Source organism: Phodopus roborovskii, unplaced genomic scaffold (genome assembly GCF_943737965.1).
Source record: "Phodopus roborovskii unplaced genomic scaffold, PHOROB, whole genome shotgun sequence".
Classification (NCBI taxonomy): Eukaryota; Metazoa; Chordata; class Mammalia; order Rodentia; family Cricetidae; genus Phodopus; species Phodopus roborovskii.
This window is the reverse complement of record NW_026126417.1, coordinates 5787244-5859332: the sequence shown is the minus strand read 5'-3', so window position 1 is coordinate 5859332 and position 72089 is coordinate 5787244. Positions and strand designations below refer to the sequence as shown.

Here is a 72089-nt window from a genome sequence, read left to right as displayed (position 1 = left end):
AGCATAGGAATGGAGACTCTCATGAAATCTTCATGCTATACAAAGTGACTGCCTTCAGCACTGAAGAACAAATAATGTCCTAACAGACTTTCTGTAGATTGTGCAGACCAGCGCTCTTTCCATGGGAATTACCTAAAATCAAGCAGTGTCTTAACTGATTAAAATTATTGTTAAACCTCAGAAAATTTGCATAGCCCTACCAAAGAAGGAACAAAATGGCTTACAGATGAGGTGACATTTCCTTTTAACAGCCAATGACAGTATTTCAAAATAATTTGGGACAGGGAGCAAAGCTTACCTTATCGAATTGATGAATACAGGGTAACCTGAGGCAGTTGGAATGCAATTATCCCTGCTAGAATTCAGTCAAGCCAGCTTCTGACACTTCTAAGCAATGCTGTTGGCCTTTTTAATGAACACGGGGCTTTGGAATTGGATTTCACCTCAGTTCAAGGTATAAAACCTACACCCTGAGAATACAAAGTGCAAGATGTTGGTTAGTGCACACATGTCAGGTTCAGAACTGTAATCCTAGAGATGAATAGCTCTAACTTCTGTTTCACAGAAGGAAACTGAGGCATAAAACATCACAAAGAAAGAAAAAAAAACAAAAACTGATAGTTCTGCTGTTTAATGCTCCCCCTTTGTATTCCTAAATCCACACATCCCTCAATTTAATTTAATTTAATAACTATTATTACTGTTTTCTATACTCAATCCTCTGCTCATATCCTGAAAATTTACAATAATGAATGATGCTTAGTTCTCTCTCTCTCTCTCTCTCTCTCTCTCTCTCTCTCTCTCTCTCTCTCTCTCTCTCTCCTTCTGTCCCTCTGTCCCTCCCTCCCTCTCTCTCTTCAGAGCTGAGTATTAAACATAGGCCGCATATTCAATAGGCAAACACTCTACCACTGAACTAAACCCTTAACCCAGTTGTGGTTTGCTTCCTAAAAGCTGGTACTTTGTCTGGAGAAACTAATATGAACCAAAGTGATTCTTTCCGAAGGCTGAGTTCATTAGTCAGCTTTCCATTGCTATCACAAATACCTAAGTGAATCATATTATAAAAAAAAAAGATTTAAGATTTAATTTGGCTCACAGTTTAAAGATATCAGTCTGTAATTGGCTGGTTTTATTCCTTTGGGCCTGTGGTCACATGCCATTGCCAAGGATATGACAGTGCAAACCCACTTATCTTGTGGTGGGGTTAGAGGGGAGAGAGAGGAAACTAAAATGGGTACCCCACAATATCTTCAATGCTCTATCTCTAGGAACTTGAGGACCTCACACTGGATGTTCCCTCTTATGTTTCTATTGCATCTCAAGAGTCCTCAGTTGAGGACCCAGACTTTAACACATTGGCCTTTAGGCGATTCCAGATCCAAACTAGGCAACATGTGATTTGTTATAGTGAAGATTAGATACAGGCCACAAAAGCATGGCAGCGGGAAGGAGGCCCTGGAAGAAATTTCCAGAAATCCCAGGTGAAGCCTGATAATTCATGAATTTCTTTGCCCCAAAAATTTGCTTCCTTGGCAGTAGAATTCCTAACAGTTGTCTGGGCACAAGGGTGTTCTGAATCTCATACATGTTTCCCAGCCTGTGTATCCACTAGATTTGTCAATACAAATGAGTATAAGGAAAAGCAGTGTATTCAATTTCTAGGTGCTTCCAAAGCCTTCCATAGTTCTATGGTTGAATTGGCCTTCTGGTCTAGGTGTCTACTATGCTTTGTTTTGTTTATATTTTAGGGTTTTTTTTTTTTTTTTTTTTTTTTTTTTTACTTAAACAATTCTCAATGTCTCTCAAATTCATTCATTTGAGCTTTGCTAAATTTTGACTTGAAAACAGGTGGATCCAGGTTTTGTGAGATCTGAGATGGATACACTTTGGAGAACACCCTTTGGCAAAAGTAATAAAATGTTACAAATAAAACCTTAGGTCCAAGAGAAGAAAAGTTTGTTTGGGGAAGAAATCACAACAAACTGTTACAGTCTTAAAGGAACAGCCCCCCCCATTTGTCAATTTGCCAGAAATGTCTTAAAGGAACAGTCCCCCCCCCTTATAATTTGTCAATTTGCCAGAAATGTTTCTTTGGGAATTCTTTCTGATTACAATTTGGTTTCCATGTTATTCTTCCCCAACATCCTGTAGTGCCTGGAAATTCCTGCCTTTGAGGGTCTGTGCAAATGTCAGGGACTATTCACTTTGATGCACATATCCCTTTGATTTGGGAGAAGCCTATCTGTAAGTCACACAGCCAAACTAAGACTAGAACCAGAACCAATACTGACCTGGGCACTGACAACCTATGCAACTTTAGACAAATCACTTCCTAGTTTCCCCTTCTGTCTTGAATGAGGGTAGTAATGCTAAGCCCATAGGAAGAGCTTCTAACTTCTAAGACTATTTCTTACTTAACAAAGTGTTCAAGAAAAAAACAATCACAACAATGACTTCTTTTCATCTTTACTCTCACAGGTTTTGTTTGCTTAAGTAATGCCACTGAATGCAAGGATTCATCGTTCATGTTCAACCACCAAGCTACATCCTCAGCCCACACTGTTATTTTGTTTTATTTTATTTTATTTGGTCTGGAGCTATTTGCAGCCAAATTAATTCTAAAATTCATTAAATTGTGTGCTATTCTGTTACATTGCTTCCCATTTGTAATATTTTTGCACACATTAATTTTGCTAAATGTAACTGCAAATTTAAAAGATATTGAATCCTTAAACCATGATGCCACAATTCAAAGGAGCCACTGATGGGATCTTGGCTCCTTATCTGGTAGGGGAATTCCACCAGCATTGCTACCAGCTGCAGACAGCTTGATCAGATTTTGTCACCTTCATCAGATACAGCTGCATTACAACTACAGTAATTACTATCACTTATTGAATACTCTCTCTGCCTTCTAAAATGGTATCTAATTAACACCCCAAATCCTCACAAAACCACATAACAATTACATTACCCCCACTTTTCTGATGAAGAAGTGGAAACTCACGAATACCAAGTGGCTTGTCTTAAGTATAAACAGCAACTTGTCCACAGTTTATTAGAATCCAGAGACATCAACAACCATCATATAACTGAGATATCCAAGGTTTTTAAATTCAGGTAAGTCTCTTAAGGTGGCATTGATGGGGGCCACTTAGATAATTGATGGCTTCTCTGCTCTGGAGGATTCAAGACAGTTTCACTCACAAGCCTCGTACCTCAGGGAAAACTGGATGTGGGAACTAGGTAGCCCCTCTGTGTTTCTGTGAAATCTCACAGCTTTCCCATGCGATAGTTCCCAGATGCTGTTTCAATCAACTTATCTATCCCAATACTAAATGATTGGTTTGGTGTCTTCTGAGGCCCCTCCTCTATAGCAGTCCTTGGATATCCTCTTGCTGTGTCCTCACAGAACCTCACCACTGTACATACACATACCTGGAGCTCTTCTTTCTATGAGAAACACTAGATTATGGTCCCATACTACATCCTCATCTTAAATTAAAAAGCTCATTTTCAACCTGGTTTTAAACATGGTTATACTCTGAGGCACTACAGATTAGGACTTTGATATATGAAATTGTTGAGAAGGGGGAAGATGAACAATTTACCCCACAATAAATGTCAAATCTAATGTTTTTAGGCAAGTGAGAAAAGAGACCCAACAAGAAAAAATATTTGCCAAGGTTAGACAACCTAATCTTTAGCAGTGAGAATAAGAACTCCTTCCCATGCAGCCCATGAAGAAAATTTCCCCAAGATTTATATCTTATATTGTAAGAGCACAAAACAGACACAGTTTCAGTGCGGGAACTAGAGATTTCCCCTTTTTCTTTAGAAATTTCAGGCTTCTTACAACCACCTTTATCATAGGACTCTGAGGTCATGGGCTTTTCAGCACACCCGGATCTCTGAGCTATTCATTCTTCCCATTTCTTGGCTGACATTTCTACAGTGCAGGTCACTATTTAGATTCTGAATCACTGTAATATTGGAGAATATGATGTCCTTGTTTCTACCTTAACATAGATCTGTCAAGACATTGGGAACATCTCTACGGTAATTTGCAAACTTAGACCCATTCTGAGACTCTGAGTCATCACATTAGTGCCCCCTAATTTGCAGTGTATACCCCATCTTTGATTTGCAGCACTTGGATTTCAAGAATAACCTGCATGCATCTTAGAAAGGAATTGACTTATACTCTGTCTAGGTTTCACCTAGGCTGCATCTGCTACATTCCAGGATGGAGAGGGCAGAGGAAGTTGTTTAAGTCTCTAGGGAAATGTAGGACAATTGGTGCTCAATGTTCTTTTTCCAGTCTCTCCTTTTATTCTAACCTATGTTTCCATGCTGCAGGAGATTAAAAGACATGTATTTCCTGAGATAAAAAGAGTAATTTAATTCTAAGTCATCTAATAAAATTATGCTAAGCTTCCATTATATAGCACTATGATGTTGGGGGGAGGGGAGAAGGCAGTATAGTTAAATGAAACTGGCTGGTCTCAACAGAAAATGAATTTCAACAAAACAAACAACTATGCATTAAGAGAAGGATATGGTAGAAAAGATTTATGTGGTATACTATTCAAAATTATAAATTATGGAAGCTAAAACCCCATAGTTCTTAATTCTTATTTTACCAGTTGCAAACCTTGTGATCCAAGGTTTATTAGTAATAGGTTTAAGCAGAAGCACATAGATGGAGTACTAAACAAAGAACCTGGCATAAATCAGTGTCCAATACATGGTAGCTATAATTTTTGTGCTTCCTAACATGTCTGTAATAAGTGACAAATTCACACTTTTGATCTCTCCTATCCCTCACCAACCTTGCAAATATGATTTTTCTCTACTTCCTAAATAATTTATTCAAACATCCAATTGGTCATGCCAGACCTTTACCCTCCTCCTCATGTTCCACAAGCCAGTTAGAAGCAGAGGAAGGTGGGATATTGAAATCAGGGATTTGTAGCACCATGTTGACTGGGGCAAGAGAGGTAGTTAAGACAACAGAAGACACATACACATCTATCAGATGTTTCCAAGGATGCCTTAAACTGTCTCTTTCTTCTACTTACTTCCTTTGGGGGATTGTTATTTGGCTTATAATTTCATGTTACAGTTCACCATTGGGTTTGGAAACTCAAATCAGGAATTGTTAGCAAACTAACACAACTCTCTGGAAGTTTCACACTGAATAGCTTTTCCTCCTGGACTACCCCCCGCCCCCGATACACACTTTGGTCAGGCTGATCCTCATTTAGAAGCATAAGAAAGCAGACTGTCTTGGGTTGTCTGGGTTGAGTGAGGCAGTTACAGACAATAGAATGTACATGACCATCAGACCATCAGATGTTTTATTCCTAAGGAGACACTTGAGGAAGTTGCCTCTTTCTCCTACCTGCTTCCTGAATTATTGCCACTCACAGCAAACTGCGACCACTCAAAGTAGAGGACCTGAAAAAGTTCTTTCTGAGCATTATTTCATATATATATATATATATATATATATATATATATATATGAAATAAGTTTTGACAGAAGACTAGAGTCCTTCGATAACTCCTATAATGGCTGGCATTTGCCAGAAAGCACACTAAGAAATTTTCAGTTTCAAGAATGCATAAATATCCAATAACATACAGACAGTACCCAGTGTCAGTCAATTCAGTAGACACTATGTGTGTCTCTGATATAAAATGATGGTGTCAGCCAGAATTACCTGAAAGTCCTACCATCTTTGAATTTCACAGACAGGATGGAGCTGCTGGGAATGGATTTGTAAAGTCACCAACAATACTTTTCTATCATGTGGGAAAGAGACTGCTTTCCAAGATTCACACAGGAAGAAAAAGTCACTTAGCACAAGCACACTGTACACTGAAGCTATCCACATTTCTGTGCTCAATTGAAGACAAATAAGTGCCATTTTGGGATGAGGCAGAAATGTGATGTATTATGGAAACAGAGCTCTTGAGCCTGGGGAACACTGGTAAAGTTCACCATATGCTCAAGTTAGGGTTTCCATCGAATTAATAAATGGCCATTTGAAATTTTCCTTGGTGAACAAAGAGATACTTCTTCATTCTCTGCCTTTCCCTTATTTCCTGATCTGTGAACAGTGGAGTTTTGCCAACAAGAGCACTACTTGCTGAAGCCCTTTAGAAAAGCAACAGCCATTCTCTGGTCTTCATTTCTTGCCAGAATACTTCTATCCCGACTTCCATAAGACACTCTTGTCTCACCCTATTACTTTCACTCTTTTCAGGATGGTATCTTCTCAGGGAGACATATCTTTCCTCTCCTATCAAAGGAAAACAGACCTAGTTTCTTTAACCTTTCAGCAAATTCCCCAAATCCCTCTGTCATTCTAGTTGCCTTCTGCTATGCCTTCTCTAGTTCCAAGATATCCTATTTATAGAAAGAGACCCAGAATGAGCTCAGGGCTCATCATATGACCTAACCAATTCTCTTTACATGACTAGAATAGTTTGCTCCGACTTCTCTTCCATTCTGCAATTTATTCAGTGTATCTCAAATGGAGCATATTATTCTTTTATTCTAGTACATGTTAAATGACAAATATTCAAACTCTAAGCCAGTGCTATTTCTTAGGAGAGACTAACATTCACTATAATCAAGACAATTATAGAATTAATAAGTTTGGGAAGCAGTTAGAGCCTGTGGTTTATACAGAATTAAGGTTTAAAAATCAGAGGGTTTTTTTTTTCTTGACTTTTTTTAAACCGTATGACATTCACTCCAGTTATTCAAGAGATTTTTTAGCTGTCAATCACAACATAATGTGAGTGAAACCATTGCCTGGAAGAACATGCTTTAGCACTCAGTTGTGCAAAACAATGCAACCCTGTCACCTGGAAAATTGTTGAAAATGCCAAATCTCGGTTCCTATCCCCTATTCAGAATCTTCTTTCTAACAAGCCACCAAAGAGATTCATGTGTATATTAAATTATGAGAACCACAGTTCTGCAGCTGTGAGATCTTTCCTCCAGATACTGCAGGCAAAAGAGACCTCAAGTGTCTTTCTTGCTCGGTCCATTGAATTACACTCAGTCTATGTTCCTCACTGATTTTCATTTGCCTTTCCATGATCTTAACTCTGGCGGTCCATCTCTTTATATTTTCTTTTAATCATTCTTGCCTGTAAGATGATTTAAGAATAGTCACTCAGACCAGTTGGTGGCGCCACATGTCTTTAATCCCAGCAATGGAGAGGCAGCAGAGGTAGGCAGATTTCTGTGAGTTCGAGACCAGCCTGGTCTACAGAACAAGTTCCAGGACAGCCTCCAAAGATACACAGAGAAACCCTGTCTTGAAAAAAAAAAAAAAAAGGGAAGGAAGGAAGGAAGGAAGGAAGGAAGGAAGGAAGGAAAAGAAGAGTCACTCAGTTCAGCTCCAAATTCCATGTGGTCTTATTTCAGCTTCACTTTGAGGTGGCTTGTTTTTCTGAAATTTAGTTAAGTCATATTTAAATCTTTTATCTCCGCTTAGTTGTCAAGCTGAAGAATACACCAAAGCTATTGTAGACTAAATCATGAGTTTCCAAAATTGCCCCTTCTCTCTCTCTCTCTCTCTCTCTCTCTCTCTCTCTCTCTCTCTCTCTCTCTCTCTCTCTCTGTGTGTGTGTGTGTGTGTGTGTGTGTGTGTGTGTGTGTGTGTCCATGTCCTCTTGGTTCTATGGTGCTTTGATCATTTTCTTTCCTGCTAAACTAGGTTTGGTAGATGGAAGATTTTGTGAGTTCTTTTTAAATATGAGCTCAACACCAGGTTCTTGGCAATCATTACCCATTCTTGTTTTCAGAAAGCTTTCCAAATTGTGCATCGTGATTCTCTGCCTCTCCTTCTATTGCCTGTGGAGAACCATTAGGGATCAGGAAGTGACTAAGAGAGCCAATCTTTCTTCCTACCTGGACAAAATCACTTCTTATGTCATAAACAGAATTTTTTTTGTTACCTGTTTTCTTAGACTCCAAGTCAGCAACTCTGCTACCATCTAAAGCCTCTGTGTGGCCACTGTTTTGCATTGATTATAACTAGCAATCTTGAGGTAATGAGTAAGACAAGGGGACACTGAGGGAAGGAAAGGGGACACTTTAATAACTTACAGTAATTAACCAAGACCTCAACTCTGAGATTCAAGGATGCTTTATGGAATTATTAGTATATGGTGCAGTAGCTCTTATCATTCTGCCTGCCACAGAGTAAGCACAAGAGGAGGGACTGAAAGTAGTAGTAAGAAAGAAAGAAGAAAATAAGACAAACACAGGGTGAAATGGAGAACTTATCAATAACAACAACGAACTGATTTGATGAAAATATTTGGGAGGAAAAAAACATGAATGCCATCTCATCCACACCCACGTCAACACACTAGAGGAGCTCCTAACCCATCACTTGGAATGCAGCGTTATAAATTTCCATTTAAAAACCAAGATATTTCAAAAGATATCCAAGTATCCCTTAATTTGCTAAGGAAAAAACATTCTTTCTCTTTCTGTTTACCCTTTCCCAATAATTCTAAGGTGCTTCAAACATTTATTCAATTGTGTTCTCCTACTGTCTACTTCTACAGAGCTCTTATTTATTTTTGTGCTTATCTTTATACAGGGACAAATAAATAGAAAGCAAGCCTTTTAACTGTGGCATTGGTAGAAGAACACATGAACATAATCTAGCAGAAATCCTTTCTGCTAGATTATGTTCATATTTAGCTTGAAATTTGGCATCATTTTCAGATTGTGATAGTTTAGACATGTTTGTTTAGCATTTACTTTGAAATGGTCCTATCATTGCTAAAAATGAATGGGTTACATGAACTTGGAGGTGTGAGATATTCATATCACAGCTGACTAGAGTCATGTGGGAAAAAAATGACATGACCACAGGAACAAGCACTCCCAAGATTAAAATTGTAGCAGGTACACTGGTTGGCATCTATTTTAGCAAATAAAAATGACTGCAATCTTTGCTTGTATTAGGTACTGGGTTTCTACAAATGAAAAAGAAAACGGAATTATATAAGTGAATTTGAGCAGATAAAAACCTGATTATGAATCAAGAGGAAAGAATGTTCCTTCCGGTCACTGAAAACTCAAGAAAGGAAAATACACACATGTGTAATCATTATACATATACATATCATATTTATGTAGATCAGTTATCATCTCTTCACTTTTCTCAACAACTCACTACAGTAAATCTCATTATATAGCAATTCTCATCCCTCAGTATGGTCCACAAGTCATATTACTTCTTAAATAGACCTAAGCAAGGAAGGTAGAAAAATAATCCTTTGGAAATAATTTCAGTACACTCCTGTGCTGTGTAAATAATTCAGATCTAATCACTCAATCACATTTTGAATCCAGAAATGCCTGAGCCATCAATTTAGTGTACCTCTAAAACACCATTTTTCAGAATAAAAATCTGTTAGAGAAGGTTATTCCCTACAGAAGCCAGAAACAGTTGACGGAGTCAGACAGATGACAATAAGAAAGAAGTATTTCACACATAGATCATCCTTCCACGTCCTTGTAAGATTTCAGACCAGTCTGAATTCATCAACAGGCAAGGGAGCTTACTAGCAGCTTTATAAATAGCATTCTCAGTAAACTGGCTTTGCCCACAAAACCTGTACCCCAAGACCTCTGAGAATGGTTTCTGCCAGGCTGTGCTAGTCTTAGGGCAGCATCTGCTGGTTAATTCATGGATGGACAAAAGTGACAATTTGTGAACAATATGAACAGTTCTTTTAGTTGGAGGTAACGGTTGCCTTGGTGACTATAATGGATGAAAGGTCGTCTCTTAATGATGATCACCCCAAGTCTCCAGGAGCCTGGCAAGTCTATGAGGTCAAGAAAGCCTTTGCATAAATATATGTTTGCTGGAACCTAAGATGGGCTGGATAGGCTTTGGAAACATCTCTCTAGAAGAGAAGTGTATATGAATATTAAACACCGGACTTACTACTAATACTGATAATCCAGTACCAACAGAGGTTCCAAGAACGGAAACCCACAGAAGGAGTTAGGAATTAAAGCTTAGTTTCCTTAAAGGAAGCATTCTTGGGGTTGGGGAGGGGAGAACCTTGAAGCAGCCACTGCATGCTAATCTTCTCACATCCTATGCATAACTCTGGTTTTATTCACCAGGAAGTACGAATTCCATTCGAACACAGCACATCTGATTGGAATAAAGAAACTGAAAATTGAAAAGGACTGGGTGGCCTAAAACTTCAGTGCTCTCCACCATCTTCTGCAACATCCCCCTGTTTGAACCCTGCAGTCAATAGCGCCACAGCCAGGGCCAGTGACGCCATTGGTGGGCTCCATTGGTGGGAACTCTGGCAGAAGAGTAAAATCATGGTGTCAGTGCCAAAACGGCGAAACCTGAAAAGCGCCTGGGGACTTCCCAGGGCACTCGCACTCCTCGGAGCTACAGGCATCTCCATAACAACTGGTTTACATTCGCCCTTGGTTCCTCTGCTCCGCTGTGCATGGGAAGCCGAGGGTAGGCAAAGGAAGACTCTAGTGAAGAGATACCCGGAGCTAGCGCCTCCCCACGTTGGGGGAAGGTGGTTAACTCTGGACCTACAGTTCGTTTCTAGAGATTTCCAGAGTTCTGCCCAGGACCTCAGCCCAGCGCCTCGCCCTTCCCCCACTGCGCCCCTCCCCCACCGCATGCGCTTTTCTTTCTCTTTTTTTTTTTTCATGCGCACACACTCATGCACACACACTGGTGGGGGGGGGTGTTTTATTGTTTTATTGTGCCTCCTTCTTGAAGTTCATTTCTTTCCTTTCAACTTACTTTCCGCCAGCACGTGACCTCTCCACTTCCCAGCCTGCGCAGTCACTGGTGGAAGTGTGGTGGCCAGCGCAGGGCTTCCTGGGAGAGCCCACTCCCGGTACTCACTTCCGAAGCCCACCTCACTGAGCGCGGGGCACCGCTTCTCAGCCCCGGCTACCGGGAAGTACCGGTGATTAGCAGCACCGAGGGAGGAAGCACAGAGCCGACGTGAAACCCAGAGTCTGGCGCAGATCCCCCCCCCCCCCCCCCCCCGCCTGTACCCCTCGGCTTAGAGCTCCTGGGCTCGCGGGGAGGATCTAGCTGCACACAGGGGCTGTTCACTCTCATTTGAGAAGCCATAAGCCATTAGAACAAACGCAGTCATAACTTCATTCAACTCAAATCGCTTGAGAGCTCGTCTTACACAGGTTCCTGTGGGCAACTAGTGGCTCGCCCGGGTGCCTCTCGCCTAGTCATCAGTCCCTAAGAGAAAAAGGGAAAGTTACGGGGCTGATGCGCTCTTCGATGCACGCAGTAGTTCCTTAGGACAAGTCACTCCCGCTCCACCACCACCCTCCCCCAATCTGATCATCACTCACGACCACGTCCGCTGGAGACCCTTAGTCATGGTGGGGGAGGGGGAGGGGCACGAACTTTTCTAAGAAGTTTCCTTTTTACCAAGGGTGTCACAGTGAGTTGGTCACGTAACCGGCTCAGAATGGCTGCCATTGCCCCCTCCCCTCGCCCCCTCCCCGCCGCGCTTTTCTGGTGTTCCTATTAAAGCGGTAGCCGGCTGGTGCAGAAAAGCAACAAGTTCCCCAGCGGTCTTCCCGCCCTAGCCTGACAAGGCGAAGGTTTTCTTACCTGGGGACAGGGAAATCTCCTGAGCCAAGCTCATATTTACCAGAGCCCCGGGTGTGACCTGATCAGTGGGCAAAGGAGAGGTGTGCAGACTGGAATATTTTTTATGGGGGTACTCTGAAACTCCCTCACTTTCTCTGGGAACTTTTTGTGCCAGAACGCAGTGACAGGCGGTGAGAAGGATGCTTCAGGAAACACCCGCTACATAGCAGGGCAGTTGGACAGCCATTGGTAACCTGGCTCATTCATTAGAATCACGTATGAATCAAAGAGAAACGTGTCTCTCAAAATGAGGGCGTTTGCGTAAATCTATAGGTTTTTCAATATCGGTGCCAGTTGCTTTGTCTTCTGTAGTCGTCAAGGTGGTTGAGAGTTTAAGCTTGCGGATATTGCAAAGGGTTATTAGATTCATAAGTCACACCAAGTGGTGGGCGATCCACTGAGCAAAGCCGAACTTCTCACATGATGACTTCAAACAAGACACATTACCTTCCAGCATCTGTTGGGGAGACGAGATTTTAAGACTCTGAGTCTCCAGGACAGCAAAGCCACAATGGTGAGTAGCAATAAACCCTGCATTATAATTGAAAACCTTGACATGTTGCCTAACAACAGGAATATCACGGCTCTTCCTAGCACTTCACACGCCAAAAAAACAGCAGCTATTCAGGCCAGGGGAATCGGGTTTTGCCCACTGCAACTTTAATTGGAATCATTTGAGATTTAACACAGCTGTGTGGAACTGCGTGGAACAAACTTGGAACTGGAGGGGGTTGTTATACTGGCTGTTCAAAGCTTAAGCTTGTTTGACAGCCTTCTTGTCTTCCATTATTTGCTTTACTGTATGGTGTATGAGCATATTGCATGATTTATATGTGGGCATGTAATTGACATCCGCAAAGGAGTTAATTTCCATCTAAAAACGATAATGTTGTTAGAGGTTAGGGTTGGGAGTGAAGAGGGTAAGAATGGGGTAGAGACTAAGAGTTAAGGTGAGGATAGGGGTGGAGTTGGGGGAGAGAGGAATAAGTCAGAAGCGCCTATCATAGATAATGAAATGGGTAATGCTCTCATACATGAAAAGGATCTCATCAACATGTGATCAACTATTAACAGGATGGCTTTGGTAAATCCATCCGCACGTGACAAAACGTAAGGAAGTGGAAGAAACCGACTAGAGCAATATCAAGTACCACTTAATTAGAGATTTTTTTAGCCTTTTCCTCCTGCTGCGCCGGGTGTGTGATCCGGGCTAGCAGAGTCCATTCAGCACCTTGGACAGAGCCAGCGGATTTGTCCGAGGTGGTAGTACTTCATCCAGGTATTCTTTTCCTCGCTCTCAAGCCAACCCGGTGTCGCCCTTAAAAAGCGTCTTTTCCGAGGTTCGGCTCACACTGAGATCGGGGCTGGAGAGAGAGTCAGATTTTGGAGCGGAGCGTTTGGAGAGCGAGCCCCAGTTTGGTCCCCTCATTGAGCTCGCTGAAGTTGGCTTCCTAGCGGTGTAGGCTGGAATAGACTCTTGGCAAGCTCCGGGTTGGTATACTGGGTTAACTTTGGGAAATGCAAGTGTTTATCTCCAGGATCTAGCCACCGGGGTGGTGTAAGCCGCAAAGAAGGTAAGCACCGGGGCGGGGACCCTGCATCCCCAATTCTTAGGCTATTTTGATACTCGATCTTCCGGAAAGGACGCGTAGTGGAGCGGAGGAAGTGGAGGGAGAGCATGAGAAAGGGTTGTTTCTTGTTATTTGCCCAGTTTAAATTGCCCTAGGTGAGAACCTGGGGCAAATCGAGGTGGGGGAAGCTCAACCTTCCTGCGGCTATAATGAGTTTAGTTAACTTGGAACTGCAAATATCTGATTCAAATGTAAGATCTCTCTCATTACCCCCTTTCCCTCCCTCTTTTCCGTTCTTTTTGCTTGTGTGTGGTGTGTATGCGTGTACAGTAGATTCATTACTAATTATGAAGCTTTTACACAACATTCGATTTCCTAAAATTTGACTTTGTACCATTTAGAATTAGACGATGGAGGGAGTGTGCAGTGGGAAAGAGGAGGTGGAGGCTGGATAGAGGGAAGGTTAGCTAAATACCCACAAAATGAATCAAGGTAATTTCAGCTCCTCTAGTGAGGAGGATTCATTCTCTCAGTATCCCTGCCTCCCTCTCTTTCCCCCTCCCTCCCTCCTTCCCGCCCCCCTTCTTCCACCCCGCCCCCTCCTCCTGCCTCCATCCCTCCCTCATTTTCTCTCTACCTCTCTTTAGCCCTCGCGATCCTGCTGGATAGTTCTTTATGTTTTGGGTGATTTTTTTTTTCTTTTTTAATTTTACCCATTTCTACCTTCCCTCCCCGAGAGTTCCGGGTGCTGGCTTGAAGGGTTCCCGCTTTCTCAAGGGAAAGGGAGCCGCTGAGACTGCGCTCCACTCCCTGCCGGGCCGGATGCCTCACTGAGCCCAGGTCCGAGTCAGTCAGGGTAACTCAGGGAAACGGGGGTGCCTCAGCTCGGGAAGTGGAAGGTCCTTTCTGGATCCAAGAGCCCGGGAGCGGCCCGGGGAGGGGGCCTGGGTGGCTGGTGGAGGTGGAGGACACTCGTAGCTCTGGACAGAGTCACCAATCAGCAGGGCGCGCAGACCGCCCAACCGGGCGAGGTTGTGTCCACTGGTGAGGGCGGAGGGCCTGGGCTCTTCGCCGAGCTGCCGCCACCACCTGGGTGGGCTGGTAGCCTAGCAGGGAGTGGAGATGGAGGGAATAGGGGTAAGCTAGCCGCGGTCTGGGAGCCGCCCAGCCTTCTCCTCCAACTCCCCTGCCCCCGCCTGCGCCCCAGGGGGACCTAGAGCGCCCAGAGCCTGCTGCTGCACTGCCCTCCGGCTTCTCTTCCGGGAGTTCAGGGACTTGCGCGCCCCAAGGGGAGGGGTGAGGGCACCTATCCACACTCCTACAACCTTCTTTCCCACCGCTTCCATGGCCCTTTGTTCAGGCCAGGAGGTTTGCCCTGCCGCAGCTTTCTATCCAAGGCTTGGTGCCTCTGAACCCCCCCCCCCATAAGGCTTGGGGTGCGGGTGAGGGGCGTTATGGGTGGGGGAAAACGATTTCTGAAACTCAAGATTATTTTAAATTGAAGGAAAGAATCCCAACTCTGCGCAGGTGGAAATGATGGATTCATAGGCGATGCGAGGATATTGTGGAAATTTGGAGGGGGGGGAGGACAGGCATTTGGATCAGATGACTGCCCATAGGCTGTTCGCCACACAAAGGGAGCGTAGGGCAGGGTTTACGGATCAAGCCTGCAGCGAATGGGGCACAGACAGTTCCGGGATCCAGGCGTTTTCTCAGTCAGATCTACGTGAAGGGAGCAGAGGGGAGGGGCCGGGAGGCAAGCGTGGCGGGAGGGGCCGGGCTTGGGGGCGGGGGGATTTCGGATCAGTCTGATGCAATTCCAAGCGTGCTGCAAAGGAACTCCAAGGCGCCCGCATCACCATCGCCACCCACCCTTCCCAGATGGTGCTGTTTTAAATACGGATCTGCAGGGCTGAACGCAGAACTGGGAGATTTATTGCAAAATCCTGAGAAGGGGGGCCGGGGACAGGGAACCAAGGGACAGAATTTAAAGGTGCAACGCCTGCTTTTCCCCAACCCAGCGGCAACCGGTTGGAGTTAGGTTTTTTTTTTTTTTTTCTTTTTTCCTTCTTCTCTTCTTTTTTTCTTCGTGTCTGCCTGTCTTTGGATCTAATTCACTAAGGAAGAGGTGTAAATATTGTGACATTTCGAGGAGGCTTAATGGATAGAGAAAAAAAAAAATCATCTGTCATTCTAAATTGCAGTTTCCCTCCCGCGCCATGCCTTGCTAGCGCTCCTAATACAGTTGCTAGTGCTTTAGACGAACGCTTCGTTAAGGGAATATTATGTTTTTAGTCCACTTGCCAATCTGTCTGACAGTTGATCCGAGAAAATTGTAGGTATCATATCTGTAGGCGGCAAGGAGGCAAAATACTTACCAGTCTAATTATTTTAACCTCGATATTTTTTTTTTTTTAACAACTTAAAGAAGCCTCAAAAGTGTCATGTCATCCTTACACCCAAGCATCCTTGACTTGTAAGGGGAGATGATTTCGACTGTCACTTTAAGAACAGTGCCCCTGGTATTCACTACTTTTATATATTAACATAGGCATCTTCAACATAAAAGCAAAGAATTTCAATTGCCCTTTTTGGAGTCAGAAGATTAAAGATGGTAGTAACTGGAAAGGGAGGGAGGAAGAGACAGGAAAAAGGGAGTGAGAGCGTTTTTAACCTTATAATTTAACAGTAATCTAGCCTACTTTTGTAGCCCCTGGTTTTGCATATTAACATTACTGTAGGTGAGATTTTTCACCTTGGTCTAACTCCTTCGGTAGGATATATAAATACTGAATCAGATGAAAATACATACATCTTGCCAGTGTCTTTTCCAGTATCATTAATAGTAAGTCTTACAACACAGCAAATTTTAGAGGACAGAAAAAAATAAAATAAAATGCAAATAGGCTTTGCAAACTGCTACCCAAAAATGGGCGACATCACTATGCATGCAGTTTGTACTTGGTTGAACCAGAGTCCTTGCTAATTAAGAAGACTTCTCATCTGTATAGTCAAGGCAACAAATGGAGATTTTATTTTTTAAAAGCAAGTAATTAATTGGCTTGCTAAATATCTTCAGGTATCTTCAGTGTAAATAAGGAAGAAGCTTTGAAAAGATGTGGATTCAACTTGTGTTAGCTGCTGCTTTCATTTGCACTTTCCCTACCAAGTCTTTAAATTCTTAATAAGAATAGCTGGTGAATTTAGCGACTTTCCTTTTCCTGGCCTGTCCTCTAGGGGAAACTTTAATAAGAAACAATGTATCAACATCAGCAATCAGATAAAGAATATAAGATACTGGGTGACCACAAAGCAGAAAAGCAGCCACAAAAGTCAGCAAGTTGCATTGAGGCAGTACAAACTAAAATGTGACTTACAAAAGTTGTTTGTTTTTCTTTTTCTTGATCTTTTGAGATCATGCTCCAAATTGCTCAAATGGTGTTCATTTGTTCATATTGCTTACAGTCAGTTAAAAATGACGTCTTACCGAAGAGTTGGTTTTCTTACTAAAAACATTCTTCTACGTAATTTTTGCTTTTAATTAGAACAAACGTGCCTAACGGTGCAAGTGATTCTAACGAAAATGAACTGATATCATCTGATATAAAAACTCTGCTGAAAACTAAATTTGTTCAGAACAGCACTGACTTGCCAGAAAAATATCTATTTTTGTAGCTTTCTTTTCACTCTATGGATAATTTAATGAGTTGCCTATTTTAATTTTACAACTGCTACCTCAGAAGTATCTCAAATTATCTTTCTTTTGCTGGTGTTTTCTCTGCTGATCTGGCAGTGGTGTGTGTGTGTGTGTGTGTGTGTGTGTGTGTGTATTTCTAGTGGGAGTTTAACAAGCAGCTAGTCTCTTAAAATTACATACCCATACCGTAATCCCCATAAAGAACACTGTGTAGTAGTTAATAATAAAATAAACATTAGCATTCAGTGAACGTTTACCATTACTGAGTGCTGTAAGAGTGGAGGAGGTTGTCTTAAGTGGAGAAGATTAAATTTTTAAACAATAAAATGTTCTCTCCCCTTCTGACTTCAGAGTGAGTATAATTTCAAGACTATAAAGTCTTACATCTTTTATTTGGATATGCAGAGCTGTTGCTTTCACAAAAGTCTCTTGGGGAAAAAAGAGATGTTTTATAAACATTAATCACCCCCTCCCCCAATTTGACACCATGGGTCAAAATATTGACTTATTATCCTGCCTCTATTCTTACTTGGTGAGTTTGTTTGTTTTTAATTTAGGCAGACCTTCATCTTTTTCTCCCTTCCCTTTTCTCTTTCATTGAAATACTATAAAAGAATCCTGTACATTCTTTTTAATACTGTGGAATACTAAAAATATACATTTCCTGGTAAGAGCAGTTCAAGGAGTATTTCAACAACTCATTACAGTTTTCTTCATTTGATTTCCACATGGGCATGTGGGGTGGAGATCACCATGGCCTTTTGCAGAGGAACTGCAGTGCCAAGCTGGAGAGGCATACCACAATGGACTGACTGCCTGGTGACTTCAGATTTCAAGGATTATACTTATTCAGTGTCCATCATTCCTCCCTCAGGGATAACAAAGGCCTCTGAGGGAGTCTTGGGTAACATTTCCTCCTATTTTGATTTATTTAATTAAAAAAAGGATCTACAAATATTCCCAAAATTTTTTCAAACTAATGAAAAGTTTTAACCAGCCCATGACCTTGCCTTCCTAAATTCTTCTTTCCCTCTCCCTAAGTTGGAGGCTCCAAGGAGGTAAGAATCTTCCTGTGGCTGACACACTAGCTAAGTCACAGTCACTAATTCCCCCCAAAAACAAACACAAGATAGGCCAAAGCCAAGAAGTTCATTACTTTTACTCATGAGTCATAGAATCTAATGGCCAGACATTTGTCAGAGGTCACTTAGCCCAGCCCATATCCGATGCATGAGTTCATGCTGGCTTGCTTTCTTTCAACCCTCTGGAATTTCATCCTGGTCTTAAATTCCTGGATACTTGTTTACCTTGGTAGATAGTGTTTGCATATCTTAAGTGGATCGTGATGACATTTGCTCCCAAAGTATGCCTTCTGCTGAAAATTTACAGTTGTAATTTATTCCATGTGTATTAAATATCAATTAATTATGAGTTCCAAACTGTGTCAGAATTTAAAGATTCAGCCATGAGCAAGTCTGAATGATCCTTATCTTGCTGGAACTTGTAGGCTGGTGACAAATTCTGGTCCCTTGAAGAGTGCAGACATCTGGATTTGTACTTTCTTCAACAAAACACAGTGACTCAGATTCAAAGCCATAGTTCAAGCTTTATCCTCAGCTCATTATTAATAGCTAAAAGGTCAATCAACTTGGTTTCTGTTTCCTTACACATAGAACAGAAAATGTGTTCTCAGGATAAATTTTAAAGTACATTTCAGTACCATGTTTGATTGATGTACAAGATACAACCTGGGTTGGATATATGAACACTCAGGAGGCTGAAGTAGAAGGATTACAAGTTCAAGGCCTGTGTAGCTTACAGACTGAATTTAAAGTCAGTTCCTGCAACTTAGTGGAACCCTGTCTCAAAACAGAAAGTATAAAGACAGCTGGGGTAGTTCAAAGGTAGAACATTTGCCTGGTATGCATGAGATCCTGGGGTCATTCCCCAATATTATAAGATGTATGCACAGAAACGATTTCCCATTTTTTCATAGGAAGGAGAGTTTCAATTACCCTAACTTTTGATGATTTATAATTTTAAAGACCATCAATTTTTTACTTTCTAAATACAGTTTTAAAGCTTAAATTCAACTTACTTGAGGCCCACATAGGAGGATTCTGGGTATTGAATTTACTGTTTTTCTCAAAAATGATTATGATGAATTCCCACTATCAAATTATATTAAGTTTTCTTTGTGACATCAGTGTTCTATATTTTTATGTCACTTCTTTTTAAAATTAAAAATGTTGCATGCTGAAAGTGTCATGTTCTTATAAATAGTGCATTATATGTACATGATAATCAATAATTAGGTAGGCCAACCAGGAAAAACATGGAAGAGAGCTGGTAACTCAAGGCCTGCAGAAGGTGTGTGGGCATTTGGACATCCAGGAAATGCTATAGATCTGTCCTTAGCTAACTCAGCCTGGTGGAGATAATTAAGAAAAAATGTGGGAGTAAAAAGACTGCAAGCCATTCCCTGGGATTGGGTAGATTGCTACAGCAGTTCAAAAACAATTGGCACAGCCACCCACACTGGACATGATTGCCCTTTGATGAGGCAGCTATTGACTTTTATAAAGATGCCATATTTAAAATAACTTTTGATGCACTAGGGATGACAGACATCACTCTTGAATTCTATTTTGGACAAATGGCAAAATATATTTCTAAGTATTAACTTAAAAAATAAACCTTAAGGAAAGTTTCTATAAGCTAGTTATTTAGTAATTGCTAATCCCCAAATTAACAAATTAATCTGAAGCTGATAGAAACACGTAACTTATATTAGATATTTTAAACATATAAGGGCATTTCTCTGGATTGCCATGGGAAATAGAAATGACTTCTCCAATGTTTTTTAACCTCTGAGTGAAAGCACTCTCTGAAAACTAGGAAACAGGCCAACAGCAGAAGAAAATGTTAAGATCTTGGTGGCAGAATATGTGGTAAGTGCTGTGATACCTAGAAATCCCCTCAGAATCGGTATCAGTACCAGAAGGAGTTAGAGCTAAGATCTCTCCGGGTTCAAGAAAACATATTGAACACCCACAATCTTAAAGTATTAAGACCTCTGTAAGATGAAATAGGAAAATGAAGTGTTTGCATGAAACTTCCCCCAAATATGAAGCCAGTAGAGTGGGACATGACTGGATAGATAAATGGGGAAGAGAGAGGAAATGTATAGAAAATTGAGTAGAGAAATAATCCAGGAGCTCTCTGTAGACATTCCTCCAGGCCATTGTCCCCCAAGGACTGACCTCTGCCTTCGATGCTCATTATTGTTGTATACTTTAGTAGGAAAACAGGATTTCCTTCACTTTCACCTTCAGCCTCTGAGGATCTCTTCTTCTCCAACAACTTCCATAGTCAATACTCAAGAATTAAGTTCTTACTCTTTATGGCATGTTGAACATGAGATTTGTAGCCATGTTTGTGGCATAAACTCTTCTTGGTAGTCTGATAATCTCTTTGTAGACTCATCTCAAAATACCTCTTACAAATGAATATAATAAAATGTCTACAGTTACAAAGGAAACCAGTTGTATTACACACAGTAATGATAATAAAGAATGTAATATTTTATGTGACATAGAAATATATGTATTATTATACATTGAATAAGAACTAGAAGCAAAACGATTGCTATAATTTTTATATTTGGGCACTGATATATGATATATGGGCACTGATATATGAAAATGTCTAACTTCTACTTGTAATAAAGTATACAAATACTACTTAATAACATCCCCTACACATGTTTGACAACAGAACACGTGGGAGGCACTGGTTAACATAGCATTGATTCAGAAATGTGAATTTAGCCAATATCAACATTAGCCATTTGGTTTATCTTCCTGGCAAAGGAGGTTGGCATTAGAAAAAAAAAATTAAATGCAATTTTTCTATTAGACAAGCTACATTGTGGGTAGAAAACCAAGTGATGAGATGGCCACAATGTGGTAGGTGCTTTTCCTTTGAGCTCCCTGTTACCATAACATGTGTTCTTAGTATTGGTATCACAACTCATAGCTCTAGAAATTGATCCCTCCTGTGAAAAGTACAGTAAGTTCAGGGAGCTAAGTTATAGCTCAGTGGTAAAGTTCTTGCTTAGTCCTGGGTTTGCTCACAAACACAGCCACCCCCCCCCAAAACAGACCTTGAAAGTTTAAGCTCTGGCCACTAACTTAGGGGAATACTGCCCCCAGAAAGTTAGTACACTTAATTCAATGAATCTGAAAACTCTACCATTTTTTGTCATTGCTACACTCTAGGAACCTTTACACAAATTGTGAGGTGAGGGGACATCTGTTTTGCATTTAGTCTGAACTAAGCTCTTTGCTTTGTATTTTATATATATTATTTAACCCTCAATGTAACTCTTGGAGACAGATTATATTCTAATTATATAAACAAGGAAACTAGAGCTCAGGGAGTTTAAGTAGTTATCACAAATAAACACAGTGAATCTTAAATGGAAAAGCTAAACTTCAGACCTAAAGTTTTCTGGCGTATGGGTTCACTTTAAAATCCTGCCTTCTAAGTCTGGTCTTGTGGTACTGGTCTATAATTCAACTTTTTCTGAGGGCTGAGGTTAGGAGGAAACAAGGACCCAAGGCCTGACTGGGTAACTTGTGGAGATTCTATCATAAAATACAAAAGGAATGTATAAATAAAGCTGAGGACATGACTCAGTGCTTGTCTAGCATGTAAGGCCCTGGGTTCAATTCCCAATACAAAGGAAGGGAGAAGGCAAGGAAGGGAGGGATGGGAAGGAGGGAGGGATGGGAAGGAGTGAAGAGTAGCAGGGAGGAAGGGGGGTGCATGGTACCATGAAAGCCTTCCTTTCAATTTCAGATGGTTTACACCTTTCTCTCTCTCCCTCTCTCTCTCTCTTTCTTTCTCTCTCTCTCTCTCTACCCCTTTCTTCCTTCCTTCTTTCCTTCCTTTCTTTCTTTTTCTGGATTTTCAAGACAGGGTTTCACTGTGAAATAACCTTGGCTGTCCTAGACTCTCCACCTCTGTAGACCAGGCTAGTCTCAAACTCACATAGATCCACCTGCATCTGCCTTACCAGTGATGGGATTAAGGGGTGTGCCACCACCACCAGACAATTTTTTAATTTATTTTTTTTAATTTTACATATCTATCCCAGTTCCCTCTCCATCCTTCCCTTCCTCCCTCTTTTCCACCCTCCCATGCCCCCACCACCACCCTTCCATCCCACACCCACACCCACTCCTCATGTAGGGTGATGTCTTCCAAGACATCTAAATCTGTCAAGTCATTTGGAGTAGGGACTAGGCCCTCCCTCCTGCCTCTAGGCTAAGGGAGTATTCCTCCATGGGGAATGTGCTCCCAAAGTCCTTTTGTGCACCAGGGATACAGCCTAGTTCCACTGTCTATCTATCTAAGGATATTTTCTTAAGGAAACCTCACAATACCTCTTTACAATAGGTGATATTCTCAATATTAGTGACCATAAACACTACTTTGGGGTGATTTTAAATATTTGCTGATCGATTGAAGACTTTCAAGTGACTGTTTGTTACTTCTCATTTTAGAGAAATGTGACAAAGCTGGCCTCTAACCCGCATCTTTCTAATACCAAAGCTTTCTTTTAATTATTAACATAACCTTCAAATATTTGCACAATTTTTTTGCTGTCATGATTGTTGTCATGTCTCAGACACTATCAATACAGAACTTTCCAGAAAAAGTATCTAGCCTGGATCAATGTCTGGAACTCGTTACCTGCATATTCTTGCACTCACTTCAGCTTATTACCCCATGGAGGATGTCTCACTCCTTTCTTGTTTAGAACAGTTCCACATGAGTTGACTTCTAAGAGTTATTGAGTAAGAAACGTTATAAATTGTTTAGATTGGGATTTAGTGTGTTTAGAGGCCATTTCATAAGTTTGCCTTTTCTAACTGTTACTGGCTGTGGTACTGCAGATGCTCGGATGAGGAACACCCTCTCCAAAGACACACAGTCGATGACAAACCTCCCAAACTTACATGTTGTTTACAGATATGGAGAAGAAGAAAATGGACAAGCACAGCCTGAAACGTAATTGCAGGCTTATAGTTCCTGCTGGGGACTAAGATGTTTATTGGCTTTCCTTGTGCAATTCAGTGTTCTTCCTCTAAGGGCTCCACTCCAAACTTGAAACCTCTCTGGAAATACATCTCATTTGGGAGAATGCCAAGAATGGTATCTGGGTCCTTTGTGTCTTGTATCAATTCAGAAGTGAAAACACCAGCTCTAGAGGGTAGCTGCGTAGTAAGACAGCACTTCTGTGGAGTCATACAGCTTTTTGGATGTCTTATTGATAAATTGTATCTACCCTTCTAGAAAGCAACTTACAAAAGTGGTGTGCTTTAAAATGACTGACTGAAAGCATGTTGGTATTTCTTAGCACAAGTCAGTGGTCTTTTCAGAGATGCTAAAGTCACAATCAAAGATGGTGAAGTCTATGAATAGAACTCCAATTCTACCCCAATTTGGGCAAGGAAGGACACTGGATTTGTTATAAATTTGCGATGGACTGTGAAATCATGACGGAGGTATACCTGGTGGATAAAATATGGAGGAGAGTTTGATTCTAGGCACCAGGCTGGTTAATATAATTCTTATGTGATTGGGTTTATTTTATCAACTTCATTCTAATTAGGTTTTATGTGTTAACAAAACAGAAGTTTAAAAAAAAATACTTTTCAGGGAGTAAAAGCTTCACAAGCAGTGTAGTATTTCATAAGTCTTTCTTTTCTAGGAGATTGATCAAAAGTAGTAGCACAAACTTCAGAATAGTATTCCAATTTAATAGTTAGACATATACAACTTGAGATATTAAGTAGAGTACAAAACATCCTTTACTCTTAGACAATATTGTGTGTGTCTGGGTTGGGGGCAGGGAACTAAGTATCCTGTTCAGGTTGTTTCTTTTGAAAAAGGAAAAACACAGCATGTTTATGTTAAGGATAAAGATCCAGCTTTGATACAAAGGCCTGTTCTTTTATAAAACAACCACGTCTGTCTCCAACTTGCAAGGGATCATTTGTCAATCTGACTGAATCTTCTCCCTTAGTTTTCCCCAACAGCTGTGCTAAGATAACTCAAGATTCCCATGTTTCCTGAGTCCTGGAAAATTTCACACACATGTTGAGTGCAGGGATCCACACTTTCAGAAGAATATGGAGACCTTGGAGGAGGTCCAGGGTAGAGCAAAGGAAGTGATGAATGGACTGGAAGTTGGACTTTATGAAGAAAGTTGTGAGACTTGCTAGTTATAAGAAAAGTGTGAGTGGTGAGTTAGCAACACCAGGAAGGTAATAAGCAGGTGTTTTTCATCTTCAGTAAGGTTTTATGAAATGAAGTAAGATACTAATTGTAACAACAATTAAAATATGCCATAAGAAGGAGCTTCCAAGTGCTAGCAATGCTAGATTCTAGAATTTCTGAGAAGGAGGCTTCTCTACTTCCCTGCTCTACAATGATAGGCCTGTGAGCAGGGAGGAACACAAGACCACCCATAACAGCCCTTCTAGGAGCTGGGGGATAGATTAATCTATGAAGTATCTGCCTCAAATTAAGAATACCTGAATCTGACCTCCCGAAACCACTTAAAAGTCAAGTGTGGTGCCTTGTAGAGGTTCAGACAGGCAGAAATCTAGGGTTTGCTAGCCAGGCATTATAGCCTACCCAGTGACCTCCAGACCAGTGAGATACCCTTTCTCTAAAAATCCAAGGTGTATGGCACCTTAGAAAGGAAAGGTGTCTGAGGAACAACACCCAAGGTTGACATCTGACATCCACATACATATACATATGACTGTAAACCTACATGAACACAGACAAACACATGTGTGAGCACACATAACATTTCGAGATTTATCTTTTAAAAGATTTACCTAGGGGATGGAGTGATGGCTTTGCAGTTAAGAACACACACTGCTCTTGCAGAGGACCCAGGTTTCATTCCTAGCACCCCCATCAGGTGGTTCACAACTACCTAAAAATCCCAGTCCCAGGCATCTGCACACACATGGCACACATGACCTCAGGCAAGTGAACGTACATACACATGAAAAAGAACAAAGAATCTTTTTAGGGAAAAAGTTACTTAATCATTTGCCAGAAAATTATTTACTTCCAGTAAATATCACTTGCCTCGTTTTTCTCAACTCTACACTCTTATTCACTTGTTTTATGAAAACACAGCTAACCACAAGTAACAGTAACTGGGGTGCCAGTTAACTGTGGTGTGTGGTGTGTCGTGCCTAACTCTTATGTACTCCTCAGCCTCAGAGGGAAGCTTCTTATCATCACTAATACATGGAGCATGCAGATTATCACCATATACCATATAAAATGCCTAAGGCAATACAAAACAACACAAGTTTTCACCTTGGGCAAATCACAAATGGCTCTCAAACTACATTATAACTCATGGCCAAGACTATAAAATCCTAAAGCATGGAGATATGTTTTATTTATCTGCTTGTGTCATAGCATGTGGAATAATGGTTGGCACATAGTCAATGCCAAGCAAGATATAATCAACTGAATGAACTTAATTATGAAGTGTTAGGAACCTGAAATTAATAAACTGGTGGCTTTTGAATGCTTCCAGATGATGTTATGTGCTATACATAGCCAAAACTTTAGGAAGCACCCAATTATTTCATTTTAAGACTTCTCTTTCTTTGCCCTTGAAAAAAATGTGAACTTTTACTGCAGAAATATCCTTCACCCAAACCGTGACACATAGCTGTATCTCAAAATTAAGGTGACCCACTCTGCATATCTGATGTATTGCCCTGAATCCCAGTCATTTAAGTTTGTTCATACTTTCCATGGCTGTACTCCCAGGACAACCAACATACACTCTGATGTGTAACTCCAGCTCTTATTTCCCAAATCAACAGTTCCATGTCCTTGTGACTATGTTCATAACCATATTATAATGAGTAAATCAATGTCTCTTCATTGTTAATCTTTCCATAGTCTCAGGGAAGATCTGATGACTTAGAGGAGGGTTTATAAGTAGTCAATTCTTGACTGTTTAGGGGGCTAGCCTCAACAATTTCATAATGGTTCTGATGGTGGTTTTTCTTGAATTAGACAAGTATTTCCAGATGGGACTCCTTTTTATTTCACCCTCCTTTTCAACACAAAATACCTAGGCCTTTGTAATCTTTTCTGCTCTTCCCTTCGCTTTTATCTATCAATACCAGGACTGTCAGGATACATAATTCCTATAACAGGTATTGGTCAACTTGGCCACATCTAAGTATGAAGCAGAGTTAATTTTATGCTTTGTAAGAATCTTACAGAGAAGTACTACCCAATGAATAAGGAAACTATTTTTTCCTTAAAGTGTTTTTCTCTGAGCAGGCCTTATTCAATGATTTCAAAGACTGAATGACGCAGTTCAAGGTCAAACTAGACCTTGGAAATCATGCAGCATGGATTTGAAAACATCTTTGTCACTCTATTCATCAGGGAAGTTTTCTGTTTACTTATTATTTTCCCTGTGTTAATTCTCTAATTTTCAGCAGTGTTTGGGGTCAATTCATTTGATACTAGACATTGTTTTTCAAAGAAGAATGAAGATAGGAGTAACTGAGAAACTTCAATAAACACAATTAAACATAAAATGTTTATGGAGATAGTAGAATTGACCTCAGCCAATTAAAATTATTAATAGAAAAATATGTCAGTATCAAATCTGATCCCACTGCCTCTGTTCCCACTTGGGTAATGAGAATTAGTTTGTATTTCCTGACAAGACTAGATGGGAAGTCACATTCTGCCTCACTTCTGTCCTCTTGAAATACCTAGTTAGGGCAGTATTAAGCAATAAATCAAAGGAATTAAGACTTAGACTCACTCAAAATTAACTTTTAAGCCCCAAAGCAACAGAGTTTCTTTTCTTCATAGCTTCCTCTACCTTTTAATAATAGAGAAAATGTTGGCATCAAAAACTTAGAAGGAACCTTTGCTCCCAATAACAATCTTTTATGCCACAAGCCAATCTTTAATAGAAATAAAAAATGCATGCTTAATTTTATTAAACATTGCCTTTGAGCATAATATGAAAGTGGCGTTACAGCTTTGGCATGCACGTATAGAACAGGGCACTCCGGAGGCCAACTCCAGAACCAGCCTGAGCTGAATAGTGAGACCTGCCAAAACTAAAGAAGACACTTCCTGTACAAAGTTTGATATTAGACCCTCAAAACTAGTGGACTATTTACCATAATAAAGATTTTTAAGAATTCATAACTTCCTGCAAACTGCTGACACTTGATCCATCTTGACTTTGTTGTTTTTTCAGTGTAAGGAGAACTTCTTATGGCAAGTAGATGAATGTCTTAAGTGTAGTCTTTTACTGTTCAGTTATTGCCATAATCACAAATCAGGACATTGGAAAATACTCAAAAGTGGGAAGAAGTCTGCTTTATCAGGCTTATATGAATTGGCACTTGATCTTATGTTCAAAACACTCCTGCCTTTCTGACTCGTATGTCTTTTTCTCAGTAAAAATGCACCACCCACTGGAAAGGGAAGACACAAACATTTATTTCTATAATGTCAAGGGAGAGTGGGCATAACAAGATCAGCCATGCAATTAGAGTCTCAGAATGACAGCATCTTTCCTTCAGCAGAAGTGCTAACAGGGAAATGTGAGTTCCACAGAAGGAAGATTACACATAACATCTACCTGAACAGCAATGACGATGCTACCAAGGACATTTGCTTGCAAGGTGTTTTTCAGAAAAGAAAGAAATCACAACAGATTTCAAAAACTGGGGTCAGAACTCACTCCTGATAAGTGTAAGGTTTGGAAAGTAGGCATCAGTTTGAAACTGACTTAAAGTTATTTTCCTTTTAAAATTGGGGATAAGAGTACTCCAGTCCTTTTTAAATATATACAGGTAGTTTTAAAGATTACAATATAACTACTTAAGTTATAACAGTCTAAGGAATCATGGTTGCCTTGAGCCTATACCCTAGGAAGAAATACAGAGGGTCTTAGAGGTGGCCCAAGCTCAGATTCATGCCCTCTATCGCTCTCTGTTTCTCCTGCACATTTCATATACATTAGCTATTTCACAATAAACTCCACCATCTGTGCTGTAGGATCCTTCATATTGATCATGTGTTCCATCAAATTGACAGAGGTGCAAAGCTGTGAGTGACACTCTAAGAATGTTCATATATTTGAATAACTGGGCTATTCAGACCAACAGTTTCCAATGGAACTGGGAAGGACCTTGAATTCTGATGGCTTCCCTTTACTGAAGGGCAGAAACTAAAGGCAGGGGACATTTCTAGCTGGAGTTCTTGAGGCCTTTAAGGTTTATCTGTGATATGCATACACTTGAGTAAATTACTATGCACTTGACTAAACTATGGTGTGGTATTAAATCTCTGGTTCTTCGCTTATAAAACAGAAGCAGTGTCTATTAGCAGTTTTGAAAGCTCTCAAATGTTAGTTATTTCACTTTATTAACTATCAGCACTTGGTAAATGAATCTCAGGTCACAATAATATCTTATATTCTATTCAATAGCTCATTCTTGATAACTATGAGACATCTGGGAAAGGGAACTGTTCATACCTCTTTTCCTCTGGCAAATTTAATGTTCAAGCATTCAAAGACATCCATACAGCAATGTCTTAGCAATGATCAAGTCATTAAGATTCAACAAAAATGCACATTCACACACAAGGGCCCACAAGAGTTGGGGTGCAAGAGTTTCTAATAGTCATTTTTGCCTCCTGTATGAGTCACATATGAGCCTTCTGTGGTATGACTTCAGATTCTCTGTAAAGGAATTGCTTATTAAAATGCTAATCCCTGGGCCCTGCCTTAGCCATACTAAAGGCCAACCTCAGAAGAAGGAACCTTGGTTTTAATGCATGAAAGTGATTATGTTAACAAGAGGTGGGACTCCAAGCCCAGTATTGGGCTTCTTCCCCACCCTCCGCCCCTCCCCCTCCCCAAAAGTTAAAGTCTGCCCTAGCGTTTACTAATTGGCTGGATTAAGAGAGGAACGTATAACAAAGCAGGGTTCCGGGTAGATGCTTGGGAGAGTTTATCAAATATGTAAATTAAAATTGTCCTCCAGCACCTAGCCAAGGAGTTTTCCTCTCTACTACAGGCAAAAGAGAAGCCCAAAGACCACTACCCCAGAGGAAGGGGGCTTAGTAAGCGACTTACCCCACCCCACCTCACCCACCCCTCACTCTGAACTCTGGTTAAATATTTTTTTAATGTGTTGTTGCCAGGATAATGAAAGGCTGGGCGTGTGTGTGTGTGTGTGTGTGTGTGTGTGTGTGTGTGTGTGTGTGTGTGAGATTTCGCTAGGACTGGAAGTGAAAACATCTACAAAGCATGCAATGCCCTGGAACGGAATTCTTCTAATAAAAGATGTATCATTTTAAATGAGCGGAATTCTGATTCTGGTAATTCGTGCACTAGAGTGTCTATTTCGAGGCAGAGGAGGTATCATATGACAGCTCACGTCAAGGCAGCGTGGAGCCCTCTCGTGGATTCCCACCCACTTTCCCATTCACTGAGGAGAGGACTGCTCTCGCTGCCGCTCCCCCCACCCACCCCCGGAGCTAGCATGAAATCTCCCAGCCTCTGCCTAGATCAAATGGAGCTTCTCACTGAAGGCGTGCGAGTATTACCTCCGCCATGCAATTTCCACTATCAATAATTTAACTTCTTTGCTGCAGAACAGGAGTACATACCAGCCACCAAAGACTCGTCCCCCTCCCCCTATTAACCGAAGGGAAGGGGAAAAATATAGTAAGAGTCTAGGACCTTGGGGACCGGTCTTCCCCAGAGCAGCTGCCTTGATGTTTACTTTGACAAGTAGTGACTGAAAAAGGTGGGTTTCTTTTCTTTCTCTTTCCCTTTCTTTTTCTTTCTCTCCCCCTCCCGCCTCCCCCCCCCCCCCGGTTTGGTCTGCTGGGAAGCATATGGCTTTAGTGAGGTCTGTTATTGCCTAGGCTTCCCGGCTAGAAGCAGTAACTTGGTGTAATGTTATCCGGGGTTATTCATTAATAAAAAATACTGTTATTATCTTGATTGAATTCTATTAGGCAAACTCCGGGAGAGGTCAGGGCGCGAACTCTTGGTTAAGCTGATGTGTTTAAGGTAGAGGAGTAAACCATAACCCCGCACACTTGGTGCAGTTTCATTGTGTGCTCATTTTTTCCCCTAGCTCTGTGGTGAGGAAAGGTGCGGGAAGGTGTGTCTGGGGCGGGGGAAATGCACACCCTCTCTCACAGAACTTAGGTGCTAGGATGGGAAAGGTAGGGGAGAGTTGCACACCAGGGGAGAAAGATTTGGGCGCGTGGGATTCGCACACGCTTTCTCCTGCTCTGGAGCACATTGCCAGGAGCAGGGTTCCTGGAAACTGGGATTCGACCACCCCTCCTAGCCCAAAGCACCCTGTGGGAGGCCGCAGAGGGCAGGCGAAAGGCTTTGGGGGTTAAGCGGCGGGGTCCCGGGGAATAGCGAGAAGTCAGTGTAGGGCGGTCAGGGGTTCCCCGAGGGCCCCGAGGGCTCAGCTCCCACGAGGAAAAGACGCGGCGTCCCCTTTAAGCGGCCGCCCCGAATGGGTATCAGTGGCGCGGCGGAGCAGGGAGGGGATAGGGGCGGCGCTGTCTGACCAATCGAAGCTCAACCGAAGAGCTAAATAATGTCTGACCCCAGCGCCTGGCGCTGGCTGAGCTCCGGGTGCCCGCCGCAGCCGCCGCGCCAGGGCGCACCCGCTGGCTTGCTGTCGCACGGTCCCCGCGGCCCCGGGGACTCCCGGGCCTGGAGAAGAAGGCCGCCTGGGGCGACGCGCCACCTCCGCTTGGGGAAGATTTGATGAGACCGGTTTCCTCCCTCTGCTACCGCTGCCGTGGGGTGGACGGGAAAGCGCACGGGGCCCGGGGCAGGGCGTAGGGGCCAAGAGCGTGACAACGATGTGACTCCGCTGCCGGGGATCCGAGAGCTTTGTGTGGACCCCGAGGTAGGAGACTGCGGGGCGTGGGGCTAAGCGCGGGAGCCAGCGGCGCGTGCGCCCGGGAAAGTTGGCTGGGGGAATGAGAAGTTGTGGGACCGCAGAACTCCGGCTTCACCTTCGTCCAGTGACAGCAGAGGGGCGGGTTGCTCTTGAGGAACGTTCTCCCTGGAGCCCACGACCCAGAGGGACAGCTGGACCTCGGGAATCCCTGCAGTGCGAGAGAAAAGACCAAGGGGATAGGACGACTTGCGCCATGGGAGCTAAGCCTGCGTTCAGGGGATCCCCGAAGTCCTCCCGCAGACGAGGAAGGGTGGTGAGAGATGCAGGGCGCCAACTGTCGGGGGGCTCAGACAGAGGGCACCGGGCTGGGGCGGGATCCCTTACTCCCCAAGCGGATTCGGACCTCGATGGTGTGGGGTCCGGGAGTGGATCTTTGCGCCCCTGCCCTCATCTCCTTTCCTGGGTATCACACGGGCTGTACACTGTCACCTGCTCTTCACAGAGTAATACCAAAGCTTGCTTACAGGTCCAAGGCCAATGTAACTGGAAAAACTTGGGACCTTTCTTGCCGCTAAGGCCTGAAAGGATCTGTGGAACTCCCGGACAGTCTGAATCCGACCCTCTTCCCAAACTGCGTGCCTCCCTTAGGACATCCTCGCGCGGAAGTGAAAGTTTTGACTTTGGTCGAGGAGTAGATTGGGTGTCTATGGAGGATGAAACGACAGGTTTTGGTTTCTGAGGATGCTGAAACTGGAAGAGGAATGGATGGGTGAGCTAAGTCTGGAAAGAAATAGCTGAGTATGGGGGCTTGGGGCTTTGTGCTTGATGATGAGGGAAAAGAGGAAGAAATTGCAGCCCGGGGGGCTCTCCTGGGGCGGTTGGGGGGGGGGGTAGGCGAGCTACAGACTGCGGGGGGTGAACTGGTGTTTTAGTGAAAACAATTCGTGAGTTGGGGGTGGAGCCTGGACTAGGGAACTGGGCACGGGGGGGACAGGGGTGGGGGGCGGGGGAGAGCAAGAGGTAGAGAGGGAGGCTCTAGTAGAGGGAAGAGGAGGGCCAGAAGAGCTGCGCTAGGAAGGTAGAGGGTGCCCTCTGCCGGCCACACTGCCAAGAGCAGCTGCTGGGGGCGGTCGGATGGGGGTGGGGAAGTTCTTGGGGGCAGTTTTGCGGATCTTTCGTAGGGTGTGAGGAAAATTTTGTTGAACGGTGTTTCGTGTTTCGGACCAGCTTCCTGATACATGCGGCTCAGGTTGGGAGTTATGACTTGATGCGCTCCTTTCCTTGTGTCTCTGGGGTGTTTTGATGATCCACCCTTGACCAGGAGCTGGGACTTACTGGATTTTACTTCAGGGTCTTCCTGATATCCTGAAATATACTTCTCGGTGTCAACAACAACCAATGAACTTTGTTTTTCTCACGAGAATTCAGGGTGTTTTTGGCTAGAAGAATATTCTCCCTGTTTATTAAGTCTTCTAGAAGTTACATTTCAAAAGAAAGCAGTGTGTAATTAGGCACGATCATTGTTATCTGTGTATAAAAAAGTTAAATGAGTCCCCCTTCCCAACAATTAGATCAACTTACTGAAAATATATCCCTCTTTTAATTCTTCTCCAAAATCGATTTTTAATACATTAGTTATAAGGTCAAAAACCATTTTGATTTTACGATTGATTTTTGTTTTTTCGCATTATTTATTTATATATTTATTTACGGGTTTGATTCCCCTAAGCATCCTGGCCCCTCTCAGTTTGCCACAGGCTACATTGGTTTCTGGTCGGAGGGACCTGCGGTTAGAACAGGGGCACTTCAAGCTGTTATACATAATAGACTTACTCTGTTGCACAGGGGCCTGAAATAACACAGGTGTGTGTGTGTGTGTGTGTGTGTGTGTGTGTGTGTGTGTGTGAAATAATTACTGCAGTTCCCTAGTTTGCATAAGGTTTGGAGTTTTTTTTTTTGTTGTTGATGTTTTGTATTTTTCAAGTTTACCTCTAAAGGTAAGAGAAAGGAAACAGACACTTGTTGAAATGTAATCTTTACTGGAATTTGAAATATGGTAGTTACCATTATTGGAATTCCAGAACCATAAAGTTGTTTTCTGTTTTTCATCTATGTTATTTTGTCAAATGAGACACATATTGGTAAATATTAATAGTAAATACTATGAGACAGAACACATGTTATATAGAGAACTTAAGTAATTAAAATGTTCCTGTTTATAAATGATTTAGAAAGAAAGAAAGAATTTCCAGATAAACAAGACCGGTGTACATGGCGCACAAATCTTGAAGCATTAGACCATTACAGACACACTTAGACATAACATTTTTCTTAAAGATAGAGTTACAGTAATTTTTCACATGTTTCTAGAGTCTCTCACAGCCCATTCAGAGCTAAATTGGTAATTAGAAATCATGTTTATTTCAGGATGCTATTTAAGGTCATTCAAAAGAATTGTCACCTTTATGTATCTAGAAATTAAGGCATTTAAGAAATCAGTTTTAGGATATCCTGGAAGCATGTAACTTTTAATTGCAAACAAGAGGAGCCTAGAAAGTGATCATTTACCTAGAGTGCCACCATCCTCACCTCAGAACACATTTATACTATGTAAATCAATTGCTTAAATCTCCTAAAGGTCCCAAGAGAGAAAAGGAGCTGGGTTATTTCTAGTTCCTTTTGACTTGCTGGGAGGAAGAAATTGTAGTAAATGTAAATATAAATTTCTTAGCTCAAAGTCCTTGGATGTTCTGTTTAAAGGGGGCAACATTAGAATGTCAGCTGTAAGCTGTTCTCTGCTTCCGGAAATGTTTTAAGAGTCCCAACTTTTTAATAGTAAAAATGTAAATGATTGATAATCTCATTTCTTCCCAATATAAATAGCTCTGGGTTGTAGCTTGGCACATAGAACAGGCTGAGCACGCCCACCTGATAGTATAGCAAACAGCTTGTTTTCATTCTCTTTTACATTCATCTTTAAAGCTTTCAGTATAGTCCCTCCTCAGCCTTCCCCCACACAACTCTATATCCCTGTATGTTGTAAATTGTAGCACAGCCAGCAGGTTTGGGTTCTGTAAACATTATCTTCTAAGCCTCAAGAGAACCTAAGATGTATATCTTGGAAGGAAAGGTCACACACAAGTAGTTCATTAAGAATTTAAGATGTAGGAATATAGTTTTAGAGTAAGGAGCAGTTGTGGATCTCCTGAATGACAATAACACAGAGAGGGAACAACAGCTAAACCTCTGACTGTCTTTCATGAAAGGCACTCTTGTTACAACAGTTATACTGAACTGATTTCATTCTAATGGTTAAAACATAATTTTCAGCATGTGTTTGTCTCCTTGTGGGGAAGGTTTCGGTTTGTGTGAGGGGGCTCTTTTAGTCCCGTGAAAGTGAATATATCTCTTTAATAGGGTAATTGCTCACTTGTCTCTACTTGTTTTCAAACAATTGTTATGGAGCACTCCGCTTCCACTAATTGCAAAATTGCTGCTTAATTGAAGGACTCTCAGCTGCCTAGTGCAGCCATTCAGTCACTGGCAGGCTCTGTGATCTCAAGCTGTGAATTGCATTTTAAAGAGGAATCAGAAGAGAGTTTTGCAAAATTCCAAGTTGAAAATGCTGGCTGTTGTTCAATGGAGGCAGAAGCCATTTGAAGGATAATCACATTAAGTTGCATTATGATAAATTTTCTTTATTAGGATGGGTAACGTGCACAGATGGGCGTCAGAAGTGAATGAGCAGTACTGGTTACACTGTACCGCCATTTATTCTGTCTAGTATGGAGCAATGCTAAGCAGTAAATGATGTTGAGAAATGAAATCCTTCTGTCATGATCATAGGGGAGTTAACCCTTGGAAACATTAGTGAGGCTTTAGTACTTTTAAAGTTAGGGAGTGTGCATTCTTAAAGTTCCTCCAATTTCTACATAGGACTTAAAATCTTTTAATCTTAAATAATTTTTTATTTCAATAACTTCCATCACTCCACAGGGATATGGAAAACTTCAGAAAGTTGTGGACCCAATTATTGAATTATGAAGTCATTTTGACAGATAAAAAATAATGAAACTCAGTAGTTGCTTAATATTTGAAAAGTGTGTTGGGGAAGTGAATGCTGTCATATATATTTTATGACTATATACATATGTTATATACATATCACATTATATCTATCACATATATTACATGATGCATACATATATGTATATATGTATATATACACAGAGAGAGTACTTTTATTTAAATACATACTCAAGTGCAAGTACAAACTATGAGACACACTGTTGCTGTAATAAATATGACCAAATATAGGGGATGGCTATGAAGTAGCTCATTGCCCTGAGGCTTCATTTATAGATAGCCTGAAGTTCAAGGATGGGTTGCATTAGATGAGTGAGGGGACAGGATATAGAATGGGAGAGTGACTGTGGGGAGTAACATAATTTACAAGCTCCAGTGGCTGGCATAATAAAGTAAAAGTTTATTTCCAAAGAGCCCAGAGAGTAATGAATGTTACATAGTTTTCCCAAAGGTTCACTTGAAAGAACTTTTCATTGGTTGTCCTGATAGTAATGTCCTGATTTTGAAAGCTTACAGAACCTAGGAGCTCTTAAATGTGCTTTCATCTTGGTTGCTTTGGTTTGACTGGGATTTTATGACGACCTTCTGTGTTTTTGATATACCTCTGCAGTATTGGAAGTAGGAGGGCAGGCAAAGGAGGATATCTTCATTTCAATGTAACGAGGTTGAACATAAAAATTACGTGAATTTTTTTTAAATCGCCATACTTCAGATTATTTTTAGAACAAAAAATAGCAGTCTGCTTTTTAATTTCAACTAGTCTATAGAAAATTTGATAAGTGTGTAATAGAAAGTAAAAAAAAAATCATTTCAAATTAATTTTAGAAATTCATCCAACATTGAAGTCATAGTGCCTACTAAAGTATTTACCCAGCCTCACCAGGAAGTCACCTTGTTGCCATGGCTTTACTTTCCATGGCTTTACTAACTTTCCAAGCCACCCTGTGCAGATTTGTGGAGTATGTGTATGTGAAGGGGTGAGTGAGAAGGGAGGGAAGATTAACAATTATCATCACAGGTGACTTTTAAAGTAAACAACTCCATAGCTCAACTTATACACTAAGTACTTTTAAGAATTTTAATATGCTAGTGAATGTAAAATTGGGTGGCCGAAATTAAGGCCTGCCTCCCCACCCCCCATTTATTTATTGTTTCCAAGGGTTTGTACTGTAGCACTACATACAAAGGTTTTGATTTTACTCTCTTGCCAAAGGCAATTCATTCCACTATCTGAGATAGAATAACACCAAATAAATGGAGTAGAGATCTTAAGGAATGTCTTTCATCTCTGATCTACTTTTAACTTCCATGATTTGCGAAGATTTAAGAATAAAATAGAGGGTAATAAGTAGGGCAGGATTTTTATGCTGCTGTACTCCACACATACCCCCTTACCCTCAAAAGTAAAGAAAACAAATGTAGAAAGAAATGATAGAGAACATTAACCTAGGAATAAATAACATCAAAAAAGTGATGAAAACAGGAATCAGTAATTATAAGTTGACTCAAACTTCTCCACAGTTACATAAACTTATGTTTAGCTGTGTACCTCTGCATGATCCTACATCGGCATCCAGAAAGAATAGTGTCAGTCTAAGGAGGTACATTGATAAACACTGCTAAAGAAACAGATAGATTCATTAGTAGTTGCCTGAGATTCTGTGTTGATGAAAAAAACGTAGTGGTTTTAGGGGAAAAAAAGTGAAAAGGTGTTTATTTGTTTTTCTGGCAGTGAGGCAAAAACTGGAGGAAATAATTAATAATATTTATTTTCCCCAGTACCTATCATAAAAGTCATTCATTTAACTTAGTTCTAAAACTTTTCATGCATAATTTACTTCACTCATGAAATTATGTTCAGAACATTTGACATGTTTGAATTGATTGAGACAGAAACTTACAGGTGGGATTTTTTTTTTTAATGTCTTCAAGTTTTTGGGTGTGAATGGAGATGCTGTTTCCTGTGTATTTTGAGGACTGAATGCAGTATGTGTTCAATGTGTGCCTGTGTCTGCTAAGAAAAAAAAAAAAAAAAAAAAAAGACAGCATGGCAACCCAAGAAAGTGACTGTACTCTACATGCTTTGTGTCCTCCATAGGAGCAATGAGAAAACTCTCTTATTTAGGAAAAAAAGAAAAAGGAAGAAAACACCTCCCTGTACTCCCACCCCCACCCCAAGGGAGAGAGAAGGGGAAGCTCATGCAGTAAAGTTTTCATCATCTGGCATTGAGTCTAATCACTCTTGGATTTGAAACTTCTACCTCAGCAACTGTGGACTCCTCTGCCTTTAAAACCTGAACATGGGCCCAAACTGAAACAACTTTCTCTGTGTTCTCACATGTGCCCTTATGTATTGGATGCGCTTTTAAACACGCACTACTTTCTCATGACGTAGAATCTAAAGGTTGAGAAATCTACAGTCATGATGCAGAAGGGAGATGCTTGGCAGAGTCCCAGGCCACATTCCTAGGCCAAAGGCTCCAAGGTATTCTCTCTTATGCAACACTGGGAAAGTACACCCAGCATGAAGCGTTGGCTGATGATGTGTCTGAAGGCACAGACGATATGCTTATCACATCAAAACATAAAGCCAACAGGCACCGCAAGCATTCTGCTGCTAGATAGAGGTTGGATCATTTACATTTATTTAATGTGAAATACTGTGATTACTTGTGTGTGGAGGGTGGCATCATGTGTGTGAATTAGATGTTTATGTGTGTTTGTGTATGGATGCATATGTTTGTGTGTAGAAACCAGAGGAAAACTTTGGGTGTCGTTCCTTGGGAATGTTATCTACCTTGTTATTTGAGACAGGGTGTCTCCTTGACCTGGAGCTCACCAAGTACTTTAGATTTGCTTGCCACTGAACTCCAGTCATCTCCCTGTCTCGATTGCCCTAGTACTGTGATTACAAATATATACCATTACACTTTTTGTGGGGGACATGGAGACAAAACATTAGCCCTTATGATTTTGATGCAAGCACTTTACAAATGATCTATTGCCACAACTCTTGTTGAATTTTTAAAAATTCAGCAGGACAGAATAGGGAGCTAGAGGTATGGACTTGGAGGCTGACTTATCAACAGATGACAAGAAGGGAAAACTTGGAAGCTTTAAATAATTGCAGGTTCAGTGTAAGTCCATGCTATAACCAAGAACTGTTTATGGAGCTACTGCAAGTTTGGGCCAGGATTATAGAAGATTAATGCACAAATGAAACAAAGCATTTATTTAGTTAGATTTTTAGTCAGGAGGTGATTTTTCTCAATTATCTATGGTAAAAATGTTGTGTTCCTGGGCCATGCCTTTATAACCATAAAAATACAGCACAGTTGGCATCTCCAACTCAGAAATAGTTTATTTCCCAACATGCAAGCAAGCAAACCTTCACATAATTGTTTTGTGAATCTCAAAAAAAGAAAAAAAGAAGGAAGAAGGAGGATAGCCATATGATTAGTAAATGGCAAATGGCCTAGCCTTCTATGTAATACCAAACCTATTGACTAATGGTAGAAGTTACTTCTTATTCTCTTTGAAACAAAATTGGAAAGACAAACACATTAGCCTCTAAATTCATGTTGTAAAACCTAGAAAGAATGACACTATAGCATAGAACATATTCTTCCTTTAAAAACTCATACATAGGGACCATACATGTGTGTAGATGTGTGTGTGCATGCATGCATGCATGTGTATAAAACAAGCAACTCTGGTCTAGTTGGAAAACAGGCAAGCAGCATGTTATTTCTGCCTTTCAATCTTAACTGAACCTCCCCTAGAGATCCCTTGACACTCCACTCAACAAACCTCCTGGGTAAGTGAACTGCTCTCATTCAAAAGTCAGTAGGTAGAGGCCCTTAACAGAGTAATGTTGAAATATTACTTGTGTATTGTGTCAGTCCCCAATACGTTTCTGTGCCAATTCCTTATGTTGACAGTTACATCTGCCTCATAGTAGAGTATTCAGAAAACACTAACTTGAAAGGTAGATTTTCTTTTAAATGTGCAAAGCTTTCCACTGTAGAACTTTGGAAATCACCATTTATAATGGAAGAAAAGAAACAAATAAGCATCTATCATTAAAATGTACTATAATTATCATTAATATTTACTGCAAAATGTTTTCTCTTAATTCATTTCACTTTCCTTTTTTTCTACTGATGTTTAAACCCAGAGTCTTACACATGCTAAGTAAATGTCCCCACTGGGTTACACACCTAGCCTATGTCATTTCTTTATGTAGTTTTCACATTCATGGTAATGATTTCCTTATAGTGGGATAGTATTGTAAACAAAAACAAAAGGGGGGATGGATATAGGATTTGGGGCACATATTTCATAAAGCTGAAGGTACAAGAATATAGATGTAAGGTCCTAGAACCCAAGACTGAGCCAGGGAATATGCTGTGTTTAGCAATTCACAGTTGTCTCAACCCTACAAAAACATTTGCGATCTCTTGAACTAGAAACCACATAAACCTAATACCCTATGGTTTACAGGGACTAATCGTTTACTTCTTTGTCCAAATACCTATGTTAGAACATGGCTAGAAGAGATTTGCAGCCTTCCAAATAACTACATATTCAGAGACTCTGACTATTAAATATTGTTCTGACTTGGAAGGAATTTCTATCAGAGACTTCCAAAGAAGAGAAAAAGACCAAAGTTCTCATTCCTGAACCCAAGGGCAGAGTTCATCTAACATCTATTAAGTCTGTGATCCCAGCCAGTTACTTACTCTGTACTTAAAACTCTTGACAGGGTAGTAGGGGTTTAAATGTATTGATACATGTAAAGTTTAGAATGGCACTTGCCATTACCACTGAGCTATATTCTTAGCACTTCCGCACTCCAGAAGATGTTTTAATACCTTATCATCAAACAGCAAAATGTCTTACTAACACACTTCATGTCTAAATGAGCTTTACTTTACAACAACACCAAAAAAAGACAAGATCAGAAATCTCCTACAATTCTGAGTCTAATTTGTTTATTTATTACTTTCTCCTCACACAATTACACCAATTCTTCAAGACCCAGTAGGAATCCTGCTTCCACTAAAGAGTCTTCTTGTTCATGATAAGCCTGCCCTGTCTGAGTTTTTTTTTTTTCTTTTTTCTTTTTTTTTTTTTTTTTTTTTTTTTTTGCATCTCCAAGCATAGTGATTAATTGTATAGCCATTAAGTAATTGTTGTGTATTATGTCTCTGTCAGATGAGATGTTAGGAGCTTTGGAAACGGTACTCTAGGCTTGAAAACATGATTTAGAGCATTTTCTCATCACAGAAATATTTCTGAAGTAGAATTTGCCTGTTACCTTCCCTGGGTCTAATGATTAAGTCTGATTCCAAAGTACCTCTTACTTGCTTTTTGATATTGAGAAAGTTATCTAAGTTCTGAGGTGTACAAGTATGTTTAGGAAAATCATTTTTCCATCCTGTGTTATGCAAGAGGGTTTGCTTCAAAGGAGCACTGTGTGAGGAAGATTGCTCCTGCCATAACATCATCAGCTTCACTTTGATTAATATGACCAATGAGGTCCACTAAAACTGTCTTCTAAGTTGTGTAGTGTGTGCAGGTCCCTCATTTCATTAAATGGGAGGTCCCCAAGTACACTATATGAGTTAGCCAGCTCAAACACAGCTGGAAGCAGAATTAGATCCTGCTGGTACCAAGAACCAGGAACTTCACATAGGGGCCCTCACTAATCAAAGTAGAAGGGAGGGCTCTACTTACTTTTCCTGGGTTCCAAGTAGCTGGTTTCCTGTCCCAGCATCTGTATGTTGGTACAGAGTTAGAGCAGTGCCAGTGAACCCCAGTTTACAGCATCAACATGTGGTTATTCCCAGCATCTTGGAATATTTCACTGCAGGAAGGTGAGGAAAGCAATGCTTAGATTTCCTTGATTAGTTTAACATTGTGGGGCAGTTTTGACCATCGGTTAATGGTAAATCTGCTTTCCAGATGACTGTACATGTGGAGATGAGAAGGGTTGTTTGGGGGAGAGGTGCCTTTTAAAGAATGGTTTTTCATTCGATCTCTAATTTTGGGTAAATGGTCCCCTGGGGAACATTTTCAGAAATGTTTGAAGTTTCCATCTGATTTTGGAAGTAAGTTGGAAGCCACCTGTATGAAGTGGGCACTTGCTCCAAAGACTATACTGTTCAGAGTTAGGGCCATCCTACTGGCTCTTACATTCAACACAGAGCTCATGTTTTTATTCAAGTCTGTGTCCTTAGAGTTTCTTCTATAGCTGTCTGCCTAGACTTTACAGAATGCAAAACACTGAGGAGAACCACATATGGAGGCCCTCTGACCACATGCCTTCCTCTTCAAGTCTCTCTGTGTCATCTTGTTTTTGTTTTATTGTTTTTATTCTGTCCCTGTGAAGCTCACTTCCTCATTCACTATTTCAGTGCCTTGGTTCCTTTGGGAAACAGGTTTTATTCCCCTCCTCTGTTTGCCCATGTTTGCCTCTCGGTCTTGTGCTGTGTTCCATAAGTTATTTGTAGGGTTGCCCCCATTAGACACCAGTTCTTTTTCCAAGAACCACTAAATCCAAAAGGATTAGTATTCTTACTCTCAGTGTATCACAGAGGTGAGACACGGGTCTTTAAGTTTGTCCACCTAGGAGTTTGTTCAATTTGCTGATTTAAAATGGTCAAATAACTACTTCATGAGGTTAGCATTATACATAACGCAAGAGGAAAGGTCAGAATTGATGTGTTTCATGCCCAGCCCAGCCCTTCCATAACACTACAGCAGAGGGGTATAGGTCTTAAAAAATGATGCCCCGGGGTTAAATATTTTAAAAACTTTCTTATTTAGTGAGTTAATTGGTTACTTAATTTATTTTGAGGAAGAACCCTATGTAGCTTAAGCTGGACTTGAATTCAATGTGTAGCTCAGGATAACCTTGAATTCTTGATCTTCCTGCCTCTGCCTCCAAAGTACAGAGATTACCATCATGTAGACCTTGGGTTAGTTTAGAAATTTATACTTAATTTGTCTACATAATTCAAATACCAAAATAGTATTAAAAAGAAGTTTATACTGAGAGGTCTACCTCCCCTTGCACCTACCCTCCACAAAACACCTACAATTGACATTAGTATAGAATTATTTATTTTTTGAAACCATTATTGTTATAGGAATATAAGTAAATATGGCTGTCATTATCCACACCTAATTTTGGTCACTTTGCACTGTATATCAGAAATCTTTCCATTCCAGTTTGGGGGGGGAGCATCTTCTTCATAGCTGCCTAAATTTGACTTCAAGTAGTTATTGGGGTTCTATTTTCCCATAGTTGATAGCTGGACTTTTTCTATTATATACCATATTGTAATTGATGACCATATATGTTACATATATGCATGCATGTGTATGTATGTCTATTTGTACCTGTGCACCTGTCTGTACGCTTATTCTTGACTGGAACTTCTGAATTATAGAAAAGATCACTAACAGTTTTGTTAGTGATTCCCTAAAATTTCCTAACCTAGGTAGGATGCAACAGAGTATGAGAACACCCATCTCTCCAGGACTGTGACACAGTGGGGATAATGTCTCACTGTGAACATGGACTGACAACTCTAATGACACACACAGGATGGGCCTATATTGCCTCTTGCAGCATTCCCTGTGATGAAAAGTTAGATTTACATCCATTATTCATCTAACTAACAAGGTTGGCTCTAAAGAGCTCAAGTGTTTACTGGAACAGAAAATTTTTTTCCCGCCATGATTCTCTGTATCCTGGGCTTTCATTGCTCTCTTTTCTGTTACCAACCTCATTTCCAGGAGTGATTTCAAGAGATGCACATCCAGGCACCGAGGAGTCTTGCTAAGAGCATTCATGCCCAAGGCATGCTCTTTTGAGGAACGATTCTGTGCTTCCACCAAAGTTTATAATTAAATAATTAGTACCTTAGATGATAAATTAAAATTCCAGAGCATAATATAAACACTGAACTGAGGTGCACTGTCAGTACACTTTGTCCTCAATGTTGCCAGGCAGCCTCCTGCATTATGCAAATAGGGAATCATATAAAAGCAGCATGATTTATGACCTAGATAACATCTCCACATTGTGAATGGCATGTATTCCAGGTCATCCTCCCATAACTATTACCATTCTTATTGGATTTATTCTTGGTCTCATTTTTCTCTGAGGATGGTGTGCCTTATTTAGAAATAAGAAATTCTGTCAGTCTCACTGCCTAGGAGAATGTGGCAAATGGAGCATAGCAGAGTGGTTATCCAACCCAAACAGGCATTCATGTATCTATTTTCATACTCATTTGCTTGCTTGTGAAAAAGGGTCTCACTCTAGCCCTGGCTGGCCTGGAACTCATTATGTTGCCCAGACCGACTTCAAACTTGGTGAGACACCTCTGCCTCCTTACTGCTTGGATTGCAGGTAAACCACCATACCTGGCCAAACAAGATTTTCTAAAGTAGAGTTTTTACAGGGCCATGTTAAAGGGTAACAGTTAAACTTGAAGAGTTGCAGTGATGAGTGTATTTAGTCTCCACAAGAGACCATTTCTAGGTGTGTAAGTAGACTTCCAAAAGCTAGCTCATGCACAGTGACAAAGACACATTTGATTTTGTTAATGATACTTGCAAAGGCTTTTCACATCAGGCATTTCCAGTTATTCTCTCTGGCTCCTTGAAGCTGATTCTCTTCTCTCCCAAAGGCTGATGGTGGCCAGAAGCAAGATGCTCTATTTGTCATCTGACTCAATACATGAATTAAGGATGTCAGCTCTCCCATCTCCCAGCTCTGAGAGTGCTGCTTGCTCCAGGCTGGGCCATTTCTTCTGCCACCTTTGTGGTTTTCACTACTTTTTGAGATACATTTGAGATTGTTCTGTCATAGTCTTTTTTTCTGAAAATATCTTAGCCCCTAAGCTACAGTCTTAAAAAGTAGGGCAAAGGTCACAAATAAGGTGCCATATAGTATTAGATATTCATTCATGTCAAGTATTAAGTTAAGGTGTTACAAAGATGTTATGTCACCGGTATATTTTTTAAAAGGTACTTAGCATTTGATCAAAATTATTCTTACTTCAACAGAGTTGGCAGAGAAGCTTTTGGTAGCAGTGTCAGTGATCTATAAAGTAGGTAGTTATGTTACAGTGTCCAAAGAATTCCCAGGAAGAAATGTTTGACATGGCTAATGCATTACATTCATGCATAACTTTGACATACTGGCTGGTTACATATGTATTGTATTATTGGTACCTAAAGGGAATAACCCAATGTTAGGGACAGAAAGTAACAAAGAAACTTTAGGGTTACATCCAAACTCCATGGAATTAGATTTTAAATATACTGTGTATGAGAAATTCTCATATAGGTTCCTGCTGAAGTAAATTAAAAACCTGGAATGTATTAACTACAGAATGTCTTTGCCATGTTGACTTTCAAAATCAAAGACACCATATTCATAAGTGGATCTATACTGAAAGCCAAACAAACAGTTGTAAGTTGTGGTTGATTTGGTTATATAGCTAGTAGTTAATGAGAGTTAAGTGTTCAGTAGTAATTATTAAACAAAAGCAGCTTAGTAATCCTTAGTATTTATACAGCTGCCCAGAGCACCTTCTAAAGTCAATTCTCCACCTACACAACTGCTACCAACAATGACTTTCATTTAGAGAATGTAGGTAGAAATATAGTCACCATAAATTAAGTATTTTTATATCTTCAAACTTATATTTGGTGAAATGGGGGAAGGATGGAGCTCTCACTGCCCTGCTACTCATGGCACTATAGGATTGAATATTTCCACACTAGAACTTAAGTGGTGGTGATATTTTCTGACCAGTCATACAGATTGCTTATCATCTGAGATGTTACTGTTTTCCTTATATATATATTTTTAATAGTTCAGAACACAGTCAGTATCCTGAATATGGTCCATGTGGATCATTACACACAGTGCATAGAAACGTCCTTACAGTAACCCTTAGAAGAATTGAGAACTGGAGTAAGGTAGTAGGCAGGGAAACATATTTTATTTTTCCTCCCACATTAAGCTGCAAATAATGAGCACTTTCTTGTGCACTGCAATAAGTAATTAAAAGAAATTATAGAGTTGGATGCAAGCATAACCCGAAGGACAACTAGATGTGTGGAACCACAAGTTTTCTCCATGTGCCCTGGTTAATCCTTGTTAATACCCAGAACACTGAGTTTCTACAGAATGGGGTTGCAAGTCCATACATGTTTCGGTATCTGCCCACACACTTTTGTATGGTATGACTGTGCATCCCAGGAGAAAGTCTGTGGTGTGTGCCTCAATGGAGTAGAGCAAACTGACTGCTGAAAATGGTATCATAAAGGTGAGCAACAAAGAACTACTAACATTCTCTTGCTAATTTTATCTTTCCCCCAGGATATCATGATAGTAGTTTGAAAAGGAATGTTGTTCTTCTGTTGTCAGGGGCAACTCATCTTCCCGGGTTCTTTCTTCACATACTTTTACTTCACTTTTTTTTTTTTTTTTAAATGTTTGGTGTTTTATGCTTCTAGAAGATAGGGTCTAATTGAGAGTGGTCCTTTGTTTAGACAAAACACAGCCATCTTTTTGAAGAGATGATGCTCAACCTACAAGTTTGGTCCTAAGATGGGTTTACAAATTGATGTTATATATATATTCTTTCTGTTGTGGAAATTGTGCTGATAGCCACAGAAATATATTGGCTATGGAAAATGTCGTGTCTATCATCTGTAGAAAAGCTGGCAAGTATATGCTATGCTCCAGGCTCCATTAGGTGTGTGTGGCTGTGTTACTAAGTGACTGTGTGGCTATGGTCTCTGGTGAGGTGTTGGCTCTCAACAGTAAAAATTCTGATAGCATATAATGGCAGGAATACAGTGGTGTTCAACAGTACTTCATAGACAGAATTTGATTAAAGTAGCTAATCGTAAAACTAGATTGAAATAAGAGAGTCTGCTCTCTCTCTCTCTCTCTCTCTCTCTCATTTTGAATTGTGGTGATCCTGGAATGTTTACAATAAACAAATAATGGCAAACAACACTTCTTAAAGGGGATTCCCCTTCATCCTCAGGGCTAAGAGTTACCACATACCCTCCCCTTAGGGACAAAGAATGCAACTGCATGTATCTTGCATTCTGTTTTTGGTGAAGAACATACCTAATCTTGGAGACAAGACAGTGCCCAGCTCTGCTTTCACTTTATTCTGTCTGGAGGTGTGCCTTTGTCAAATCTGGAAAAGGCAGTTCTGTAGCATGTTGACAATTGTACCTATCAACATACCATTCAAGGTAGAACTCAACAGTATCTGAGACATTGCCTGAGAAAATAAGACTCAAGGTCACGTCAGCTCCATAAATTTGCACATGGTTTGTCACACTGGCGGGGCTCTCAGTGCATGGCATTCACATGTGGACTAGTGAACCTGGTGAGTTCTTAGTGTTTGGAATCTAGCAGTCCTCATAATCTTTTGTCAAGAGTTCAACAGTGGACCAGACTTCAGTTCTACTTAACAAATTGCTTCGACAACTCCCTCATATTTTTGTTCAATTCCAAAAATTGTAAGCATTTCTTTCATTTTTTAACTTTTAAAAAGCCATTTAAGGCACTTGCCTAAAAGCTACTGATTTCAAATATCAGATGCTTACTGAGAAATTGTGCTACCTACTGGGCACTTGTTATAGTGGCAAACTTAAGTTGGAGGAAAGATTCTGATCCTTCATACGTACACATACACATATATACATACTGTATATATGTATTATGGTTTTGTTGCTAGCACTCTTTAATTTAGTGAGACTTAATCATATTTTTAATTTCATGGTACATGTATGTCTACATGGTAGGAAAGAGCTGGAGATCTGTTGGTTTGGGGGCTAAGTCTAAAAATAAATCTGCCTGAGGGGGTGAGTTCTTTCTGCCTCTGCCTTTCCTTTACCACTTCAGAACACAAAGGACCAGAGACATCTGGCTGAAAGCAATTTGACATCTGGCTGAGTGCTTGGAAATCTCCTCTCAGATCTAGTTAGTCATGTCATCTCCAGCATGGTTCTTGTTGAGTGGGTGATATCAGACTATGTGAAGTGATTAGGAGAGCTAAATATGTTTGCATCTCATCTGCCTCATAGCACTTGGGAAAAATTAGTAATTGAATAACAGTCCAGATTTATATCAGTATTACCCTATAAATACTCATTTAAGCCTTCTCATTTATAGATATCATGTACATGCCATGTCATAGCCATGGCATGGACAGAGTAGAAAAACCAGAAACCAGTTGGCAAAAAAAGGGGGGAGAGGGGAGGGCAAGGTATGGAGTCAAAGAGGAAATATGGCCAGTAACCCAATGGCCTACTAAGAAAGTACCATAGTGCTCAATTTGATATTGCCCATTTCCTTCCTTATCTAGTTTGGCTGCCTTTCTCTCTATTATTTGGGCTATTACACCTCAGCTTTGATGAGTTTTTGATCCACTTCCAGTATCTGAATCTAGTTGAAATACAGGCTCTGACAGTGGGAAGGGTAAATGGGACAAGAAAGAGAAAGCTGAGATGCTGCATTTTTCTTGAGCACTTTGATGGTGTCAATACAGCCTAGTCATTGATCACATGTTGGTTATTAGTTGGAGCACACTGAATTTTATCTATACCCACATTTCCTAAAGCTCTAATTTCAGGTCCCACAAATCTCTTATTTTGTGGAAATATTTTTTATTAATTCTATGTTATTGTTTGAATGTACAGTGTGTGCATGCCTTCACATCCATGCATGTGAATGTCTCTACATGAGCACCACACTGTGCATGTGGAGGTCATATGCCTCAGTGTTGGTCCTCACCTTCTACCTTGTTTGAGATGAGATCTAATCATTGCTGAGTATGCCAAGCGAGGTGGTTCAAATGAGCCTGGGGTTTTTCATTTCCCTGCCTTCCATCTCCCCATAGGAGATGCTGAAATTACTAATGCTCACACAGTACATCTGATTTTTACATGGGTTTTGAAGAGTCACACTCAGATCCCCCACTTTGTGCAACAGTTATCTCATTCATTGAGCCATCTCCTCAGCCCTTCAATGACAATTTTGAATTGCATCAATAAACAGTTTGTATATGTTCATTAAAAATGTTACCTGAGACTTTGGGCTATATAAAATTAATTTCAACCTTGAATTTTCTGTAAATTCAAGTATATGTGAAGTAAAATTTAGTTCTAGTTCACTTATACCAATGAACATTCCTGTTCAATACTTCCAAAGGCATCATCCCCTTCCACAAAAATCCCAACTAGGGACTGTAGAGATGGCTAAGCATCTTCCAGGGAACCAAGGTTTAATTCTCAGCCCCTAAATGGCAGCTCACAACCTTGGAACTTCCCAGTCCCAAGGAAATTGTGTGCCCTGTTCTGATCTCTATGGGTACCAGGCAAACATGCAAGCAAAACACTCATACATGTAACATAAAATAATTTTAAAAATAGCACCCATGATTCAATTGTAATTGATGAATGTCTGTAATTAAATATGATATTCATATGACAAAGTTATATGTTGTGCATTACAGAGTGAGTTGATAAAGCTTAATGATACTAATTGAAATTAATAGTATTTGTTCACCATATATGAGAACTTGGTAAAGAATACATTGTAAAGTCTAACTTTGGTGAAAGTCTAACAATGGTAACAAATCTAGTCGGGAATTCTAAAGAAAATAGAATCCTAATTTTAAAAGATTTTACTTCTTGACTGTCAGCTGCCAGTTGGGCCTTATAACTAAAAATAGTTGTTCTAAAGAATATTTAGAGATTCGTATTTGATAAGCAAGTGAATTAGGAATGTTTGGTGCTAAGGACTGTTTGTTAGTGTCATGTGCTATTTAGGCAAAGGAGGAGGGCATGTATGAACAGAGTTGATATCTCCAGAGGGGGCACTAACATTCAGGAACCTCCATTGGTTGTGAAGAACATTAGGTTGCCTGAGGCAGCATGAATGGCAGCACTTAGGACCTCTAGAGGGGTGACAGATGAAGGTTAGGATGTCAGGGCAGAAAGTTATCTGGCCAGATCTGGTCTTTGTATAAGATAATATTTATTTCTTTTTTCCAAATCCAAGGCATCATTTCAGCAGATGTTAAGGCTTATGTTTCATGCTTTAACCAATTCACCCCAAATAGTGTGCTAATAGGAGAATTGGGTCATTCAGTATCTAGAGAATCTAGATAGTTGGCATACTATTCTGTACAACTTATTCCAGGTAACAATTCCACGAAGAATACTCAGTCTCTGTTTTTAGCAGATTGTCTAATTTTGCTCCAAAATGAGGTAAGTCTATTGCCAATAGGAAAACCATTGTTTGTTTATGCTAGGAGAAGGGAGTAGAAGATGGTAACAGAAGATTGACATTCTATCAAAAATGCATGTAAGTTTATCTGTCAAATTAATGATTCATTAAAATATACATTTTTTTCTTGTGGTATTTAACTGTACTTTTTTAAATTACCAGTATATACTAAGATTCATCAAATTCTTCATTTCTTATATTATCATTAAATAAAGTTTGTGTCATTCAGTGCCATGGAAAAGCCAGAACGGGGTTAGAATAGCAAGACAGAACCAATGTAGCTATAGATGTTGGAACATAGGTGAATTACAAAAGTTAGCACAAATAATTTTGATGGTAAGGGGCCCATGAGGGGTTGTTTGCAAGCTGTAAATCTTGTGCTGTAACATGTCTTGGTCCAAGTATGAAGGTCTAAGAACCTGAGAACCCAAGTACAAGTCCAAAGAGCTGGTAGTTCTGATGACATTAGGCCTCATGCCTATGTGACAATGAGGCTTGGAAAAGAAGAGTATAAAACAGTTATGAAAAAAAAAAAGAAGAAGAAAAGAAAACATTCAATCACTCCTCTCATGTGGTTCTGTCTGGGAACCCGCCAATGATATGGATTTTGTCCATCCACAATGGGGGACAATATACCAATTTATCTGACAATTTCCTTTGGAAGCATAGCCACACCTCAAAATAACATTTATTCATCAAGTCAAATTAACGCCTAAATTTAACCTTCCCTCAAGGGTATATGAACATACAAAGACATAAATGATGTAAATATATTATAGAGGTACTTCTAAAAGCTTTGAACTGTCTGTATTATCTGATATTATTTTCAAAATTATTTATTAGCTTCAATCAAATGGACAAACAACTAAGAAGGTGAATATCTGTAATGGTCACTATGTTTTTATGATTTTAATTATGAATTTCAACTTCAATTCTTTACTTTGAGGAAGGTGTGAATATCTTCAGTGTTGTCTTGTTTGTTGTTTGTTGATTCTTGGTTTAGCAATACATGAAACAATAACACAGAAATGACGTAGATGGATGGAACAAACTAGTACCTTTAGTGTAAGGCCAAACTTCTCCTGGAATCTAGGTTCTGACCTCATTCTACCAAGGGAACCACACTGAGTGGATGAGTTGATTAAAAACTCTGCTCCTCTTTCCTCCAGAACAAAATGGGGATAATTATAGTTACCTGCACCTCTTGGGTCCTATGAGTCTTAATTACTTAATATTTGCAAAGCACTTGGAGAGCTTTGAATTAAAAGTGCTGAGCCATGGAACCAAGGTTCAGTACAATTATAATTGGAATGAAAGTTTGTAATTTTTTTCTCATCTCCATCTCTCTGTGTCCTGTTCTTTTGCCAACTCAGACATTACTGGTGGTTGCTACTTAACTCTGCCCACTTCTGCAACCACTTTCCTATTTAAAACATGCTTTAGTAAATAGATTGATCCAGATCCATAATTCCACATGTAAACAACTATTTAGTATTTATTTTTAAAGCTCACTATTCAGTAATAATGCAATTCTTGAACTCATTTATTTCTTCCAGTCTGCCACTCCTTGAAGTCTTGTGTGGGCAGTGTTAAATGGCCCCTTCTACTAGAAAACAGACTCTTCAGTACCCTTAAAGTAGCATCCAATCTGTTTATCATCATTTATGAAGTTGGTCAATTGTTTGGTCTCTTTTCTTACTACTTCTAATTCAGAGCTCTTCTCTTCATATTCTAATTCTATTTTTTCTCACTTCTGAACCATTTATCAAGTAATCATCATCTCCTATTATCTTAGAGTTCTCTGAATCCTTTGAAATCTTTACAAAGTATTTCATTTCTTACCTAGAAATAGCATCTTTCTCCTTCTAGAATTTAATCTACTCCTTCCCTGGATCATTCATCTTTTTTTTTTTTTTACATCATACATTGGTCTCACCTCCTTCTTAGGCTATAGAACTAGAAGATAGATCTCTTGTCTTATAATTGAACAAACAGAAGCAAGGTTAACATATGGATGTGGTAAAATCAGATGCAAGTTAAACATTTTAATGTTATTTTGCAGATTTTTTTTAATTAAATATGGCATATTACCATGTTAACTTTACTGAGATGAGGCTAAGAAAGTCTTCCTAGGTATGGTAGAGTTGATTGTTGTTAAGCCTTGGGAAAATTGGTATCAATGAATTCATTAAATATAAGCAGACATAGACTAATAATCTGCTTAGCAGCACTACATAGCCGCTGTATCTTTGGATTTATCTGAAGTTATATTGGGTTTTGTTGCCATCAGAGGTACCTAAGAGAAAAAGTTGAAAAGAGGAGAGATTTCCTAGAGATTTCAACCAATGGCCAACATGGGGGTGGGGCACAGTGGAGGGAAGATTCTTACTTTGTGGCCAAAAGCAAACAAAGAAAATGGGGTGAGGGACAAAGTGTGCTTCTCAGGTGTTCCCCATTGACTGTTTTCTGTACCAAGTCCCTCCTTCCTAAAGTTTCCACCAGTTCTTCAAATATCACCAGATGAGGACTAAGCTTTAAACACAGGAGTCTGTGGAAAACATTTCATATTCAAAGCACAACAAGAGACCATGTCAGTCTTTTATTACTTCCTAATATAGTGTATAAAATTACTCACTGAAGAATTTAGAAGAACATTAAAGGGAAAGCTACAAGATAGACATAATAAATTTTGACCATTATTATTGCTATTAGCACTGGCTACAACCCAAACCTCCCACTCACTGATCCCCTAGAAACAGCTGTATGTAGCACAGCATGTTTTAGTGTTTTTTGCTTTTTATCATTCAATGTTTTACTCCATTAAAATTTAAGAATGTTTTTTGGTGGATTATAACTATCAAACATTGAATTCTTTAGAGTTTAAAATTTGTGATTGTAATTTACCTATTATATACATATATATTATGTACTAAAACTTATCAAGAATTTAACTAAAGCTTTCAGTGCATTCAAATGATGAGACTTCTTATGAAAATGACATCATAACTCTTCTTTCTCTTGGATTAATAAATGAGTGTCTATAGATTATTACTTTTTTCTGTGTGAGCATTATGAGAGATATGACATGATCCCTTTCCTTGGAGAACTTATTTTCTTACAAAAGACCAGTCATAATTAGTAAGTACTGTTAATAATGGATTTAGAGGACAATACAAATGCAAATACAATACAAATATAATAATAATGTAGAATTGAAGAGAAGAAAGAAGATAGTGTGTGCTGGAGCAATTAGGGAAGGTGGCAACTATGACAAACTTTAATGCTTAAACTAGATTATGAAAGATAATCAAGACTCAGTTTCCTAGAGGTATAAGGGAAAGAGGTCTGTTTGCAGAGAAAATATAATAATTTCTAGTGATGACCAAGGTCCTCAGGGACCTGGTCTGATCAGAACAGACATAAGACCATTGTAAATTTTTGTGTAAGAGAATCTACAAAGTGTTTTTTATCAGGAATTTTATAGGGCAGAAAGGGTTATTCCACAACAAGAGAACATTATAGTTAAAAAAAAAAGAAAGAAAGAAAAAGAAAAAAAATAATAAAGACTGGGCTAGTATAGTGGTTATGTGCTAGAGAAAGAGAGATTGGCAGGATAAGCTTAAATGGAAAGTGGTGAAATTCCTTTATTGACTAGAGTTGAAGGCTATATAGGAGATGTGTCATTAAACTTTATTCTGAACATTTTCATCAACTCCAAGAGTCCTTAAAATATCAAGAAGCCATGGTTAGAAAACACAGTAGAGCTGGGCATGATAGTCTATGTCTATATTCCCAACACTTCAGGACCTGAGACAAGAGGATAAGATTAGAGCCAAGGCCATCCTGAAGTACATAGGAAGAAACATACAATAAACAGGCAAAGTAGGCCATGCCATTGTGCTCACAAAAAGTATTGAGTTATTTTTCAAGGCATTTTCTAAAGTCTTTTCAGCAAATAGGCCAAAAGAATTGCTGAAGTACCACTCAGAGGATGTCAGAGGAGTGGAGCTGGATGTGGTACCATCCAGTTAATTACTGAATCTATTTAGATACTCAACTTGGAGCAATATCTATATGTAGACCCAGAGTGAAATCCAAGTCATATTTATTCAAATGTCAGGTTTTTTTTTTTACTTGGGATTTGCTTGTGAAATTGATGAGAGAACGATACACAAAGTTTAAATTACATTTTTATCAGAATGTTAAAGATAATTGCCTATTAATTCTACCTCTCATTACTTCTAAAATTCACCTTTTTGTTTTTGTATTTCAACATTTTTAAGTTGGATTGTATGCTTCTATGGATATCATCTTGTATTCTTGGCTAGCCAATCATTATATACCTAACATTGCCTTCATCCATTTCCTTTGTTTTTCTATTTTGTGTATGTACCAAAGTTATATAAGATAAATTATATCCAAATAAGTCTAAAATAACTGTTTTAGTAAAAAGTCAATGTTAGAAAGGCAAAAGCAAAGTTTGAGAGCATGTTTTTCTTTCTCAGTAGAACATATATTGATGACTTTTAAAAATATTTAATTTTGTATATATGGGGTTTTTGTTTGTCTGTCTGTATGTATGTCTGTATGTCTGTATGTATGCATGTATGTGTGCCATGTGTGCAGTGCCCATGGAAGCCAGAAGAGGGCATTGGATCCCCTGGAACTGGAGTTAGTTAGGAGCAGCCATGTGGGTTCTACGAACAGAAATGTTGTCCTCTACAAGGGTAGCAAGTGCTTTTAACTGATGAACTATTTATCTCTACAGAGACACATGAAAATAAATATCTTAGATTTGATGGAATGTGATATAAAATAGCTAATAATGGCAAATCTTCACCAATGTGATACAGATAACTAAAGCATTTCTTTATTTTCTTATTTTTGAGATAAGATCTCACTGTGTATCCTGGTTAGCCTGGAACTCACTATATAGAGTAGGCTGGCCTCAAAATCACAAAGATCCACTTTTCTCTGTCTCCTAAGAGCTAGGATGAAAAGCATGCACCAATATACACTAGTTTAAAGATGTGTCATTTCATTGGCCTGAATTGGAAGAGCCCCTTGAGTTTTTATATGTGGACTTAGGATACTAGAAAAGAGTTTCTCTCCATGGTATAAGTATTACCTCACCACCTTCCATGCAGGATCCATATTTCTGTAATGGTACTGAATAAAAACACTCCTAAAACTTTAGATATCAGCAGTATTCACTAGGACATTTCCCTCAAACTAACTTGCCTTTCTAACTTTAAATCACAATGTGGTTCAAGCAGCGCTCTCTCTTTCTCTCTCTTTCTCTCTCTCTCTCTCTCTCTTTCTCCCTCTCTCTCTCTTTCTCTCCCTCATAACTTGTAGATTTTATTAATAATGACAACCTAATTCATATTGAACTTCTACTAATCACTAGTATAAAGCACAGAAGCAAGAAGCAAGCAAACATAAATAGACCTGATTCTGCTCTGAGTAATTTAAAAGCTGATACTGGCTCATCATGCCTAAGTTACGGGCAGCAAAGATAGTTCAGGAACAACCAAAAGTCCTAGGACACAGAGGAGCAAGTGGCTCAGTACCCTTCATTAAGGGTGACACGGCTACCAAATAATGGGGATGCAGTGAAGAGTGGGGGAGTAGGCTTGAGGCAAAGTGTCCATTCTCTTCAGGAAGGAAAACGGGAGCCTCCTTCAGAGGGATGCTGCTCCCATCTCAGTCATTGCCTGGATGGTGAGTGTGAAATGTTGCTCACTGCCTCTGCTACCTGTCTGGCTGTGCTTGAGTAGTTGGCTCTGTGAAGAGCCCCCTTTAACTGTGGCTGGTGTGTGGAGGCTGTATAAAGATATGAAGTCTGCAATTGGAGTTTGCATTGCTTTCCTGAGGAAAAGCAGCCTCAAGATGATGTTCATGCCACTGTAGACTTGAAGAGAACCTTCATGTCCCATTTTGGTGAGAATTCCCACAGCATGTGCAGCTTAAGCTCTCTGTGCTCCCTGTTGAGAATACCACATGTGATGACTGCCATCTTCTTGCTGCTCAGCTGCCCCTCCTGTCTAAGCAATTCAAACTATGTTTATCATTTATGCAAACTGAAGGTGAATATGTGAGGAAATTTGCATAGGAGATGATATAAAGCTTTTTGATTTAGAATATGCTATCCCTTTCTAAAGTGAACAATTAAAACTTGGATTTTTTAGTACTAGAGCTTTTGGCCATTTCTCCACTGTACCCTATTGTCTGGAGGTAGGTTGTTTTTATGTTTAGCAACACAACATGGACAGAAACACCTGTGGATTTACCCAGCATAATGATCAATGTATGTGTATGTCTTTACAAGTCCATGTTCCAGAACTGATAGGTAGAAACAAAGTTAGCACGTCAAGTTAGAGGGATGCTACTCTTAATGCTAATGGTACAGTGCTTCAGGTAAGTACTTCTGAAGTCTTCCACCACCTGGTGCACCTTGGCTTGGTCTATAGGTATGTTTTACTTTTGCTTTGTTATTCAATTTCAGTTGGGTTTGTAGAGCACGCTTATAGGTGGAAAGTCAAATTGCAGTAAACAAGTCATTTAACTGTGTGGTGTGCTGTTAAGAGACTTTGTAGGAACCTACACATGCACAGAAAGATGTTCTGGCTACCTATTCCAAAGTGCTTAAAGCACTACTCAGGTTTGTAAAGGTATGACAACAGAGTTTTACACACACACACAATACATAGCCGGGGGGGGGGTATGTTCTGATAAAGAGAAGTTGAGCTTTTTCAATTAGATCTATAGATTAGCCAAAACAAGCAGTCAGGCTAAGTGCCTTCAGTGAGTTGGGAGATTTGAGTGTGAGATGAGATGAGTACAGAGTCTGCATGTGAGAGGCATTGATACTGACTTACATGCTTTTCTATGGGGACTAGTCATCTTTCTCTGAAGAGACACATTGCCTGTCTTGGGCACATCATTAGAACCAAGCTATTGAAAATGAATTGTTTAGAAATAAGCAAAACCTTTTCAGATGTAGTAGAACTTTGGAGATGGTATCTCTAGTTCCTGATCTGTTCCTGCTCATACTCCTCAGAGCTACACAGACCCATCCGGCCCTCAAGCCACTACTGTTCTGCCACAAATTCCTACACAGGACTGTGTTGCTGACTTGGAAGGAAGATTACTATTCCACTTGCAGTGTTGCTTAGTAACATTTGTGATTGTGGTTCTGGTGACAGCGTGAGCAGATATCATTAAATATTAAACTCCCAAAGCTACTAAAGTGGGAGGAAGTGGGAGCAGTGTAGCCATCATTGTGTTCTCTTGCTTAGAAACCATTTACTCTCAGGCTTACAAATCTCGGGGAAAACATTGCACATCTCTGGTTTATATTAAGCCATATACAGTACACTAGCTGACACTGACTTGTGTCCCTTGCAGCTGGAGTGATCACTAAGACAAACACACACACACACACACACAAAAAAAAAAAAAAAACAAAAAAAAAAACTTGACCCTGCAGAATGGTCTGGAATTACAATCAGATGGGCCACGCAGTGTCCCAGAGAAAGTAAGCTCTAACCTGTTCTATGTCTCTCTCTCTCTCTCTCTCTCTGCTTCCTTCCCACAGTTCCACCAGGTGAGAAGAGTGATGACCATCCTTTTCCTTACTATGGTTATTTCATACTTCGGTTGCATGAAGGCTGCGCCCATGAAAGAAGTAAACGTCCATGGACAAGGCAGCTTGGCCTACCCAGGTGTGCGGACCCATGGGACTCTGGAGAGCGTTAATGGGCCCAGGGCAGGTTCGAGAGGTCTGACGACATCACTGGCTGACACTTTTGAACATGTGATCGAAGAGCTGCTGGATGAGGACCAGAAGGTTCGGCCCAATGAAGAAAACCATAAGGACGCGGACTTGTATACTTCCCGGGTGATGCTCAGCAGTCAAGTGCCTTTGGAGCCTCCTCTGCTCTTTCTGCTAGAGGAATACAAAAATTACCTGGATGCCGCAAACATGTCTATGAGAGTCCGGCGCCACTCTGACCCAGCCCGCCGTGGGGAGCTGAGCGTGTGTGACAGTATTAGCGAGTGGGTCACAGCGGCAGATAAAAAGACTGCAGTGGACATGTCTGGTGGGACCGTCACGGTCCTGGAGAAAGTCCCGGTATCAAAAGGCCAACTGAAGCAATATTTCTACGAGACCAAATGTAATCCCATGGGTTACACAAAGGAAGGCTGCAGGGGCATAGACAAAAGGCACTGGAACTCGCAATGCCGAACTACCCAGTCGTATGTTCGGGCGCTTACTATGGATAGCAAAAAGAGAATTGGCTGGCGATTCATAAGAATAGACACTTCCTGTGTATGTACACTGACCATTAAGAGGGGGAGATAGTGGATTTATGTTGTATAGATTATATTGAGACAAAAATTATCTATTTGTATATATACATAACAGGGTAAATTATTCAGTTAAGAAAAAAATAATTTTATGAACTGCATGTATAAATGAAGTTTATACAGTACAGTGGTTCTACAATCTATTTATTGGACATATCCATGACCAGAAAGGAAACAGTCATTTGCGCACAACTTTAAAAGTTTGCATTACATTCCTCGATAATGTTGTGGTTTGTTGCCGTTGCCAAGAATTGAAAACAAAAAGTTAAAAAAAATAATAATAATAAATTGCATGCTGCTTTAATTGTGAATTGATAATAAACTGTCCCTCTTTCAAAAAACAGACAAAAAAACAAAAACAAAAATTTGAACCAAAACATTCCGTTTACATTTTAGGCACTAAGTATCTTCGTTATTGTTAGTCCTCTGTTTTACTGCTTTCGACTTCTGATAGCGTTGGAATTAAAACAATGTCAAGGTGCTGTTGTCATTGCTTTACTGGCTGAGGGGATGGGGGAAGGGAGGGTATATTTCTGTTTGTTTTGTGTTTTATTTTGTTTGTTTGTTTGTTTTGTTTTTTAGTTCTACCAGGAGTAGGGATGCAGAAAACTTCTTCAGTATCCATTCTGGTTGATAAAAACGTTACATTTGTATGTTGTAAAGATGTTTGCAAAATCCAATCAGATGACTGGAAGTGAATAAAAATTAAGGCAACTGAATAAAATGCTCACACTCCACTGCCCATGATGTATCTCCCTGATCCCCAGAGGACCTTGCTGGGTCAGGGAAAGCTGCTTTTATTATAAAGATCCGAATTTGTTCAAAGTATCTTCTTCCCCTCCCTCCTCTCCCTTTGGTCCTCTTTTTTTTTTTTTTTTTTTTTTTTTTTTTTTGTTTTGTTTTGTTTTGTTTTGTTTTGTTTTATATTAAGAAAGAAAATGTAGCTGTGCGCTTTGAAATATTGTATCACCACTGTGAACAGGTGAACGAAGTTTGTCATATCATGGCACTCATGGGAAACAAGTGATTTTTGTTTTTGTTTTTGTTCCCCCATGCCCCAGAAAGATAAAAAGAACAAGAATAAATAACCAAAATATTCCTTTTTTTTTTTTTATAGTAAGTGGTAAGCATTGGGTAAATCATTATAAGGCCTAACAATGCTTTGCAGGTAAAAGTCACTAAATGCAGCCAGACACTTAGATCAGAGCCAGAATCCACACTGAATGGCCCTGTGGAGGCTAAGTGGAGCTGACATAGCGTTTCCTGGCAATGCAGGAGGAATTTCTGAGTGGCCATCCTGAGATCTAGGTGGAGGTGGGGAATGGCACTTGAGACATTCCTAAAGGAAGGCACGAAGCACCCTTTAGAGTAGGCTCTGGAATGATGTGTCACATTGCTTAGACCTCCTGCTTTAAGTGCCTACATAACCTAACAGTGCTCAAGAGGTTCTCAATTGAAGAACCGCACTCAAATCCATATATGCCCTCCATCCTGTCCGTTCCTAAATAATTGTGTAGAAAGTTGGATTAACCAGGAGCGGGTTTGGATACAAATGTGGCATTTGTGATGATGAGATTAATGCAATGTGATAGAAAATGTTTGCTATGTGGATACCTACTTGTTTTGAACCTAGACTTCAGGAAGCCTAGATTTTATTTTTGATAGTTTTGGTAGAAGTAAAAGACACCAAAACTCTGATGGAATTATCAGTGTCTGGGAAGGCTAGAAACCCTGGGCAGAAACAGACTAAAGAAGGTGATTTTCACTATGGAAAGGGCAAGAACACAGGAGAAAATTTTGTGCCAGTGAAGAGCACAGAAACCTCGTGCAATTCTGTCTATTCACAGGTGAGGGTCCCCTCTGTACTTTGCCTTTTGAGGTTAGAAGTCAAGTTGGTAATCTGAATGAATGGACCCAGTGAGAATTAGTGCTAAGCCCATTTCTCTATGCAGCCCTCTTCCAAGAGTGAATGTGTTAATGGTTACTTATCTGGGTTCCTGAGCATCGGAAAAGAGGCAAAATTTTCTTCATCCTAGGAGGAGAAAGGATAAACAAAAGTGAATGTCCACTGTGACTCAGGAAGTTAAGATACCATCAGCAAACAGTTTCTTTTTGTCCAATCTTTTCTTTAGAATTAGCCTGCCTTTTCAGAATACCACTGAATATCTGTCTTTGAAAGAAAGACTTTATGTAGCATAGATTGTTATGTGCAGTTTGACAACATTAATCTTCGTCATTGTTTTTTGACCTATTAAGGAATGCTTGGACTATCTGCTCTATGTCAACTTTTTGCAGCTTCATTCTGAGAGACGCCAGTCAAACAAACAAAAGAATCCCCGTCACAATCTTACAGTATTCCAAGGCCAGGTCTGTTAAGTGGCTTCGTAGCAGACACTCAGCAGCTGTGTGGTCAGTGGCTCATTCTCTTATCCAATAAGGATACATCATAGTTACATGTTTGGTGGTTTATGTTGACCTGAGATTTGTTTTTAAAATCCCTTCTTTGTTTTTGTCCGTTCTGGTTCTAGTTCTGTTCTGTTCTGTTTTGTTTTAAAGTCTTGCTGTGGTCTCTTTTTGGCAGAAATGTTTCATGCATGGCAGCAGACCTGTTGCTTTTTTATAGTGATTCCCATTGAAACTGTAAGTAAATGTCTGTGGCCTTGTTCTCTCTATGGTAAAGATATTATTCACCATGTAAAACAAGAAAAATATTTATTGTATTTTAGTATATTTATATAATTATGTTATTGAAAAAAATTGGCATTAAACTTAACCACATCAGAAGCCTATTGTAAATACAGGATCTATTTAAGTGTACCAATTAACATATAATATATGTTTTAAATATAGAATTTTTAATGTTTTTTAAATATATTTTCAAAGTACATAAAATCTGGGGGTTCTGGGTTTTTTCTCTTCACTGTTAAATATGAAAATGTGTTTTATTATAAATACATGTGTTCCTTGCTTTAAGACCAACTTGACTAGTGCTAGCAACTGAACAGTCCCCACACAGGATGCTTATTTCAAAGCATGGGGAGGCCAATCCTGCATACTGTAAGCTTCAGAAAAGCTCCAGGATTGGGCCTGTCTTCTGTACTAGAAGACAGGAGTGTCATTTTCTAGGACACTTGAAACTTTTCTGCTTTGAAGTGATATACTTTCATCAAATACCAAACCATGTATCCTAGCAACATCAGGATCCATGAACCAGGGCTGGCAGGCTCTATTTGATTATAAAATAACTGTTTAAAAAAATCAAAGTAGGTTTACTTAGGGATAATGAGAATAAATTGGCTCAAATTTAGAAAGTCAATGACTGAAAATCTTGCAGAAATTCAATATTTGGAGACAGGTCGTGTCCCCTCGGTTTGGAAGCGATGCCGTTTGCAGCATGTGCTTGTATCCATTGCACTGATTTAATTTTTGTATGTGGAGCATGCAGATTTTATATCATAGTACCCATGATCTAACAGATTGCTACAATCTCTAAAAAGATTTGCCTCCATGATGGCTGCCAAGCCGCTGGGTAATTTAGTTAAAGTGTTTAAAGTTATCACTAAATCTTAGGGAAATAAATGGAAGGATTTTAAATTAGAGAAAGGGCCATTAAGGAAAAGAGCATCTGTTCTGACTCCTCAGGCTCCCTGTTTGAGCACTGACAGCCCATCCCAGAAAGTGGAGAACTATATCTGTGCAATGTATCATTTCTATTTCAAACATACACACATGGTTTCCTCGTGTATTGTCTTATAAATAAGGATCAGGAAAGTCATAACAAACACTGACTTGTGTTGTGTATATGCAAGAGCAAATCGAATGAGATAAATGACTCTAATCTGCCCAGTGCATTTGCAGAGCACTCTAACCTCTGAGAACCCCCCCCCTCCACCACACACACACACACACCAGCCAGCCCTGACATCCCAGTCATGAAATTAGACCTTTGTAATACTTAAGGCTTACCCAATTCTCATAGTTGACAAGACCAAAACGTTTTTAAAATGATTGAGTAACAAGAGGTGGAAATTAAATAGGACGTCCATGTTTGTGAAGTTAAAGGGGTTTGGCAAACAGGGTGAGGTTTCCATTAGTGCTGAAGATCAGATCAAAATGTATAACTTACTTAACCAACATAAAAGGTCACCTCTATCCAGAGGTGACCAAAACATGAGAGAAAATACCAGGTCAGAGGAACAACAACAAAATGGAAGCATTGCTAAATTACCCAATTGGAGTGTAACAGGAGTAACCAGTTTGCACTGGATTAAACCTGTTTAATCATTAAGACGCTTGGAAATAAGTTGCATGATTTGATCTATTGCTTCCATCACATTAGTGCACCTCTGTGGTCATTCGGTGTGTCTATGAGGTTGTTTCATCATCGTTACTGATTTTTATCAATAATATCCTAACTCAGTGGAAATTTGAAGTATGTCTTGGAATGAAAGAGTGAAATTGTTCCATGTTCATTGAAATGGTTATCAGGCTCTCGAAAACAGGTCAGAAACCGTTGAATTGCACCAGTCTCGGTGTGGCCAGCACTCCCAGCAGCATTAGTTTCTCCTATTCTTATATTTATGGTTATGAGCCTAGCCTTTAACAGCTGAGCTATCCCTCCAGCTTAGTTTCTCTAATATCAAGTTTGCTAAAGTCAGTCAAGATGAAAAGTGTCCATATTTTTAGTAAGCTATTGTTAACACAGCAGAGATCTAAAAGAAACACATTTACATACTCATGTACATACATGCATGCATACATACATACATATATAGATGAAATATTTACCCTGGAAAAAAACATTATAGATATTGTTCAACTTTAATATGCTGACCAGAAAAATTAGTACTTAATGGGACCTAAACCATTCTTTTAGCTGTATGTTAACTGTTGCCTTAAAGATTGGTTGTTTGGTTTGGGAGGTCAAATAGAAGTAGCTGTGACTTTGACTCCTTTTAGTTGTACTGACCTTTCAATAATGTATGCCTGAGAGCCAAGGATAGTGACTAGAATGGGTTACGGCCTAGACAGTCCAGCTAGTAAACACCCAACTGTACCTCTACCACCAGTCTTTTGAACATCATCTACTCTTTTAATTTTAGCAAGTATTCTTTCTAGGAAAAAGATGCAAATGCAAGTGCTTTACTTTTTAAAAAAGAATTAAATACAGCGTGTTATTTGAAGAATATGAACATTGAACATTAAACATCAATATCAAAAACACTATGACATTTTACACATCTATCCTTCATTAACAATAAAAATATCTATTTATGTTACATGACATAGAATTTCCATAAACCTTTACCTCAGCTCTTTTTATTACTTGGTAAGCAATAACATGAAAACCTCCTAAACTGGCACTGGCCTTTGGAAAAACAATAATTCTAAATGCTTGGTAATGGGTATATCATCAAACTGTAAAAGCTAACCTTACAATTAATAAACCAAACACAGACACAGACACACACACACACACACACACACACACACACACACACACACACACACACACGACTGCCCTTGCATTCTACTATTTGCTTTTAATCTGGAAATATGAAGAAAGTAGTTTCCTTCAGGGGAAAAAATGTTTCCTTTAGCCTGAAAACTATCTCACATCAACTGCTGTAGTTAATGACAGGATGTGTCTGAAGTATGCAAATAACCAAAGAGTGAGTTGAAACAGCTTGAGGTGTCCACATTTCAAAAGGACATAGGGACGCTTCTGTAGGCCAGCACTTCAATGCTGTGTATCTTTTCAAATCCCTCTTCAGATACAAGAAGCTGCTCTGTGTGTGATGTCTGAACTAAAGGGAGACATTTTTGTTTATCTTATGTACTCACAATTTGTAAAAATCTTTGTTAAGTACCCTAGGACACATTGAATTTATTTAGTAAAGATATATCTATTCCATCAGGCCCCAATGTTTAAGAAATGGTTTCTGAATTGGAATTTACTCCTAGTCAGAAGGGGGAAATGGCATACATATAAAATAGACATACTTAAACAGCAGAGCCCTTCTCTAAACCCTATTAAACAGGTTTCACTGGAAGGTCACAGTCTCCCTATTCTTCTCCTACTGCACTAATATAGACAGCCTCAGAGTTTCTCCAACCACCACCACCACCAGCAGCAGCAGTATCTCTAGGGACTCTTTACAAATGTACATTCTCAGGCTGCACTCTAGACTGGAAGACTTGGAGGAGGCTCTGAGGCTGAAGCCCCGCAATCTGGTTGACAAGCGCTCTGAGTGAGTCATGAGTATCACTAGAAAGGTAATCTAACACCCAGTCTTCTATGTGTTTATCCGGGTAACAGAGTGTTAGCATAGCCCAAAGGTTTGGAACTTTGGTCTCTTGTCCTTCCAGGACACTATCTCTTTCCAAGACCTCACCACCTTCAAACAATGTAGAATTCTATTTCCTAAGGTCCAAGAGTGGTGGATGCTTAGAAGTGGGACAGTGCTCAGGATTTTGCTGATGGTTTAAAAGCCAGCACGGAAATGCATACCAGAAAGGCTCTCTCCAGTTCATAGTCGATATTTTGTTTTCTTTCTTTTCAAAGTAATGAGAATAGTGGAGTCAGAGCATGTGATTATGACACATTAAAAATGAGAGGCAACGTGCAGCAAATTAACAAGGAAAAGCTTAGTCTACTGAAGAGGTAGGCTGTGTGCATGTCTCTATGAGATACTGTTCATAAACACACACTGTCTTAGTTAGCCAATAGCAGGACAAGGAGTCCCAGATTGACCCTTTAGAATGACCAAATGGTTTCCCCAGCTTTTGTGGCTACCTTTTCTTTGTAGGAGTGTGGAATAAGGTTCTACCCCCTTGCACATGTTATCTCTGTGTGTGTGTGTGTGTGTGTGTGTGTGTGTGTGTGTGTGAATGCGTGCGTGCGTGCGTGTATGCGTGTGTGTGGTTTCTCTCTATGTGTATAATCCTGAATATTCTATATTTCAAGCTGCCTTTGAAGATTTTTCTGTTCATTGAATGGAGGGGAAGCTGCCTAAAAGTATTTCCCATTCAGCAATATGGAAGACTGAATTATGACAAACCTGGCTTTAAAACCAGGAGTTTGGTTAATTCAGCTGTGGAACTCTGAGCCTCTGTTAAGCCATTGTCACTCAGAGGAGAGGGCCATGCTGCACTTTCTTAGAGTAAGTTCTAAGGCATTCTACCTATTCCATTACCAGCAGTAACATGAATGAGATTACAAAGGAGATTTCTGAAGCACTTACATGATGGAGACCATCTTGAGATGTTCTACCTCCTGCCTCCCTCCATTCTTGGTGCCCTTATTACTTGACAGATGCCACAACACTGTTGCACCTTGAGTCAGAACAAGGTTTGTGATGGATAGGCTTCCGGGAGAATTTTCACTTTAAATGCAGCTTATAAAGTCATTTTTAAAAACCAAATGTAACAAGGTTTTTAAAAATGCCTTGGCAAAGCTGACCAACTGCAAGGTGTGAACTGTTTCCACCTGTCTCTAAACTTACTTTCAAAGCTAGACAGTGCTGCACTACCTGTGTTGTATTTCTTTCCTACTCATATGTCCTATTGGCAAAGAGAAATCCAACATGTGGCTAAATTGTGGTGAGGAGACTCCAAGTTAAACTGCTGTCCTCCAAGATAAACTGCTGGATTTACATCCCATTGTCACTGTTTCTAAACGTCTCTGTTACAAAATGGGCTTTCATTTTGTTTCAGGTGGGCATTACACCTTTGCCAAGGATGTGCCCATCTCAGCTTCCTTTGCTGCCATTTCTGAACACTAAGTATATTCTCCTCTGGAGAGGAAAGCCTTGAGAACAAGGTGTCTCAGAATTAGTCATAGGATACCATTCTGAGTACAGCTTTGGTCCAAGTAGGGGACCAAGGTCATTGCTGTACTGTGGCCTAGAATCTTTATTCCATCCTGCAAGCTTTGAATTATTCCTGGCCCAGAGTCCTTCAGATCTGAATCTGTTAGAAATCTGTTACCATTTTAAGTCTGTCTCTTTCTATTGCTATTTCATGCCTGGATTCCCTCTTGAAGACCTCCAGGCTCTGTTTCCTCTGGGTCCCATCTTCTCACCTGTCAGTTGACACATACTATGGCCATTAAGGTTATAAAAGTTGGAGCCTGGCCCATGTGTCTGAATTCCATTCTTGCTACTACAGCTCTGTTAGTAAGGGAAAATCACGTTCTTTGTGTCCGTTTTCTCACTTGTAAATAAAACTAGGAAAAAATACTGCATACCTTAAGATTTTGTGAGAATCAATGAGGCAACACAAAACTTATTAAAAAATGAGGATCTCACAGAAAAGCCTCAAAGAGCATTGCAAACTCTTAGGGGAAATTCAGGTAAGTGGGGCTTGCCTAGCATAGATCTCAGAGATCCTTCTATGACATTCTCTGGTTTCTGAGAAGGATCCCATGTTGTCTATGCAGCATTAAAGCCTGCTTTGTCCTTTCCCGAAAATTCAGACAGGCAACTCCTGTTTATCCACTAGAAATACACCTTGTTGGTTAGACAGTGACCACTCCATATTCATAGGCAAACGGAACAGAAAACTACAACAAAAGGTGTTTCTCTAGAACACATATTTCAAATTGTGTCCATCCCTCCTAAGTCTCTGTGCCAGGCAAATAGTAATATCTGAGACTGTAGTAGATGGCTGAACTCATGACGTATGAAAGAGAAACAGAGGCACAGTCACATCCCTGAAAGTGGCTATAGAACATGAAAAGAACCTGCCTCAGTTTCCTGCCTCATCTTGAACAAGCGTCGACCTCCTCCCATGATGGCACAAAACTAGGAAAGTGGGCAGCATTCCTGGCACCTGTGCAGACTAACTGACTTTACAACAATCCATGAAGAGTTGGTGATACAAAGAAACTAAGTCACAAAGATAATTTCTACCAAAGTTCTCAGTGCTGGTTTGTAGAGCACAGTGGTTCGACTTCACACAGCCTGCATCTGCAGCCACTGTCCTAACCACTGCCAAAATTAAAAGAACACTAAGGAAACTGAGAAAATACAGGGAGATGGAAAACAGAGAGAGTGAGAAGAGGAAGAGGAAGGTAGAGTGAGAAGGGGAAGGGGAGAGAGGAAGAAAGAGAAGGAAGGGAGAAAGGGAGGGAGGCATTTGGACTTCCATCAGAAAGGAAGAACACTAGCCATGCTTACCTATTGTTAACTTTCAAGAGTGCACTGACTGTCTCTTTTAAGGGTTAACATGCAAATAGGCTCATATTGCATGGAGGCCCCTCCCAAAGTGGATGTAATGCAGCTGGCTCTGTTTCCCTTTACTTTGCCCCAGCTGTTTTCAATACCTAGAAATGCAACAGCTGTCTTCCCTTCAACTTTGTAACAGAGCTGCAAGGCTTCCTGTGAGTTACTGAGATTGGGTAGATGAGTGTTTAGAACCACTGGCTAAGCTTGGGAGTGCTCAGTCCTGCACAGGTCAGTGTTCTTTGAGTGGTACTGAGGATTAGCATCCTGCATGATAGGCAAGAACTCTGCCACTTAGATACACCTCCAGCCCTCCCAAGTCAACACTTTACAAAGTTATTTTGTATTAATGGTTGGTGGAGAAGATGTCTTGGACATTATCACCTACCATCTCTTTTCTCTCTCTTCCATATGTTATGCATCACTGCTAAGTTCTAGCTGAGCTCAGTTATGTTCCATGCAATCACTGCCAACTGACTAGAACTGACCCAAAAGATAAACTTGATTTGCTTTTCTCGTTTCCAAGTTTTTTTGGTATAGGTCCTGCAGGTGGTGGAGTAGCTCTGACACCAAAGTCAGTGCTGAGAACTATATATTTCCCTGAGGTTTAGCAGACATCAAACATGAAAGGTTGATGCATGTTCTATAGATGTTTACTTAAGAGTAACATCCATGGACTTCAGATAGACAATCCAGAGAGAAGCCAGTAAAGGATGGCTATCCTAAGTTTAGTTGAAAATCTACAAGGAGAAGAGTTTGGCATCAGACTCTAATAGAATATTCTTAATTTATATGAGATACCATGCTAACTGCTTCCCATGTTCTGTAAAATACTTAACAACCATATGGCAGTATAATTTTATAGACACAGAAACTGACAGCAAAGGGACTTAAATAAGTCTCCTGAGTTATTATACTTAATAAATAATATAGTCAGGATTAAGGTTATATCTCTATTTTCCCAAGGCTTCAATTTTAACTTACCTATGGCTCCCATTTTTGACTTATACATATTAATCACACAGAAGATTTAAAGGTCCTTATGCCAACCTCAAACATAGGCAAGTTAAATTAGAACCCCTGACAGTGGAGCCCAGACAACTGTATTTTTCAAAAGTCTTCCCAGTAATCGGGTTCCTCTTCCTCTAGGTCAGCACATGACCATGATCATGGAATTCCAGTGACTGAGAATTAGCCAAGCAGGACCCCAGTCATCGAGTGAACAAAATACAAATGGGTGCACAGTAACAATGATAGCCATTCTAGAGGATAAAGCCTTTGGAGTCATAAACTGGGCACTAGACAGTTCAACCTAACATTGTACATTTGGGCCAAGGTCTCGGTTCCTGCAGGTGCCCTGAACAGAAACAATGCAGACACAAAGGCTGCAGGAAGCCAAGTCTACAAATGAGGGTCGCCTGGTGTAGGGCTATAGAGAATGGAGCTATATAGGTTTCTTACAGGTAGGCCATCCACTGCTTCCAGCCAGCGACACACACCAATGTCCTTTCACTGATGCTTGGCTTATTCTGTTGGACACAGAAAGGCTTTAAAAAGTTCAACGGAAAGGACAAAAAGCAGTCTATCATGACTATTTTGAGGATTTTCTATTTTCAAAAGTGACCATTAAAATAACATTTGACTTTGCCTTCTGTCCCCTACCTCTACCATAAACTTCCCAACAAGCAGTAGTGATTATTAGAGGAAAAACTGTCTGAGTCCTATAGCCCTTTCCTGGAGGTCTTCTTTTAGCAGCAATGCAGGGCATGCCTGGCTTAGCAAGGCCATGGGACTAATCGAATTTGGCAGATGCACTGAGTCAGCAGGCACCAGGGTGCTAATGCCCCGGGGCAGCTGCTTGAGAGGGTAAGTGGGCAAATGCCTGGTTTCTTCCCTGTGTTTTCAGAATTGGAATCTAAGTCTCAGTAATCACCCGACTGTGGGACCAGAGGCTATTTTGGGCCATCTCTTATCCAATGGAAAGTTAGGGGCGGTGTCATTTGAAACTGCCAAGGAGCATCTGATTTCACCCTTATCCGGGACATGTCCCCAGAGGAAATGGGAGCAATGTCAAGGAGATCAAAATTCAGGTGTCAGAATTTCCCTTTGTTTGTATTTCTGGGCTCTTTTTCATCTCTTCCTTCCATTTTCAGCTCTCCTTTCCATTACTTCAGCTAAGGTGTTCATTACACCTCACCTGGAATATAGCAGCCTTCCAGCAGTCTCCTTCCCCCCACCTGTTGCCTATGATTTCTCCCTTGACTTTTAAGATATGATCTCTCTGAAGGTTCAATGGAAATAAGTGGGAAAATGCATTGATCACATCATGCAGGTCACAAGACCCACTTACACACAAATGTACTCATGTGGGGATGTAGTCCTTGCTTGAAGGTGACACATGGGAGTAAAGTTCAAGGGATGAAACAGATGAAATAGAGCAAGAAGGATGTTTTAAGGCAACTATGTTAAGGCAGTGTGTGTGTGTGTGTGTGTGTGTGTGTGTGTGTGTGTGTGTGTGTGTGTGTGTGCCCTCAAATAAGTACCCCACAAGCATTCAAGGTGGCCTTGTCTGCTTGGTGATTGAATGTCAGAACGAGATGTAGAATGTAACTCTAATTATGACCATTTCTTTAAGGCTGAGAGAGGATGTGATTTGGAGGCAATTACTGGTAAAACCAGGAGATTAATTCAGAGTACATATGCTCTCTAATATATCTTACTGATGGATGAATGGCTTACATAATCTCTTCCCATTTACCACATGGACTGTCTTATAATTACTGACAGAGCACACATCAGTCATAGTGGCATTCAAGACTTTTATGATGTGTCTTCAGGTTACTTTCCCCATTGGATACTCAGACAACTCATTACACACTTTATACTGCCCTTTCACTCCACCTCTTCCTTCCTGTGTGGACTCTTTATTTAAGCTATGCCTTTATTCATTTTAGGCATCTTTCCTTGATCACAAAAATCCTAGCTAAACATAACCCACAGCAAAAACAGCCATGTAAAATGCAGAATGCCCAATAAAGTGGGAGTTCCAGGTAAACACCTGTTTCATATAAGTAGATCCAAACAATGACTATAAGATGCTGTGAATAAGTGTTCATGCAAAGGTTCATATGTTGGGAGGGGTGGTCCTCAAGGTGGCAGTAGTGGGAGATCATACATTCTTAAGGAAATGGAGCTGAGCAGAAGGTCCTAAAAGCAACCGAGGATATACCCTTGAAAGAGATAAAGCATTTTTCATGAGACTTTGATTAGTTCTACAAGGAAAATTGTTACAAAAGCCTGAGTCTGGTTGCATCCAGAACTCTTTGCTTCTGGCCTACTTTTCCATGCTCTGCTATGTACCACGGAGTTCTTGCCAGAGCGTACAGAATACTATTTGGACATTCAGCTTCTAGAACCATGAGACTATGAAACCTCTTTATAGATAGCCTTTGCTAGGCATGGGGGTTCATATTGACTAGCAAATTTGCAAGACCCAGACTCACCCAGGAGACAAACCTCTGGGCATGTCTGTGAAGGTGTTTCTTGGAAGCGTTAATTGAAATGGAAAGACGTCATTCCATAGGCCGAGTCCTAGACTGAATAAGACAGAGTGAAGTGCCAATGTTCATCTGTCTCTACTTCCTGACTGTGGGTGCAATGTGATCAGCTGTCCCACATCCTTTCTGCCATGACACCCCTGCCATTGACAAACTTTATCTTCCTTGAATTGTGAGCCACAATAAACCCTCCACCTTTAAGTTATTTTTCTCAGGTGTGCAACCACAGCAATGTAACTAATATACCCGGTGTATATCATAATGATGAGACACTAACTCACAAGAAACATTTATTATTGTGTTCATTTACATTCAAATTCAACTAGGTGTCCTGAACTTTTTGCTTTTTTATTTCAGTTTTTGAGAATACATGTACACAGTGAAATATAAGCATACCCACCTCCAATTCCCAACTCCAGTCCCTCTGTGTCCCCTCAAACATGTCCCCTTCTCAACTTCACGTCTTTTAAATTTTTTGTAACCCACAAAGCCCAATTAATATTACCCAATGTTTTTTGAATATGTGGGTACCCAGTAAAGCATGGGAAATCTAACCATGGGAGCCCTCTCAGAAAAGGATAATTCTATGTCTCCCAGCCCCTATCAATTGCCGATAGCTCCAGTAAGAAATAGGACCTGGAGAGCACCTTCCTCTCTGTGCAGGAATTTTGTCTACCTTTAATTTATGGAAATAACCATAGGTGCTATGAGTTAATGGCTGCAATAGCCATGTTATGTATAGAAGACAGCATTCCTTCACTTTCCCTGTGCTTTTAATTCCTGATGTCTGACAACACTACCTGTAATGTAGTAATCCCATGTGCATACTCCCAAAGTGAAGCTTAGTGCTCTGTTTATCTTCCACTCACAACAAACCATTCATGAGAAATCCATAACATTTCTTAGTAAAACTAAATAATGGGTTTTCTCTTCAAAATGCCCAGCATTTTTAGAAATTTTCAAGTAGCCTGATAAGCCATTGTTCTGAACATCTTTAGCTATCAGGGAAATGCAACTCGAAGATACCATCTTACTCCTGCCAGAATGGTTAAAATTAGAAACACCAATGAAAACTTACACTGGAGAGGATGTGGGGAAAGGGGAACACTTCTCCACTGCTGGTGGGAGTGCAAACTGGTACAGCCATTTTGGAGATCAGTATGGCAGTTCATCAGGAAAATGGAAATCAGCACCCGACAATACCCCTCTTAGGCATATACCCAAATCATCCACATCCATGCAACAATGACATATGTTCAAATATGTTTGTAACAGCACTATTTATAATAGCAACTGAAGAATGGATAAAGAAGATGTGGTGCATTTACACAATGGAATACTACTCTGTGGTTCAAAAAAAAAATGGAATCTTGAAATTCACAGGCAAATGGAAGGAACTTGAAGAAGCCATCCTGAATGAGGTAACCCAGTCACAAAGAGGAACATGGTATGTAATCACACACATATGGATTTTAGACA

General features: G+C 40.1%; 1 protein-coding gene across 1 annotated transcript; it reads left to right on the top strand.

Moving 5' to 3' along the window:
- Window positions 1-31076: 31076 nt before the first annotated feature.
- On the top strand, window positions 31077-58311 carry Bdnf (brain derived neurotrophic factor). The gene is made up of 2 exons (XM_051183802.1): window positions 31077-31339; window positions 57057-58311. Exons 1-2 carry the CDS (start codon window positions 31106-31108, stop codon window positions 57822-57824), a joined length of 1002 nt encoding a protein of 333 aa, XP_051039759.1. The 5' UTR covers window positions 31077-31105; the 3' UTR covers window positions 57825-58311.
- The last annotated feature ends 13778 nt before the right edge of the window (window positions 58312-72089 follow it).

Excerpts from the sequence above, each read along its gene's own strand:
- Bdnf (XM_051183802.1), top strand. The coding sequence starts at position 31,106 with ATGAGAAGTTGTGGGACCGCAGAACTCCGGCTTCACCTTCGTCCAGTG. Across the intron at positions 31,340-57,056 it reads CCCGCAGACGAGGAAGGGTG|TTCCACCAGGTGAGAAGAGT; the intron begins GTGAGAGATGCA and ends TCCTTCCCACAG.